This window comes from Ruditapes philippinarum, unplaced genomic scaffold (assembly GCF_026571515.1).
Source record: "Ruditapes philippinarum isolate M1 unplaced genomic scaffold, ASM2657151v2 ctg904_1_1_1_1, whole genome shotgun sequence".
Lineage (NCBI taxonomy): Eukaryota > Metazoa > Mollusca > Bivalvia > Venerida > Veneridae > Ruditapes > Ruditapes philippinarum.
In genome coordinates this window covers 306922-379010 of record NW_026852177.1, presented here as the reverse complement: position 1 = coordinate 379010, position 72089 = coordinate 306922, and the positions used below count along the sequence as shown (strand labels likewise).

At 33.4% G+C, this 72089-nt stretch overlaps 5 protein-coding genes across 6 annotated transcripts in view; 2 read left to right on the top strand and 3 right to left on the bottom strand.

Annotated features, from left to right (window-relative positions):
- The window catches only part of LOC132751700 (probable 18S rRNA (guanine-N(7))-methyltransferase), a 12224-nt gene extending 6047 nt beyond the window's left edge, over positions 1 to 6177 (bottom strand). Inside the window, exons 1-4 of the mRNA XM_060741918.1 lie at positions 6043 to 6177; positions 3118 to 3155; positions 1780 to 1875; positions 758 to 840 (exon numbers count right to left, since the gene is read on the bottom strand). Of these exons, the coding sequence (XP_060597901.1) occupies positions 758 to 840; positions 1780 to 1875; positions 3118 to 3155; positions 6043 to 6084 (259 nt within the window). The 5' untranslated portion in view covers positions 6085 to 6177. The remainder of the gene's footprint in view (positions 1 to 757; positions 841 to 1779; positions 1876 to 3117; positions 3156 to 6042) is intronic.
- A 7636-nt stretch (positions 6178 to 13813) lies between these two features.
- Positions 13814 to 26754, bottom strand: LOC132751673 (vacuolar protein sorting-associated protein 37B-like). Of its 2 annotated transcripts, none has more exons than XM_060741893.1 (5): positions 26596 to 26754; positions 19523 to 19731; positions 16605 to 16776; positions 15054 to 15136; positions 13814 to 14272 (listed from the first exon to the last, which is right to left on the bottom strand). In XM_060741893.1, exons 2-5 carry the CDS (start codon positions 19697 to 19699, stop codon positions 13955 to 13957), a joined length of 750 nt encoding a protein of 249 aa, XP_060597876.1. In that variant the 5' UTR covers positions 19700 to 19731; positions 26596 to 26754; the 3' UTR covers positions 13814 to 13954. The 2 variants fall into 2 exon arrangements, with proteins under 2 accessions (XP_060597876.1, XP_060597883.1); XM_060741900.1 differs by having other exon boundaries at positions 26579 to 26731.
- Positions 26755 to 26937: 183 nt separating this feature from the next.
- On the top strand, positions 26938 to 29368 carry LOC132751689 (uncharacterized). The gene is made up of 2 exons (XM_060741911.1): positions 26938 to 27097; positions 28959 to 29368. The coding sequence occupies exons 1-2, from the start codon at positions 27093 to 27095 to the stop codon at positions 29326 to 29328; spliced, it is 375 nt and encodes a 124-aa protein (XP_060597894.1). The 5' UTR covers positions 26938 to 27092; the 3' UTR covers positions 29329 to 29368.
- A 2133-nt stretch (positions 29369 to 31501) lies between these two features.
- LOC132751664 (all-trans-retinol 13,14-reductase-like) lies at positions 31502 to 57395 on the top strand. The gene is made up of 12 exons (XM_060741880.1): positions 31502 to 31778; positions 33710 to 33892; positions 47017 to 47126; positions 47341 to 47481; positions 49535 to 49739; positions 50296 to 50493; positions 50936 to 51055; positions 53735 to 53855; positions 54456 to 54586; positions 54813 to 54979; positions 55400 to 55559; positions 57174 to 57395. The coding sequence occupies exons 1-12, from the start codon at positions 31559 to 31561 to the stop codon at positions 57335 to 57337; spliced, it is 1920 nt and encodes a 639-aa protein (XP_060597863.1). The 5' UTR covers positions 31502 to 31558; the 3' UTR covers positions 57338 to 57395.
- A 5346-nt stretch (positions 57396 to 62741) lies between these two features.
- LOC132751656 (uncharacterized) lies at positions 62742 to 68109 on the bottom strand. The gene is made up of 2 exons (XM_060741869.1): positions 67071 to 68109; positions 62742 to 65958 (listed from the first exon to the last, which is right to left on the bottom strand). The coding sequence occupies exons 1-2, from the start codon at positions 68049 to 68051 to the stop codon at positions 64381 to 64383; spliced, it is 2559 nt and encodes an 852-aa protein (XP_060597852.1). The 5' UTR covers positions 68052 to 68109; the 3' UTR covers positions 62742 to 64380.
- Between the last annotated feature and the right edge of the window lie 3980 nt (positions 68110 to 72089).

The following is a 72089-nucleotide window of genomic DNA, read 5'->3' as shown; positions in this document are numbered from 1 at the left end:
TCAAAATTAACAATTAAATCTTAACAGGTTCATGATGAACTACCTTTCACAATAGATTGAGCAGCTTGCTTCACTTATTTTGATATATTCACCATAAATTAATGCAACACCATAAAGTTGTAACAGTATGTTCATCTGTACCCCTTGATAATCTTGGAAGTTCCCAAATGTCTTAATTGAAGTAACTGAAATAACACTTTACTATATATTCTACTGCTTCAATATTTCTATTCCTTCTTTGTGTGATGCATTTTTCTCGACTTTGAACTTGCTTCATACTGTCCATTGTTGGTTTAAGGCATTTTAATACATGTTTCAGAATAATTAAATTAGGCTGTTGGCAGTATAGGGTCTAAACCCCTACTTCTGATTGAACCCCATATGCTGGGGGTCTTGACTCTTTGATCTCAAGTGGGTCTGGCTGGTAGAGCTCATGATTGGAGGCTGTAGATGAAAGGACTTCTCTGTTGTGGTCAAAGTTAGTAAAGATTTGTGACAAACAAAACACCCTCTTAATCTATCCATCCTAGCCATAAAAATGTTAATGATAATAGTTGCCATCAAATTAAAGGGAAGGTTTTTTACAAAAAAAATTATTAATAGATCAAAAGATGAACTGAAAAAAAACTTGGAAAGTGGGTTTAAGCCCTACAAGGTTCAGGACAATATTTCCTCATATAACAGCACTTGTTTGCTCCAAGAAGTAATGTTTCAACTTAACCGAGTTGCAATTTTAGCCTATAATGACTGTACCTACCTAACATAGATGAACTAATATCTACACCAACCCAGTAATGTCCCTGTTCTGTTAAACATTCACCACTCAGTCCAGATCCACATCTATAAAATACATAAAAACAAATGAGCCGTGTCACGACAAAACCAACATAATGGGTTTGAGACCAGCATGGATCCAGACCAGCCTACGCATCTGCGCAGTCTGATCAGGATCCATGCTGTTCGCTATCAGTTTCTCTACTTGTATTAGAGTTGGTAAGCGAACAGCATGGATCCTGATCAGACTGCACGGATGCACAGGCTGGTCTGGATCCATGCTGGTCGCAAACCCATTATGTTGGTTTTGTCATGACACAGCTCAAATTTCATATTGGTACATATATTTGATACAGTTATGGTGTACAATTTAGTTACTTTTAGTTTTGCTCAGTTATAATTAAAAGTATTTCAAGTACAGTAAAGATTTAAAGGCCCATTACACCTTAGAAATGTTATAATTTTTATTTCTCAAAAACTTTCTATCTTTAGTTATAGTATCTTGTCTCAGTTTCCATACTCATTTGCCACATACATCAACAACCTTTTGCTTATTTTGCACTGTTTGCATGGAAGTCAAAATACTAATTTCTTTACATTTTGCTACCTTTATATCACATCACTGCATGTTCAGCGACAATTTTTTTCAGTCATAAATAACTAACATGCTCTTAATCTATTATTTAAACATTGTCAATCACATGTTTGGCATTTCGAAAGAATTACAAAAATATGGATTTCTGAGGCATTATGTGCCTTTAAGTTCTAACTGATTTTATCCAAAAAGAAAACAACACATAAAGTTCATCAAAACTTGTTGTACTGAAACTGATTTCATAAGCTGATATATATTTGACTTCACAAGTGGCAAGATATGTATACACTATGTACTTTTCAAAAAATCCAATATAGGTTTGGCCTGAAATAGTTAGATTCAATTACAAAACAACCTTTAATGGCATACCCACAAGTTTTACTGAATGGAGTGGAAAAGCCATCACATACCCTACATCCAAGATAAAGCACGGTGTGTCTTCTGGAAGCGCTAGTAATTCAATTGCTCTCTCTGACAACTGGCTCTGTATCTCTATCATACGAGTGCTAAAATATAAATCATATCATCACCTGTTATTATCTTAAAGTGACATTATATATTATGCTCATTTTTTCATTGTCAAGGTCAGTTGAATATACTACATGTACATATTTCTAAAGATTGTTGGTTATTATGTAGTAATTGTGTCAATTTGTGATTGACCTGCAGTTGATATTATAAATTATAAAAAGACTGCCCCACTCTTCTTATGAATTGACTGGTACATGTAAATTATTATTTACAGAAATTTCCTAGGGCCATGTAAGTTATTTATCTTTCTTGTGAAGTAAATTGTAAAATTAAAGGAATTATGGCAAAATGTAAACTTACCGTAAAATTCCTTTTAAACGCCCCCGGGGGCTAAACATTTTCCAAAAGGGGGGCTATTATTACAACACGTTTTTCCTAAATAAAAAAATCATTGAAAATACATTTAGTGTAACATAGGTTGGTAATAACAATAAAATGTGTTAAGATTTTAAAGTTCATGTGATACATTTTTGTGTTTACTATGAAATAAAATAGATTCTGAAGGATTTGAATAAAATTACGGATTTATTAAAGAGTTTCATTCAATCATGAGCAGATTTTTCTGTCATATCTAAAAACCTGGGGGGGGGGGGGCTTTTATTAGGGGAGGGGCGTTTATTAGGAATTTTACGGTAATTTGACTTTCACCTGTTTATATACTATATACCCTTGGATGGGCATAATGCCACTTTAAAGCACAAATGATAATGTATACAAATCTTCTTCCTTTACTTGACAGGTTTAAGGCTCTTAAAGACCTTAAATATTTTTTACCATTTGTGTGTTAGCATTTTTATTTTTCAAAAGTATTTTTTTTTTTTTTTTGGTTACCAAAAATTCATTTTTGAAAGGAAAATTTTTTTTTAAATATTGATACATGTCAACCTTTTAGGACGAACCTCTTGTCATGGTGTGCAGATTTGGTTATGTTTAATATACTGAATTTTTTATAGTTTTTGTAAGAAGCTAGAAGCTTATGCACACACTCTTGAATGCATGCTTATAACCAACCAGTATGGAGTAATGAGTGTCAAGTTGCCAATTGCTTGCCTTGCACTCATTTTGAACCCACGCAGTTATATTAAGTGATCCTTAGATTACTAGTCTGATGTGTTAACCACTCAGCCATTTATTTGGTTTGTTTTTATTGCAAAATTTTAAAATAAAATAAATAGTGAATAGTAAATATGAGATTATGTATAATAAACATATCTTACTTTGATGTGTATTTCCTTGCTTCTTCTTCATTATAAAACTGCAAGAAAAGAAAAATTAAATCATATTCATGTTGTAATTGTAAAACATATCTTTTGAGATTTGGCATTTTGTATATCTATGTACTGATCACCAGCCCCAAACAAAATCTAAAGAAATTCTCAACTCTTGTGGTACTGAATGGAAAACATGGAAACAAAGTTAAATGGTAATTAATTGAACTGTCTGTATTCTGAATATCTTAAGACATTGTAATTTAATCTGTATTCAATAAAGCTTGACACTGACAGGAACCGTTTTGTACATTTTTAATACAAACTATTGTAATGTATGTGCGGCAAAGTTTGCCTGAAATTTTCCCTCCAAAGGATGATGACATGAAAATTCAGGTGCAGGTACCTGTTCAAAACAGAGACCAAATTAAGTCATGAAATGAATTTGAAATAACAAATACAATGTTGGCTGGGGCCCGATTAACTTGTGAATGTTTTGACTGTAATTCTGGAGTCATCCCTTAGTCAACTAGTCACATGGTAAACTTGTCACCTTACTTGTCATCTATTTCTTGTAATTTCAAATAGTTGATACATGTATATTAATTATTATCCAAAAATTCCATCTTAGTAAAATTATCTGAGATACATAGAACTAAATGTAATACTTGTATAAGTCCTGATGTATCTGTTACGTAAAGTTTTGCGAAGCACCACTTATTAAACAATTTTCTTACTACAATGATTAATATTTATTACATAAGCTATTTAATACTAAGGATTAATCATCATTATAAATACTGCCATTATTGTCAGATATTTCACTAATATTGTTTATTCACTTATTCAGGTTATAGAATATAGTTTGTACCTTGCCATATGTTTTACTCATTTCAAGTTTCAGTCGCTTATTCCCCGGAATATCAAATATTTCAAACTTTTTTTTGATTTGTATAGTATAGAATATATTTATTCCTTCTTTTTCTTTTCTTTCAATGTTTGATCTATGTAGTTAAACTAGTTTTTTTTATCTTAAAGTCAATTAAAATAGAAATTTGCGACTGAATACTTGAAAAATAATTGTCTGCTATTTTTAGGAGTTTTAGATGTTGCAGACAATTAATAAAGATTACACAAGGGGTGTTGAATCTTTTGTGTATTGGTTTAGTCCTTTCATCACCCTTAATCCTTTTATCACCACTATGGCACTATGGAAAATGTGCGATTTTAAAGTACTTTGTACCCTATCATTTTATATTTTGTTCTTTACTTAACTTGTCTGCAAAATTCAATGTTGATTTTTTCTTATTTTCACCCATCATTTCATATTTTGTTCTTCATTTAAAATGACTGCTAAATAACTAAAAATTGGAAATAACACCTCATTCATGTTATTCATATTGTCAATATATTTCCCATTTACACTCTATGACAAGAGGAATAACAAACAGGGCAGACCTAGTTCTATAACATCAGACGTTTCCATTAGTACTACATACACTCCAACATAGCAGTAAAAGTGGAATATATTTTATTGGATTTATTTACATAAAATTTCGAAGGCAAGTCATTTATTTCTTTTGTTGCACATTTATGCAAAAATGTGTTAAATTTACATTCTGCATATCTTTTGACTCAAAATGTTGTTTTTGTAGTAAATTACGACGGTTTATATACAGTAGACTGTCCAGCATATACAGTAGGCGCAATCCGGTCAACTCGTCCCCTGGTCAACTCGTCCTCTGGTCAACTCGTCACCTTTTTGGTCAACTCGTCCCCTACTTTTGGTCAACTCGTCCTCAAAGAGTCAACTCGTCCCTAATATGGTCAACTCGTCCCCTACTTTCGATCTATTCGTCACTATTATGTTGTAAACCAATGTCTTTATATAGTTCTTTTTATGTAGAATTAATAATGAATTTGATTGATATCGAAATATTAATAAAATAACGTCTTTTTTACGTAAAATTTTAAAATTTGCAAGCATTCAATTAATGTTTAATCAATCGGATTTTTAATGTTAATTAAAACTTAAATTAGGTCCAACTCTATCGGATTTTTAATGTTAATTAAAACTTAAATTAGGTCCAACTCTTTGATTTTTAGACTGTATATGTCTTAGACAAATTTGTAGCGAATTTGTGAAATGCCTTCATGGATTCATACACCCTCCATGTCCTCGCATTAAAGAGATAAATATATCTATTATAGTTGACCAATGCCGCTACCAACGGTAAAAAATACACCTTTCTCCAGAGACAGACGCACCAGCTGTGAGACAGGTACAGGAATGGGGAGTTGTCATCAACGGGACTTCTAAGAGAATTCGGGAACTTATATAATCCCCAAGAGTTGTAAGATGTCAAAAAAAGACAATGAAATATGTGCATGCAAAAAACAATGAAAGTGAATATATATGATATAATATTGACAAAAAAGACATATACTATATGATATTTCATCATTGCATATGAAACATGTTTTTATACAGTAAATGTTGTTGCTATTGATCGTCTTCGTGTTGTTTTTTTCTGTATGTAATTTAATCAGATTTATGCATAAATATACTTATTATTAGATAAAAAAACTCCAAATATACGCATACAAAAAGCGTCAAAATATGTCCAATTCAGTAATTTTATAATATATTTTAACAGTCTATAATAATTTATGGAATATATGAAAAACAAATAATAATGAAATATAGGGACGAGTTGACCAGGGGACGAGTTGTCCAAGGGACGAGTTGACCAAAATGGTGACGAGTTGACCAGGGGACGAGTTGACTCTGAATCCAGTAGGCTGTCCAGCACATCCTGACAAAAAGTAAGGGCAAATTTTAGGGCAATATTTGAGAAATTTAAGTGCTGGGGTGACTGACATGGGATGGAATTATGGTAAGTGTGTTAAATGCGGTCTCAATTTATAACTTACAATCTCAGGCGGCGCCTGCCTCTCTGGTCTTCCACTTGCCATGTGTTCACCTACTTTCAATTACGATAGTGAATTTAACCGGAAGTTGACATATGCAGATAGACGTATATTCGAATCTTAATTAATTCTGAAAAAACAAAGCTTCACTATTTTTTGTCCTTTATTTGTTACTATCTTATAAAAAAATGATAATATCTAACAAAATATGTTGTTAAATGTTTCTAATGTAGGACTTATTATCTTTCCTAATTGATATACGCTCGATCGGTTAAAAAGTTAGGAAACTTGAAATGACTTACAAAACAAGGTTCTACAAACAATACGATGTTTGTGCACAATCAACGTACGTAGACCGACTTCTTTCGTATCTATATGCCAAAAAGGGGAGAGATTTTGTCTAGAAAATAGAAATAATGTGAATAAATCTTTTGACTTATTGAATAGTAAAGAAATTGAACATGAAGTGCAACATAAACATGCTTGTCAAGAAAGGTATAAACATTCATCTAGAACAAGGTCAAAATGAAACTACACAGCCTGCAATTATCCTGGAAAATTGCATTCTTTTTCGTTTTGTTCGAATATTTTTCGACTTCCTGCAAAAAAGTATACTGCTAAGATTGATCACAAGAAAAACTACTATCAAATTTTAGGTGTTACACCAAAATGCAACAATGCTCGGATTAAACAGGCCCTACTACAGACTGTCTAAAGTGTATCATCCAGATGTGAACAAATCAGACGCGGCAGTAGTCAAATTTCATGAAATAAGCGAGGCATATGAAATACTGTCTGAACATTTCCCTTGAAACATGCTTATGACAGTAGGAGACATGGACATGGCCATGCTGCTTTACACAGGGGAGTTCGCCCTCATCAGTTAATTTTAATGCAAGCGGTCCTCATCAATATAGGAAAACTGACAGTTATAATCATGATGAATGGTTAAAAAGCCACTACACTGAAAATTTTTAAAGAAAAGCAAAAAAGGAAATATGAAGAGGATTTGTAAGAGATCACATGCCAGATTAAACATTATAAGCCAGGGACGCCAGAATATGAATCGCAGCCTAACGTTAGAATATATAGCACATTGTTATTTTTTTGGGAGTTATTCCGTTTTTAAATTTGGATTAATAACAAGTCATATAGTAGGCATATTAAGAAAAAAATAGAAAATGGAATGTTAGAATGAATTATGTCTCCCATAAAAATTTTTTTTTTTTTGTTGGAATACATTATTACAAACATGTATTATAAATTATGCTAAGTTGCTTGATTTTTTAACACACAAAATGCCAAAAACTGTCCGAACAGCCCTTAACATCTTTTAGATTGCTATATGCTAATATTTTCGCTTCCAAGATTGAAACGGATGACATTTATAGTGTATCAACAATTTTCATTTGAACTTCAACTATACAGAAAAATGTAAAATAAATTATACATGTATAGCAAATAAAAGTTGCACAATGCATTTTGGAGTACAATACCTATTACCAACCACTTTTAAGGAAGGTAATATTATTCTGGAATATTTAAATGAGGGTCAGGGAACTGTTTCTTTAATATTATAAGGAAATTGAAAATTACACATAGTTTGTCTTCTATTTTACAAATCATTGCTTAAATTGTTATATCAATTTTCAAACCTTATGCATTCACAATAAATTTCAACATATTAAATAAACATAATTATACTGTAAAGTTTTGGTGATTTCAAAAAAAAATTACCTGATCATCTGCTTAAATAAGAGTGAGCAGTTTTTATGTCATATAGATTTGTTTTTTATGGCTGGAAAGTTAAGCCTTGTCTAGTCAGAGCAGGGAAATTTCAAATAAGATAAGATAAAGATTTTTAGTGTATAAACTTATTTTTAGATTTTTATTCATTTTGAAGTATATATTTTAATGAATTAATACTTGAAGAGAAATGCCAAAGGCTAGCATTTCACTATAAAAAACTTTGTCATAACAGGATTTACAGTTTTTAAACCAACCTTTAAGTGTAGATTTTTTTTTTTTTTTTTTTTTGTAAAATCATGAAATATCCATTATTTGAAACAATATATATTCATAAAAGATGTTTTGATATTACAATTCATTAACTGTGATATTGATCCATTGGGCTGTAACAGAGGCCTATGTGTTGTGGGACAGAATACCTTGTTGATGTTTCACCAATTACATTACTACATTAGATACATGTAATAATGATATATGAAATTGATGATGATTGTCATACATTTGATCTTCAGATATTTTAAACTGTTTGTGTTGGTTTTATTTCATGCACCATGCACTGTTTATTTTATATTTATTATTCAGTTTAGATCAATTAAAAAAAATAATCTTTATCATGCACTTTTTGATAATACAAAAGTAATCTGGTAACTGTAAGTACCAGTATATCTCTGTTCTGTGAATTGTTACTTTGTTATATTTCATTCTGTGATGGAAGTTGTTGACCAATAAAAATAACCATTTCAACAGCATTTTATTTCTTTATCACCATTAAATGCACTATTATATGAAACTAGGAGATCCTGGCATGTAGGTTGTCCTGTTGTTCTTAGCAACCAAATGTTGGGACAAGATGCGCCGCATTTCAATTTCAAATAAGTTCAACTAGACAAGTAAACATTGTTTTTTTTGTGAATAAAGAGTGTTTTTACAGCTCTCATGAGCTGGCTCAGGATCTTTAAATGTCCTTCGTCTCACATTTAGTTCTTTAACACTCTAGTGGTCACATTTATGCTTCAATTGGCACAAAACTTGGAGGTTTGTCCTAGTAACTGCTGGGACAACTTGTACATGGGTCATCTTGGATCACAGGGGCCAAAAATTGAAAAAAACACTAATGGCTTCTGTTTCAGCCCGAATATCCTAAAAATTGGTCAGAAAGGTAGTTTTGATGATTTCTAGTTACATACTTTCTCCTAGTTATTTCCCTTTATGCACTTTGAAATAAGGGATAAGCTATTTCCATATACTGTATTTCTGTTGATTTGCACCAGTGGTTAACACACTAATCAATACAAAGTAAATGATTTTGCCATTTTTGGCAAGTAACTTTACTGTAGTCTCCATTTTTCTCCAGTTATTTCCCTTTTTATTTCTTTTGAAATAAACCCTGATATGGTTAACCTATTTAGGAATGTTGGATATATCAAAAGTTTCTCTTAGAAATTTATTTATTACATGCAACTGATAAATTACTTACTTTGATGGTAGATACATTTGATGGTCCTTAACTTTGTGAGGAGTTTAGGGCCAACATCATAGGTGCTTAAATAGATCACTCTTGCTAAAATTGGAAGGTGCTATTGTCATGACCTTCTTGTCAGCATCAGCCAAGGGTTAACCTTTTTTGGGTACCCAGAAAGTATAAATGCTATTCGCTCCAAACGTGGCATACATGTTTATTGTAATAAAAGGACACCATTTCAGAATTCATTTCCCTTTTTAACTTATTTGCCTTTGACACAAAACCAGTTAAAACTTGATTTATTTGTTTTCTATTAAGAGCATGTTTGCAGAATTATGCCCTCTTTTCTATGTTGCCTTTTATCAACTATCCAGCAGTGAGAAAAGTTGAGCGCACTGTCTGCAAACAGGTCTTGTTACACTTTTGCTCTTACAGTCTTTATTTATTGACTGAAATCATTCATATTTGGTAGAAACCATATTAGGTAGTTTTCTATATAAGGACACAATTTGATGTCACTGGGTCCAAAGTCATGGTCACTTGTGTTAAAAAAAAAAAGACTTGCTTACACAGCCTTTAACTGATATGCTGATGTCTTTCATATTTGGTAAAGAACATATCTTTGTTGGTTCTCTTAACTTTGGGTGGAGTTTGGAGTCACTGGGTGCAAGGTCAAGGACTTGAGTTGATGTACATTATACGTATACTTGATAAACAAGACGAATATTTTTCCGTATCATCAAATAGCAATGACTTGCCAATTCACGTATCTCTTGCAAGACAAGAGGTCATGACTTTTTTAAGTAACTACAATCTACAGCTCTAGTTTTAAAATGGTTTTACAAGTCACTTACATTATGGTCGAAATACATGTACATTGTATTGTTAACTTTCAAGCTTCATTAGTGAGAGAAGACCCAAGGTGTCCCCCGCTGTAAATTGTCACAATTGAACATCTGTATACAACCGCCAACCTTCCTTATATCAACATTACCTTTTTTTCATTTCAGTTAATGGAATGTCCAAATCGGGATTCGAACCCTCCGTGGTATTATTTGTAAGGATCATTTTAGCATCCAGATTTTTATTGGTTTTCAAACTTCAAGAGTTTATGCTTCAAAGTGATCTCTTCAAACAGGCATTTTGGTTGTCTGGCTGCAATAGAGATCTAAGCAGGATTTTTTTCTTCAGGCATATTGATCAGTTAGTGACCTTAACCACTCAGACATCTTATTAATGTCTCTAGACAACATAATAAATGATTATACATCATGTGACTATGCCAGTTTTAATTGCCATAGGTGCATCATGTCACGATTTACAATACCACTCTGTGATATAACACTTTAACCCCCCCACCCATGTGCGTCTTAAAATAGATGGAGTTACAAAATTATCCTGGCAGGCATTCAGAAACATTAATGTCTCACAAAAAAATCTTGGAAAAAAAATTGTTCCCAGCCTTGCAAATTTTTAAGGATTTTCATTTGGTTCAAGTAAACAATACCCCTAAGAACATAATGTTGATTCAAGAAAAGTCATGTTTATATAATAATACCAACCCTAAGAAATGGAATATAGATATAAAAGCAACAATGTCAGTAAAATAATTTATCATTTAATATGTAAACATTTTCTTTACATTTGTCTTTGAATGAAAATACATGCTTGGCTAAACCCATACCCTGCTGGGAGTGAAAATGATCAGCATTTACCACCAGTATAAAGCCCGGCAAGCCTACAGATCAAAGCAGTCTGATCAAGCTTTATACTATTGGTTGCCTTCAATTTTCATCTTGATATCCCTAAAATTGAAAATGTATTGTTCCAAAACTGGAAGCTGGACAAGTCCATTTAAGAAATTCAGCAGGTTAAGGGTTAAATCCTGTTTACAAAACATTAAACAAATCATGTAAATAAAATAATAGGTTACATACATGTTATTATAAAATAATCATGGTTCTACAGCAGGAGATTGCCTCCAGAGGTTCAAATATTTTCGGGATGTAATGTCCGAAGGAAACATTCACAACATTCAAGTAGAGTGGATTCGAAAAGTTCACAAGCATTAAATATTAATGTTTGGACTGTTTATACCTTTCAGCACACAAAAAAAGCACAAAAAACATTTCTTTATGCATTCTTTGTGTAACATTGCAAGGCGTATATCCTGTATGTTTAAAGATATACTATGCTCAAATTTTATATAGGAAAAAAATGATAGTTTGTTACACAGTCTCTTTGTTAATATAAAATAAACATATTTGACTTCACATAATGTAGATGTGTTATGTTTAAGAGTCTACACACTATAAGTGGTCACAATAAGAATATATATAGTGTCATTAAAAAAAAACAGTATTTTTTTTTTAAGAAAAGACCAACTTTACTCAACCTGTTATTGGGAAAGCAGCTTCCCATATATAGTTTATTCATTCTTTTATTCAAATTAGACATTCAGTAAGAATTTCATAGATTTCAATAAATTTCTTTGATTAAAATATTTTACTCAAGGATAAGCATAGTATATCTTTAAACACCAATACCCATGGTACATCAATGCAATCATGCAGAATTCTTACTTCTTATATCATCATAATATATAATTGAAATACACAGTTTGCTATTGACCAATTACAATGAAAAACATACAAAATATGATGAAAATTTGATTATTGGTGAAATAAATCATGCAAAAAAAATGTTTAACTGAAATAGGGAAATGGGATTACCTTATTAATGTAATACATGTATCAATGTATACATTAAGATATCATGGTAGTGTTGAGTAATGAAGGACAATATTGAGCATTTTGAAATACTTGTAGATCTGAGGCATATAGCATTAAACTTACTTGAATTTAAACATTAACAGCCTATGTAATACTACATGTATATAACAGGGAAAAGCCTAATATTTAAAATGACATTATGTCCATCCATGGGTATACAGTAAGCGAACCTGTGAAGATCAAAATAAGTTTACATTTTGCCATAATTCTTTTAAATCTTGTACATGTAATTTACTTTGATGTACAAGTGCAATTCAGTTTGGCCTCAAGGTTATAAAATATTTTTTTTTTGAATTAGGACTCTATTCTCAAGATTTTCATTGGTCAATATGCTTTCTGTGCCAGTTTCTGACCAATCAAATTCCTGAAATCTAAGTTTGAGATTGGGAAACAGTTTTATTACCTCCAGCCCTGTTTGAGTTGTTTCATATATGGTTCTAAACTATGTTTAGGATAATCAGATCATATCTATTCTTAACAAGAAACACATTATTCTACTTTAAGCAGATAAAAACTTACATGAACCAACTTAAAAATTGTGTAAACAATTCTTAGAATAAATGAATTATATAGCAAGTTCTAGTGTTCTAAAACTGTCATCAAATGTATAAAAAACAACACAAGAACAGCTGTCACACAACAAAGCCACTATACTCAGCAATTGAACAAGTGCCCATAGAATCTAACAAATGTAAAAAGTTCAATGAAAATAACTGATTGTACTGTATCTAAAATATTAATAAACAAGACACAACTTGAAGCCACTGAATGCAGCTTGGTACCAGATTGGACACCGCTTGGTACCAGATTGGACACTGCTTGGTACCAGGCCGGACACCGCTTGGTACCAGATAGGACACAGCTTGGTACCAGATTGGACACCACTTGGTACCAGATTGGACACCGCTTGGTATCAGGTCGGACACAGCTTGGTACCAGACAGGACACAGCTTGGTACCAGATTGGACACTGCTTGGTACCAGATTGGACACCGCTTATTGAAAAATTCCCAATTGTTTGCTTTTTACAGTGACATACCTCGACGTTTAAAAAATACAATTGATATATTTGAACAAATATCCTTTCATTTGCATAGAATATGACAAACCAAGTTTAATTTATCATTTTTGTAACCGATTTCAATTTAACTATATTTCCAAAAGGTTGTTACAAACAAGACAAGTCCATTATATAAAACATATAGCATGAACAAAAATTGATTAAAAAAAGTTATTAAATAATTGATTGTATCGTAAATAAAAATTTCTATTTAAATATACTGCTTAACACATTTTCAAAATTTTATACTACAATTACATCTTCAGTGACATTTTCAAAAGCTTTCATCTTTCTGATTTTTTATGTATCTCTGACGAAAGGATTTCAGTTTTAACTAAATGAAAATTAGAAAAATTTAACGAACTGAATAAAACATTCAAATTTTCTCTTATGCTGACAATATTCTTTATTTATAAAATGTGTATTTCCTAAAAATAATCCATATATACATTAAAGTTGGGCTGTATAGTAAAAATCGTCACACTTTTTAGAAAATTTATGATTCCATTGGGTATTTTTAAAAGTTTTGTCCATTGAGAAAAGGCTTTTATATATATAGCCACTATTTCATGCTTTCAAAGTTTTGTACATTAAAGCTTACATAATGTGTATGTATTAACTGTGATAATGCACCACATACAAATGATTTAAGCAGTCACACACAAACTGCAGTATTTTACTCCTTAAATCAGATTGTGATGGCGTTAGTCAACTAGAGCACAACCTTATCAAAAGGTCATACAATAAGTTCTAAGACAGAGGAAAGTTAAACAACCAAAGGAGCTAAATCTTTGTTCAATGGATCACAATGAGCTATAACTAGTCTATTTAATTCACTATTTACACCAGTTTCTCATCTCTGATAATACGTGGGCAGTGGCATTCCCTTTCCTCCATATCCCCCTGGTGTTGGGTAAGGTGGCACATTTCCCATTCCATACCCTGGAGCCCCATATCCAGGAGCCGCGGTGCTGGATTGTGGTATATTGTAAGTGTCCTGTGAGGAAGAGTTTGTAGAATATGGGGCAGAATCTGAACGAAACTGTCTGAAAAGTTCACCAACTTTTTCTAATTTTGCTTTCTTTGAGAAAGCGTCACTTCTTTTTGGTATATATTCAGATAAAAAACTGTCCAAATCCATCTTTCCATCTAACAAATTCTCTGCCAATTCCTGTTAAAAAAATAATGACAAAAACAATTTAAAAAAGTAATTTAAGAAAATTACATTCATTATGACAAGTCAGAAACTACATTTTTTATTTTGTACATTTCAAGGTGTTCATTTAAGAACAATTTGACACCTTGACTATTTACTGCAAGTATATTAGATAAGATTTATTTCTATCATACCCCTGAGTCTAGAAGATCAATAGACCCAAATTTAGTGTGAACATGACATTGCCGGGTTTTAATTCTTCAACACATTCTAAAATGTCTATAAGAGCATTATTTTCATATTAGAATGAGAAACAGTATTAATACAGGCCTTTTCTGCTTATTCAGAGAATGGTACCTTATAAAATTAGGAATTTTTCAGTAGTAAATTTCCCAATATGGAGAAAAGGTTATCAACAAACCCAAAACATTTTACACGAATGAATATTAGTTTGTTTACAATCACTTGACTCTTTGGCTGTTAAACTAATATTGAAATTTGTATAAAAAAATTTTGACAGAGATTTGGTTTGTAAACAATCATAAAATTTAGCCGCACCATGACAAAACCAATACAGTATGTATGTGAGCAGCATGGATCCAACCCAGCCTGCGCATCCGTGCAGTCTGATCAGATCCATGCTGTTTGCTTACAAACCTTATTGCAAGTAGAGATACTGATAGCGAACAGCATGGATCCTGATGAGACTGCATGGATGCTCAGGCTGGTCTGGATCCATGCTGGTCGCAAACGCACTATTTTGGTTTTGTCATGATGCGGCTCATTAATATTTTACCTCTGATTTGTCGTCTGCATCAGCAGCCTCTGTTTGGAAGATTGCCAACAGTGTGTCATGTGACTGGCATCCAGGTGCATTATCTAAAATATAAGACCAATGAAATGATGAACATTCTAGAATATTTTGATGCATAACATGTAATAATGCACAATAAAGAAAAAATACTTTCGGCGATCTCCTGGATTAGACCCCCCTATGTATATTTCAGAAGTAAAACTTGTATATAATACACTATAGAAAATGGAATGGACCTTATATATACTCCTGGTTTAGACCCCCGAGATCTATTCCAGGATATAGCCATACTATCAACATGACAAATCTGTTTAATCTGAAATACAATGGATTATTTAAGTTGTACAATGATTATTAAAGATATTACATGTCTAGTATTGTCTACAATGTCACAAGCAGAATTTAAAACATATACATCAATTTAATTACATATCCAGTCTTCGCGAAAGTGCCAGTCATGTCTGGTAAAGTACATCCGGTCTGGCACTTATATCAAGTTGCTGGCCTGATTGACTGGCAGTTATTTTTCAGTGGCTATAGATGTTTTATCTTTCGGTCTCGGAGATTTTTTTTTTCGGTTTGGCAGAAAAAAATTATCACCAGTCCAGATGACTGACAATTCTTTATCCTTTTCGCGAAGATTGCATACCGGGTATCTATATAATTTATCATTTTACAAGAAAAAACTGTCTGGGTATTTTTCAAAATCTTATATACTGTTTTGCAACACTGCCTATTTTCTACATATCAAACATTATCAATGTTTAAAAGGACTCCACTGAGGTTTTTAGACATGACTGGACTCAAAATAATTTTTCAAGATTAAGGTTCCATTTTGTGTAGGTCTAGACCAATATCTTGCGCGCAAAATTTCAGATCATTTGCTGATTCTGTTTTTCCAGAAGAGCCATTTTTACTGTGAAACCTAAACATATTATCTAATAAATGTCCCTCCACTAATAAACACCCCTCACACTCTTTTTCGACAAACAATAAGAAATCTGACTTTGAAGAAAACAGCATAGTATAAATCTAAAGAAATTAACACAGATTTACATATTTGTGCTTCCAGTTTATAAAATCCACTGGAAAATAACACAAAAACAGAAAACATGCTTTTTATTTTGACAATATTTAACTTTTTAATCAATGCCACCCTTTTGGAAAATATCAGAAAATATACCGTAGTTACAGCAGCATGCCCCCAGATGAGCGAAATTATTTCAATAAATCAAACTTGTGAAAAATGTAGATTTAAGGCAAAGTGCAGAAAGATTCAAGAAATAATTTACATGTTATGAGCGATTAATGGTGAATTTTTTTCAATATATGTTATTATATTTCTTATTTTCATTTTTTTGCATATTTTGAACCTTTTTTGTAATAAAGTTAGCATGGGTTGAAAGTGCCATTGATAATGTGTAAAATCATTCCTTTTGGTAACAATACAATAATATACATTTAATTTCATTTTCAAAATTTTCATGAAAATTAGCATTTATCTGGAGGCGTGCTGCTCTAACACATTCTTACCTAGTTTGGCAACATCTGTACACAGTGTCATCTTCAATGCATTAACTTCCTCATATGCTGTTGCCACATTTCGTTTCAGATTATCAAAGTGTGGTTGCAAGCTGATATTGTACTCGGCTAAACTTTTGTTTTTCACTATTACATTCTCTCGCTCCTTGTGTATAGATTTTGTCTAAAAAGAAGCATTTCTTAGGTAAAAAATTTTTAAGACTTTAAGAAAAACAACAGTTCTACCTCTAAAGATTAAAAAAGAAATAAATGGTAAATCCACTTCAAATGAAAATATAAATTTTTAATCATAATGGCAATGAATTGGAAAAGCCCATTATTTCATATTATTTTTAAAGTCTTTATTTGGGTCACAGTGAATTTTTTCACTGTATTTTACAGGCAAATAAAGGCTGTTTCCCCTCGCCAAAAATAGGTATATTTTCCCCTAAAAAGCTAATATTTTCCCCTAAAATGCCTCATGCTCTTCCTTACCAGAACCATGACTTAATAGCATCTGTTTTATATCAGCTAGAAGACAGAAATCTGTCCCTATAGATAGCCTCTGCTATGTACCATGCATGTTAAATTACCCTTAATTGAAATCAATATTTTTCATAAAATGTTCGGGTAAATCCCATTTTCAGTTGTTGGAATTTGATCTCAGGTTTCCCTTTTTTCTGATTTATCGCGGTATATTTTCCCCTTGAGAAAGCCACAGGTTGTTTTAAAAACTGGGGAAAACTAGAAATGTGTCATCATGCCACGGATGCCCCCGCATGCAGCCAAAATTTCAGATGTTATAATATTTAGTTCCAAATTTGTTTGCACAAATTATTTTTTTCATTTGCAGTTCAAAGCCCTTTAAACTTTTCAATGTTAACACAAACCATTTTCATACAATGTTCAAGGCACTGAAATTATTCAGTCTTGACCTTTTGAAAATAGCATATTTCATATTTGTAGCCAAAATAATGGCTACATACATTTCCACAAAAGTATGAGTGCTGAAGCTGAAAGTTCAAAATTTTTCCAACATTCAAGAAAGATAAGTTTGTCCAAAATCATTGAACCACAACCAAATTCAAACTGCTTATTCCCAAGATGTATCTATATTATTTTCAAAGTGAAAGGGATATAACCATGACAAATTCCAACCTGCCCATTCCTTTGACATATCCATATGTCAAATTTGAGTTGAATATGTAACACTGTTGGTAGATAATGAACAGAAACTGTAAAATTTCATATTATTTTCAAGGTGAAAGGGGCATTACCCTGCCAAAATTCATTGAACCATGACCAAATTTAAACTTGACCTGCGCATTCCAAAAACGTATCCATATGTCTAATTTGAGTTGAATGTGTTGTACTGTTGGGGAATAATAAACAGAAACTGAAAATTTCATATTATTTTCAAAATGAAAGGGCATAACTCTGCCAAAAATCATTGAACCACAACCAAATTTGAACTTGACCTGCGCATTCCTTTGATGTATCCATATGTCAAGTTTGAGTTGAATGTGTTGTACTGTTGGGGAGATAATAAACAGAAACTGAAAATTTCATATTATTTCAAAGTAAAAGGGGCATAACTCTGCCAAAAATCATCGAACCATGACCAAATTCGAAAACTTGACCTGTATTTTCTCATGACATATCCATATGTCAAGTTTGAGTTTGAACGTGTTGTATCGTTATGGAGATAATGAACGGAAACTGAAAATTTCATATTATTTTCAAAGTAAAAGGGGCATAACTCAGCCAAAAATCATCGAACCAGACCAAATTCGAAACTTGACCTGTATTTTCTCATGACATATCCATATGTCAAGTTTGAGTTGAACGTGTTGTATCGTTATGGAGATAATGAACGGAAACTGAAAATTTCATATTATTTTAAAGTAAAAGGGGCATAACTCTGCCAAAAATCATCGAACCATGACCAAATTCGAACTTGACCTGTATTTTCTCATGACATATCCATATGTCAAATTTGAGTTGAATGTGTGCAACCTTTACTAAAATAATGAACGGAAACTGATGATGACGGAATGACAGAATGACGGAAGGACGGAATGACGGAAGGACGGAATGACGGAAGGACGGAATGACGGAAGGACGGAACAGGGTAACACTATATGCCCCGGCCATTACATGGCGGGGGCATAAAAATCACTGGGTCAAGTCTGTTGAGATCACATTTACAGATTATATTGCATGATAAAGGAGAACCCCGGGTGTCCATTGGTATACTCTATCATTTCAGACACAAAGGGATAACTTGGTCAGACAGACCCATCAACCTTATTTGAGGCATCCAAACAGCTACCTCACTTAAATTAATCCCATGCCGAAATTCTAATAACAAGGAAATTGAAATGTTTAATATGCATAAAATATATGAAGAGAGGATGAATCACTTGTTTTTTAATATTCAAAATTGAAAGACAAAAATGCCCATTCCAAAGAAACATACATGTATTACATCACAATACTACAGACATACATTTGTATATAGCCAGGCAATTTCTTGTACTATGTTTATATATATGATGTAATAACATATTTTGGTTCTTGAGGAGCTGAGGAAGTTAAGTCAGTTTAGGTTTAAGTCTAGGTCAGAAAGCATAGGATAATAAAAATAAATACATTGAGTAGAAGAAGTTTTGATAAATAAAAGGGTTTAATTTGATATTGTGATAGATGATAGATAATAATTTATTAGGTGGACTGGTGTTTAAGATTTAGATTATTATCAGGAATAAAAGAAAATTTAATGTGAATACTTGTTGTTAAAAATAAATCTTAAAAACATTTGTAAATTTCAGAAAAGCTAATTCCCCAAGTGGTCAGACTCAGAAAAAGAGTGTCTGGCCATACATATTTGTTGTAATACTATTTAATAGGACTGTAACCAGTAAAATCACCTGTTCTAAGTCTGCAATATGCATGTCTATTTTTTCTGGCTGATCTATGAATTCTTGTAACTGTTCTTTAGTCATATACTGTAACAGTGTTGTTGCCGCATTCTCATCCATCCTCAGTTTTGGAGCTTCTAGATGCATGTTGCTTTCACTCTCGTGTCGGTGAAACTCCCTGTACATACTTCATCAATATCTACCAAATCTTGCTCCAACTGAAAGCATGTATCATCTTATAATTAGTTCAACTTCTATTTACATACATGTGTACTCTCCCACTTTAAGCGGGAGCTGCAGCCATATTTTCAAAGATTTTTCTTGAAATAAGGGGTATTTTTACAAATTAAAGAAATCTCCTTATTTTTAATGTCAGAACTTCCTTCTTTGTTTATTACAAATTCTAAAATCTCCCTTTTTTGAAGAAAAATCTTCCACTTGATCATCGAACAAAGTTCACATGTATGTATTTACAATTCTGAGCAGACTATTACCTAATTAAGCGGCCTTCAGCTTTTCTAAAGGTTAATTTTTTAAATTTTAGATTAATCATTTCCATATAATTGTCAAAACAAAAAAATTAAAATGGAAAATGAAATTTGTCCGTCAATAAAAAAATGCATAAACAGTAAGGAAACTCCTTGATACCTGTAATTTACCGGTCCGCTCTGTGTATGTAAATAAGTAAAACAGACAATTCATTTCCTGATCAGGTATTTTTAGAAATGAACGTCACTGATGTAATATATATCACACGCTATAATTAGCTCAAGGTACTGTTTTGAAGATGGCTTAACAGTGATGTTAAGCACTTTTCCAAGATAAAAATGACTGAAATACAATGTACATAGTTTGAAACAACAAAGAATTGTTTATCCAGCAACTGAAGGCCGCTTTAAAACAAGTGTTCCTGAATATAACTGACCTGTTTTAGAAAACAAATGTACTCTTCCAAATAATATAATGGTGTCCCACTGTGGGGACTTTGAATTGATATTTCAAACACCAAGTTTGTCGGGTGACAAATGTAAAAAATCTTTGCTTTAAGCTCTGGCACTGATATTTTGGACCCATCTGCGACAAAGTGAATGGAAAGTGTACGGACAGAAGCTGTACACCTGCCATTTAAAATTTTCACAGGTGGGTACTGGGTAAGCCCTGGTTACAATTTGACAATCCGAGCATTATAGGTATAAGCTTCTTCAAACAATTTATTTTGATATAAGTACCACCATGTTTTTATATTTTCAATAAATTCATTCAAGCTCCTGCTCCATGAGAAATAGTTCTAGGTTCAATATTTCATTCATTAGTTTATTTGATTTTCAGTGGATCTGGTCCGACTTTCACTAGTCCAATATTAGTCAGATGTTATGGGCTTTTTATACGGGGAAGTCAAATAATGGGCCAGCAAAGCATGTGCGGGCTATTGCTTGCCCGGCTATAGACTACATGTGTATATTTAAAACAAAATCAAATTTAAAAAAAAACAAGAGGGCCATGATGGCCCTAAAGTCGCTCACCTGTATATAGGCCCCGGGAGCGGGGCCAGTTTAAACCCCAGGGCTTTTATTTGAACAAACTTGGTTGACACCCATTAGAAGATGTTTCATGCTAAACATCTAAGGTCTAGCTTGTTGGGTTTTTTAAAATAAGATTTTTTCAAGTTTTTTTCTTTACACATATAGTTAAAAACAATGACACACCTGGGACAGGGCCAGTTTTGACCCCAGGGCTTTTATTTGAACAATCTTTGTAGACACTTACTAGACAATGTTTCATGCCTAATATCTGAACTCTAGCTTAATTCAGGTTTTTTCAAAGAAGATTTTTAAGTTTTTGCTATACACATATAAGGAAAATCAATGTCCCCTGGGACGGGGCCAATTTTGACCCAGGGCTTTTATTTGAACAAACTTTGTAGACACACACTAGAAGATGCTTCTTGCTTAATATCTAAACTCTAGCTATTTGAGTTTTTTCAAAGAAGATTTTGTAAGTTTTTGTCATACGTATATAAGGAAAATGAATGACCCCAGGGCTTTTATTTGAACAAACTTGGAAGACACTCACTAGAAGATGTTTCATGCTTAGTATCTAAACTCTAGCTATTTGTTTTTTTTTTCAAAAAAGATCTTTTTCCGGTAAGTTTTTGTTATAAACATATAAGAAAAATGAATGACCCCCGGGGCGGGGCCAATTTTGACCCCAGGGCTCTTATTTGAACGAACTTGGTAGACATCCATTAGAACATGTTTCATGCTAAATATCTTAGCTCTAGCTCTTTGGATTCTTTAAAAGAAAATTTTTTAAGTTTTTACTATATGCATATAGGGAAAATCAATGACCCCCTGGGGCGGGGCCAATTTTGACCCCAGGGCTTTTATTTGAACAAACTTGGTAGACACCCATTAGAAGATGTTTCATGCTAAATATCTTAGCTCTAGCTCTTTGGATTCTTTAAAAGAAGATTTTTTAATATATACATATAGGGAAAATCAATGACCCCGTGGGGCGGGGCCAATTTTGACCCCAGGGCTTTTATTTGAACAAACTTGGTAGACACTCACTAGAAGATGTTTCATGCCAAATATCTAAGCTCTAGCTCTTTGGGTTTTTTAGAAGAAGATATTTAAAGTTTTTTCTTTTGGTTGCCATGGCAACCAGAGTTCTTCATGGAATGGAATTCTTTGAACAACTTTGTTAAGGCTTCACACAAGGAACATCCCTGTGAAGTTTCATTATGATCTGCCTTATGGTTTCAGAGGAGATGTCGTTTTAAAAGTGTGAACGGACAACGGACGACGGGCGACGTACGACGGACGAAGAGTGATCCTAATAGCTAAAAAAACAATAAGAAAATATATAGAATTCTATACCTATCAATGAAATTTTCAGTGTCAATTCTAGTCGGGCACCACCATATTCAATGTTATTCAATGATAATAGGCAGGGTATTCTGATAAAGGAACAAATCTCAACTTTTCGCATACAAAACAGTGTTCAATCTTGAAAAAAAAAACCAGGGGGCCCTTCGGGCCCATAAACTTTTCAAAAGGGGGTCATTTGAGAAAAAAGGGGGCCAACACTTAAAATGAACATCAAATTCAAATAAGGTATTGTATCTTTTTAAGTTACTTGTTCACGTACCATATATAGACCAAAAACGGTTGCAAAATTCCATAACAATCAACTCAACTAAAAAGTGTCAACAGGTGCTAAGACAATGTATATTGACATACCGGTACTAGGGCTGTGCATTGCCATTTTTTTCTGTAACGATACATATCACGATACTTGTTTTTCAAAACGATGCGATTCACGATATGTATTGCATACTTTGAAAAAATGCGATGCATATTGCGATTCTTATGTTGTGATGCGATACATATCACGATACTGACTTTCAGACTTAGTACATAAAATTTGGCCATTTGTTTACAGCATAATTACGAATTTAATATAAAATTATTACAATAACAAAAAATAAACTCTTTAACTTGTTGTTATAACTTGGTTTCTGATTTTGATCTTTCAACAATTTACTTTTCTGATTACCTAAGGATTAAAGGTATTGGTAATTATACCATAACAGCAAATTGATATCTACTAGTCTAACACTAAAGTCTTCTACTGTAAATATTGCAGTTTAAAAAAATCAGTCTTACAATACTTCACTAAAGATTTTTCTTGTGAAAAAATAGTAACAAGTGATTTACTATTAGGTGAAAACAAGGTTAGCTTTTAAAAAAGCTAGTAGCGACTCGCTTCGTAATTTTTTTCCAGGGGTGCTTTTAAATGTAAAAATGACAGTTCTGTTAGCTGAAGAGACTTCAGCGAACATCAAAATAAAAGTGACATAAAGTTATGGAAGCCAGCTTCACTCAGTTTAACAAAGAGGAATATGAGTATATATGAAGATGCATGTAAACAGATAGAATGAAGTCCCTATGTCTATGCACATTTACTATATGGCCTTTTGACCTTGACCAAATAAATGTTAGATAGGTAGAATTCATAAAGATGTCTCTTTATACGAAGTTAAGTTGTAATATGATATTTAGTATTTGAATGAGTGACAGACACAAGTCCTAAAGTAAACACAAGTTGTCAATTAATTCATCCAGAAAAGCACGGATCCTATTAAAAATATAGGGATCCCGGGAACTAACCAGTCTTAGATGCTTTTCAGATAAGCCGGGATCCTATTAAAACATATAGGGATCCCGGGAATTGACCAGTTCAAGAATATAGATTTCAGAAAAGCCGGGATAATATTAAAGTCTTAAGAGATCCAAGGAATTTGCCAGTTCAAGAATAGTTTTCAGAAAAGCTGGGATCGCATTAAAAGATAAAAGGATCCCGGGATTTGACCAATTCAAGAATGTAGTCTTTGATTTTTCCAATTAATTAGGCATATAATTGTAAGTATTGTGATTTTTAAGTTTGTTGATAAATAGCTCTAAATATATATTTATATCCAAAGTTTAATTAATTTAACGTTCATTACATACAATAAAAAAACTTAACGTTTAATGGCCTTTCATTACGACAATAATCAACACAAATATAGTTTATAAGTTTTTCCTCAATATCATATACGATCCCGGATCCCGGCCAGTCCGGGCGTCCCGGATCCCGGCCAGTAAATATATACACTAAATACCAGAAAGGATAAAATGACCGGAAAAAAGGAAAAAGAAAAAATGCACAGAATCAGGTGTACACTTATGTTAATTAACCAAACGAAAACTTACTACAGAGGAACAGGTGAAATCGCTAAATCAAAAGTCAGTGTTGATATGATTTATTGAAAAGAATTCATGAAAACAAACATTTTTAATCATCATAATATCTTTGCGCTCAAAACAATACTTGCTGCTTTTTAAATATGGCGTGAAAATTGAAGGTTTTTTGACGCTATGTAAGATTAAATTTGATTTGCTAAATAAATTTGGATCCTAGCCCTGATAGATAAATTTTTATAGAAAGCTGGAAGCCAAGCTTCGATTAAATTTTCGGATGGATTCGGAGTTTTAGGTTGTTTCTCAGTAAAATCCTAACGTAATACCGGCTCGCCGTGGCGAGCCGGCATAACAGTTAATCAGTTACACTCTCATTTTTCTCGAAAGATTTGTGCTCAACCCCAGAGTATTTTATTTTGAGTTTGCAAATTTTGCAAACACTCGACGTCCGGTCTTCATCATTATACAACACTGTCTGTTTGTTCTTCAAAAACTACAATGTTCCCAAAACTCGTGAATTGTATGACCAGGGAGGATTAACTATAGTTTCTCATTCTAAATATTTTGCAGTCTACAGTCATGTTTTCTCTTTGTTTGTTTTGTTTTTTTTTAACGGGAAAATGATGTCAACGGAAATGAAAGTATAAATACGTGACGAATATCAAATGGGAATGTTGTCATCATCACTATTTTAATCCGACATCAAGTGCGACTAAATAAAAATACAAATTCATGTTTGTTGAAAATGCATAGATCACTTATTATTTTTTTAATTATAAACAAGTTCAAACAACACCAGCCCATTTATATGGAATTGATAAAACTTTGTTAGTGACCGTTAAATGATTGCGGACATGGGGAAACGAGATGACAACGATGATATGATAATAGTCGCGCTTGTTCATTGTTTTCATTCGAGCTATTTTTCTTTCTTCAGTCTTTCAAAAAATACGTTTGTCCTTGTATTCCTGGAAGATATTGTTACTGTATTGCGATACTTCCCGCTGTATCGATACATCGGGAGGTGAAATATGTATTGCATCGCAATATATTGGAATTTGTAATTTCATTACGATGCATACATCGAGGACAAGGCAGATCGCGATGCATCGATGCATCGATGAATCGTTACACCTCTAACCGGTACCTTTGATCTTTTGTCAGGGAAGCAGTTCTTACGTCACGCTTAAGATGTCTGTATTGATTAATGATATGCACAATGTTTTAGCGCCGACCAGCCAAAGACCAATCAAAGTCTATTTACTCAATTGTCAGACACTCCCTAGCCAATCGTGTTTGATTAGCTCCATCTTTAAGACTTTTTTAACTGGTTGAAGGCATGTTCGTAATAATTTATGCACACCTCTATAATTTACTCGCACTTTTTCACAAATATATAGTTTTTTATCCTCCGGAAAGTTATTGCATATTAATTTGTTTTGACCGTTAAAAAACTATAACTACAAGCATGTGACGCTTTGTTTTGTTTATCAAAAGTAACTTAAGTAATAGTTACGGTACGAAGAACAGGTCTGCATAGTATTTACAGACCCGGACCGAGAGAGCGTAGCGATCAAGGTTTTAAAAGGGTTACCGAGTGCGGCAACTATCTTACCAACATGCTCTTGTTTTTCTATACAAACTTCAGTTTTGAATTCAGTATTTATTAATATTTTTCACAAGAAACTTTTTATGTACTTAATCAGGTTTAAGATCATTAATTGGCATTTTCTATGAGTGCACCTGTCGGGCCCACAGTTGAATTTGTTTTGCCCCGGCGGTCTTTTCAGGGGGTCAATGGCGCAATGGCGCGCTCTAGATTGAACACTGCATAATATTCATCAAGTCTTCCGAGTGAAAACGAAACCAGTGCATGAAATACCAAATGACACCTTTAAAACAGAAAAATGAAAGGAATTTTTTAAACAACTTCCTCGTTCACAGGCTTTGCCTTATTTCATATTAGTTTATGTTGGTCAAAACCAAAGCAAAAAATATCTCTAACTTAGACTAAGCAACATCATCATTAGGCTAGACAAGGGCAGAGACGTTAAAATACATATTTATATGTCTCTGACAAGGGCTAGGCTTAAAATCACTAAATAATGTTCTCAAAGTCAAAATCTCTAATGTTCTATAGATAAGTTTAACAAATAAAATCAAAAGAAAGTAAAATATGTTATTGATCCTAGCTTGATCCATACCCCTTTAAATTTCCAGCTTGAATGTAGCTGTCTTTAAATTTTATTCCTTTTTTTTACTTTTCAACAGGCTTATGACAGCTGTCAGCCTAACACAAACCCCCAATATAAACACTTACAAAGCTTTTTTGGTTACCTTTTTTAGCTTTCCTTGGTATTTCGACGGAATTTAATGCATATGATTGCCGGAAATCAATAATATTTTGAAATAATTAAATTATTTTTATATTTTACTAAGACAGGAAGTAATCATCATCAAAACAAATAATGTAAATACGAATGAACAAATTTCATATCGTTGTAGTCATTTCATATTTTTTCAATAGATCTAAATCAGAATCGGCCGTAAATTTTTTAACAAAATGTTAAAATTAGATCAATAATTCACTTTACATATCTGAGGTCATGAAAATAGAAGTCTGATCAAGATATGTTTTAAGGAGGTCAAGGCTAAACATCTAACCATCAATTAACGTTGCCTGTGGTGACGTCATATTGGACGTCGTTGATACCGGCAACAGCGTCAATTCGCCCAGACATTTATCCACCGAATCCACCCTAAATACGTGCCAACTATTCAGAATAAGCCGAAACATAAAGCAAAGCAGTTTCTACACTCAACAGATACAAAATATGGGGTAAATGCTTTTATTATTTAATCTGAAAAGAAAAAAATAATGAAATATTGATTAAAACTAGCAGAATAAGCTTTGTTTCATAAACTTAGACAATCATATTTCATATGGAATCTGCATGTAGAAAAGAAAAACTTTTCCATATACAAAGCATAATATTTTTTCATATAAAAAGAGCATAAGAGAGTATTAATTGTTCAGACGCAATAGTGGTGAGGTTCTGCTCTACACGGAGACCAAACGATCACAAATTTGTTAGAGGGCTCAGTTGATTTATATGTCACTAGATACTAAACAATAACAACTAGTAAATATAATTTCAATCAATACTTTAATTATTCGAGACTTAACAAATTAAAGAATTATATATACTTATTACATATTATTTATTTTTATTAAGAACAGCTTTACTTATTATTCAGTTTAGATTATTTATATAGAATATTAGATATTTTATATAAGGTTGATTAAAGTAAACGGTAGACGTTTGATTTAGGACTAACTAATAATGCCAAATCCAACTCAGTAATCACAGCAACAATTAATTTGATTGGTTGACTTTTACACTGTAAATATCATGGAATAAGTATAACAGAGAATAACTCATAACTTTAGTATAACAGATTACCGTAAATACCCGTTCTAGCTATTATACATACTCATGTTTCAGACTAAATGCTATATATACCATGCATGTTTCAACAAATTTTCGGGGGGGGGGGGGGGCTCTAAAATTATAATACAAGTTAATTAAAAACATGTATATAATACAACATTACAACAATTGAGCGATAGAAATTACATTATTTCCAGTAATTGAACCAATTGAAAATAATCTTACCACAGCGTCTCAATTTATAATGAAAACAGTTATATTTTTAAATGAAAATTCTATAAAGTGAAATATATAGTATTGAATGTAACTAGAATATATTTAATATCTATATTTGTGCATGTGAGAATAACGACAAGGTGACCTGGAGATAGGTATTTTGGAGAAAGGAAATTTAATGTTAAAAAACCATTGTAAACTTTCTCTCAAATCCCTTTCATACAACGTGCAAATCTATTAGACGTTCAGAAAAAGTTCATAAGATACAAACGGAGTTGAAATGTCTCGAGGTATCCGTGAATTTCCGTCATATATACATCATTATCATCAAATATAATTTTCCCGCGTCTTCTTGACAAACGGCGCTTGGCAAAATGAACATTGAAAGTAACAAATATATCGACCGTGATAAAGAAAAAAGAAACTGCATTAAACTATCAAAAATAAAGACCCAATATGCTCAGAAATGCTTTAATAAAAAAAAAAAAATAAAAAAAAAAAACTTTCATTTTTGATCTCCTATTGTAGTTTCCAAACATTATTCATAGGTAATTACCTGAAAGACCCTTTGCTTCTGTTGCTTTTTGACAATTAGAAGATAAATAGTGATTAAGTATTTTGTATGGATGTCAAAATAACTACTTTGTTAATATGGCAAAATATCATTCACCTCTACTTTTCTCAGGCGATAAGCAGCACACATGGTCTAAAACCCATTATTAAAAAGTTACGAATCCCACACGTGACCTTTCTAAAACAAGACAAAATAATTCGTTTCTGAATAATAGTCTGTCTACAGCGTTTCTTCATAGAAAGAAGAAAATAAGATGAAAATAAATATAATATAGCATGATTTAAAATGTTTAAATGTGTGTATATCTAAGCAGGATAACATTAAGGTATGAAACGGGCTAACCTGTTCCTTCGACTTTTTGAAAAAATTTAATTTTTAAAAAAATTAATTCAAAGGAAACTACAAACATGTCCAATTTCAATACATGTAAATTATAAATGATATTTTTCTCTTTGCAGATCAAAAGCTCAACAAGTCATCCATATGGCCACATGCAGACGATTTGGCAGACGACTTAAGAGAGTAACATTGAAGTTGCTCGGAGCGTCCGTGTACTATGCACTCATGCTCACATTAGGACTGTACGAGTCAAAGTCTTTACTCTGCTGGATGTCCAAAAATTACTTAACCTCAATCGACCCGTCTGTTTTCCTCATCTTATTCGGAGTGTTTTCGTTTCTCTTTATGTTGCTCAATTGTATGGTAGTGAAAGTGTCAAAGGTTTTGATGTATCCCAAGCATTATATCAGCAAGTCACATGCACTTTTCTACCCAGTTTACAGAAGCCCAAAGTGTACAAGATCCGGTGTTGTCTATGGTTACATGTAAAATAGTCTGAATTAATAAATGGAAAGAAAAAAAAACAGACGTTTTGTTCATTTCTAATATTTTGCTGCAAAACTAGAATTGTGCATTTTTTTATTTTTAAAAGATTTTTATTTATATTAACAGTCCTTTGTATTTTCAATTTCCTATATAAAACTATAAAACTAAGGAATCAATAGTTTCGTTTAGTTAAGGGGAAGTTTTGGAGGTTACCCAGTACGTAAGTGTAGTGTGCTGCTGTCAGTTGTGATAATTAAGCCCCACCTCCTATGCATGATGCATGCTTTGTTTCTCTGAAAGCATTAAAAAGCTAGAAAGTATTTTCGGTTCTGTGTTATCAGAGACTTATATACAAATATAGCTCTGTGATGTTCCTGGTTCTATTCAGAATACTACAGTTCGCAAAATTGTAAAAAGTACGAGGTACTTGCAATTCCAGTATAGGAATTTTCATACTTAAGATGGAAAGGGAGGCACAAGTTCAATATCATGTAGTTTGATACTTGGAAAAAGAAAAGAGGCAACTTTTCAAAAACAATATAGAATTTTGTTACTATAGAACAGAAGGACTAGTCAGGTATCATGAATTATTTTAGTTTAGAAGAGATTATAGAGGCACTAGTCCAATATGGCTGTGATTAGAAGAAATTGGAGGCACTGGTTCAATATAATTATGTATAACGTTACTTAAGAAGAAATTAATAATAATAATAATAAACTCTTTATTTAACGAAGGTAAGTTATCAAGGGAAATTTGAGGCACAAGTTCAATATATAATCATGAATAATGTTATCATTTTAGAGAGAAAATTCTGAAAAGAGTTACTATTCTCATAAATCATGAATTGTGTTACTACACATAAATTTAAAGAGAAGAGGCACTAGTCCAATATGGAATTTAAAAAAAGATACTCTGGAAGTGAAAAGAGACTTACGACCAATATAATTATATCATTAAGTTTGATTCTCTGAAAAGAAATCGAGGCACCATTCTATTATTATGATGAGTTGTATTACAATAAAAAAAGAAAAGTGGCGCAACTTTTCAAATATAATCATAAATTTTCAAAAATAAGTGCGTCATGAATTTAGGTGCCAGGAAAGAATTTTTTTAAAGTTACAGAGTCAGTGTAATTATACGAAGCATATAATAGTAAAGGGGAAGAATTCAAAATGTTTACTTTAAATTGTGGCCGTTATATTGAAAAAGTTTTGCATGAAATAAATATAATGTTATTCCGAATAGCAGCATTAGATAAAACTAGAAACACTCATTTGTAAAAATGAGTAAGAAATAATGCTTTTTTTACATTTATCTAAGAATCAAGTACAATGGCAGACAAATGGTTGAGCCAATGAGCCAACGTGAAAGACATTGCACTTATACAAGCACAAAGACTGTCTGGGGTGGTCTGATACAAACAATGCAATGGTATTAAAACACTAAGATAAAACATAATAAAAGTATATCTATGATATTTCATGATGATGAGTTCATTTATAATCATATAATCTAACATCTCATTTCTGTAAATTTCCATGACCTAATATTGTACCTGTTAAAACATTATATATATATATTAATATTCTAGGAAATCTTCCGCCAATGCAACTGTTTATCTACTGATACAGTCCACATAATGACGCTGACTAGATGTTTGAATCGTATATAGGGACCAGCTTTAATCATATATAAAAGTATACAAAGAGAATATTAGAATCAGAAGTTGTCATAAAGTGACTTAATAAAACCTAGAAAAGTCAAACACAAGTACAAACCAAAAAAAGTAGTAAATATATATAAATTGTATTAGTAGAAGTGCTTTAATAGTGGATTGCAGCTGGTAAGCCGTACATATTCCCAGATTACAGATATTATTAAACGATATATTTTATATGGGCAGTCCATATGGGTCCCCCCCTATACATCCACCCATGCAGATAGGAATAATTAAGATGCAATACGAATGTGAGGCCCACATGAGATCCGTATAATATAGGTATCCATTTAGGACCCATTCGTATTCCATATTACACAAGTATATTGATGATTTCGTTTATCCCTCTGTACGTGATACCGGTCTTGTTCAGTTTAGTTGAATTCATCATTATAAAGCCTTAGGAAAACATTTAGTGGTTTTCATAATTTAGTGGTGTTAAGCCCTTAGTCACGATGAACAGGCGCTTTTATTTAAAGCGTCTAGTAACTTAGAGCAACAAAATATTTGCAGAAATGGCAGTGGGATTTTCTGGCGTAGTCAGCTTTTTCAACTACCTTATATATAACCCATGGGTTTTGTTTCTTCTATTCCTACTGTACTGTTTCATTTATGCATTGTCAATTTTTATTTCGGGACCTAAACCTGGAAGAAATCCATTTTCGGTCGGCCATGTTCGCCCACCCAAACCATTGGTAACAGATCATAACCTGAGAAATAAAGTTTTAAAACAAAGTAAGTATTTACAACAATTTATTTATGTACAGTATCCACACATCTTTACATTTCCTAAAGCTATTTAATGCACAAGTCCATTGTAAAGATGTTACCAAGGGGATCTACCTCCTGCATTGTTCAGGGAATATGACTGTTTTAACATCATATATATCCATTACTTGATTTTGTCTATACAGTCAAACGAGTATTAAGCGACCGCGCAAGGGAAACACCCAAAACGGTCGCTTAATGAAACGGTCTGTTTTGACAGTCAGCATGATATAAAAGTCAAAATTTATAAATGACATCTTTCTTATGAAGTGGGAATGTTTTTCAACTTCATTTTTATATAAATGTTGAATAATTAGTAAGCTACGATAATCTAAATGGATGCAAATGTAAAAAAAATAACTTTCTGATATTTATTGACAAATTACGTACATGTTTGACATTTTTTCCAGAGTTTTTAACTTCTCCGGCTCCAACACGAAAACCCTATTAGTGAAGATGTTTTCTGTTGTGCTTTTTTTTCATTTGAAATAAACAAACTACATCTAATTGTTACGATTAATTTAATTGCCAATCAAGTTCAAGGTCAAGTCAATGCAGTCTAAATGTCAACAAGCGAAGCGTATACACCATCTCAGTAGGGGCGCAGCGTTGCATTGTTTATCCGATATTATTGGATAATACACGTCACGGGTATACTTAACTTCATTTGCATACACTACAACGGTTTGGGAAATAGAGTTTTTTACACGTTTATTTGTTGTGTTTTGATTGTTGACACTTGTGACATCACGAGGTGGCGTTCTCTAAAAACACAATTACAGTCTAACTTGCCCATGCGACCACGTGTATTAAGCGACTTTTGTCTTAAACGACCACTTTAAATTCCCCCCGATCATTTTCTCTCTATGTCTTTAATGTATTAAGCGACTTTTGCTCAACGCGACCAGCGACCGCTAATTAGTCACCTAATTGGCATCAATCTTTTCATTAAACGACCACTTTTACCTGTCAAGTAATTGAGTTTTTAGAGAACGCTACCTCGTTATGTCACAAGTGTCAGCAATCAAAACACAACAATAAACGTGTGAAAAACTCCATTTCCCATACCGTTTTAGTGTATGCAAATGAAGCTAAGTATACGCGTGACGTGTATTATCAAATAATATCGGATAAACAACGCAACGCTCCGCCCATACTGAGATGGTGTATACGCTTCGCTTGTTGACATTTAGACTGCATTGAATTGACCTTGAACTTGATCAGCCATTAAATTAATCGTAACAAATAGATGTAGTTTGTTTATTTCAAATGAAAAAATGCACAACAGAAAACATCTTCACTAATAGGGTTTTCGTGTTGGAGACAAGGGAAAACAACGGAGAAGTTAAAAAATTCTGGAAAAAATGTCAAACATGTACATAATGGATCAAAACTGTTTTGTCAATAAATATCAGAACGTTATTTTTACATTTGCATCCGTTTAGATTATCGGAGCGTACTTATTATTCAACATTTATATAAAAATGAAGTTGAAAAACAATCCCATCGAATAAAAAAGATGTCATTTATAAATTTTGACTTTTATATCATGATGACTGTCTTAAGAGACCGTTTCATTAAGCGACCGTTTTTGGTGTTTCCCTTGCCCGGTCGCTTAATACACGTTTGACTGTACTTGACAGGTAAAAGTGGTCGTTTAATGAAAAGATTGATCTCAATTAGGTGATTATTAGCGGTCGCTGGTCGCGTTGAGCAAAAGTCGCTTAATACATTAAAGATATAGAGAGAAAATGATCGGGGGGAATTTAAAGTGGTTGTTTAAGACAAAAGTCGCTTAATACACGTGGTAGCATGGGCAAGTTAGACTGTATTATATATATTTCATTCTTTAAACAAACCCCTACTGTTTTGTTGATATGTTTTGTTGAAATCTGCAGGATTTAAAGTCCAGAGAGTTCCAGAAAATATAGACACAATCATCATTGGTAGTGGTATAGGAGGTCTATCTACAGCAGTGCTACTAGGAAGGGCAGGATATAAAGTGTTAGTTTTAGAACAACATGACCAGGCTGGGGGCTGCTGCCATACCTTTGTGGATAAAGGTTATGAGTTTGATACAGGTAAAGAAATGTAGGATTACTTTAAGTTGATTGATAGATTGATTGATTGATTGATTGAATAAATGGTTGAACAGGGCTCAAGCTAGGTTCAAAATTTAGGGAGAAGTCACTTCTCCCTCCAGCTGATTTAGGGAGAAGTGGGGAGACTTTAGGGAGAAGTGAGGAGATTCATTTATCGATGTTTGTTGTATGTTATCGCAATTATGTTGACTCACTGTACATATCTTATCAAATGAATTGGATTTGTGTTACAACTGAATATTCAATTTTAATTTAAAACAGAGACATAGATAGCTATTATTATTACTATTGTTATCTATGTCTCTGTTTAAAAGTAGTTTGAAACAAGTAATAAGAATGAGTATCTTGTAATGCAACCATTGCATTAAATGAAGATAAAAAAGCCATAGTTGATTCCTATCATGGATCATATTATGGGTGCATTAACAGTTATTCCCTTCTGATTTACTATTAAAAAGCTTGCGCCGGACATTATATTCATATTCACTTATGTTGTAAAGAAAATGAAAGTAGATAACATTGAAAAGAAACGATCTTTAATTTAACTTCATTTGTAATAAATACAGTGTAAATGCCGTTAATTTTATCAAATTTAACAAAAAAGGTTATCATAACTTTCATTTAAAATTACCGTTACAGTTATATGTCGAGCGGTCCTTTAATTCTGACAATCATTCGATAGTGAAAATTTAATTGACGTTTGATCCGTCCATCATAAATAATTGTTACGGGTAGTTGTATGTTAGCGATTTAATGATTGGTTAAATAATGTCGCCTCGATTAAAACGTGAATTACGATTGGTTTCTCGCACGTATCGGTAATCTCGCCGTGGGCGGAGTCTAATTGTTCCTCGAGCGTCTGTTAATTAGACTTTTATGACATGTTGGTAAACAAACGGATTAATGACATTTCGCGTTGATTGAGATGCATGGCAGTCCCTTTTTCCGGCGGGGAGGGTAAACAAAGCAAACACACACAACATGTTATTCACAGTTATTGTTATTGTTGGTAATTATCAATAATGGATCAATAAAATCGGGCGACTTCATCTTCGCTTTCATGTAGGATGTTTGCGAAGTCAGACGGAATTCGGCGACTATTTCGCCCGAATGGCCCACTAGCTCGAGCCCTGATTGAATTGTCAGAAAACTGTTGTAAAGAAATGTTGGATAACTATGTAGGATTACTTACTTTAAGTTGATTGATTGATTGATTGATTGATTGATGATGGATTGTTACCAGATTTTGGCAAAACTTTATAAAAACTGCTCATAGATTCATTTTATTTCAATGTATAGTTTGGTGAACAATGCATGGCCTCATGGCCCTCCTTTTTGTCTGTGTGCGTATTTAATTTTGTTTTTAATAAGAAGACTGTTTTTAGTGGAAGTTACCTTAATGTCTTATCTTAATTTCAAGATTAACGGGTAAGGTTATTCTTATTCAAAATAAACAGAAGTGACTCATTGCAGAGGTGCATGTTATTGCAAGAGGCTACACATAAATGTACATTTATATTGATGTCATTTTTTATGTCTTCATAAAATTGAAAAGGTTGGAAAGTATTAAGTGTTATTCCTGTCCATGTGTGCATGCATGTGTATATATATATAAAGTGATTACAGGACCAACATAAGTACAGTACTGGACACGCGAAACCCGCACAATTCGCGGCAAACTCTCATGCTTTAAAACGCGAGCGAATTCGCGGCAACTTGAGACAATAGCCGCGAATTCAACTCGCGGCGATTTTGCCGTGAACATTTGCCGTGATTCGCAGGGAATAATACATGTTCATTTGTATAATAAATGTAGATCTATTTATAATTGTACTCTGTGAACTTGAAACCAGATATACATGTACAAGTACGAAAATTAATTAGTAGATCTACATGAAGTTGTATCAAGAAAATCTTGTAATTTGCTAAATTGCCCTTTCTCTATTTATCTTTGATGCCAACAGCAAATATAAATAACCACGGCGAAATCAAATAACACCGTTAAAAACTTTCCGTGAATGGCGGAATCATGACCTCAAATTCAATGTATAAATGCGACGCACTACAAGTATGCAGCTCCATCGGCAGGTAAATAGTGTACATGTACACGTGTAAAAATATTTTTTAGGGGGGGATACATATTGAGTTTAAAGTAGAGATATAAATATAATATATGTGTAAAAAGATATTTAGTTACATAAAAAGATACATAATTGATACGACATTAACTTGTTCATTTCTAAATGTATCCCCATGTTGAAAACGTTACATAAGACATAAATTCAAGCATGGTCAAATTACCGATGTGATAAAATAATCCTGCGTAAATATTCCCGTACGACCTGGAAGAGTTATAGTGGATCACCGGGACATTTCGTTCTCTCGGGTGATCATTACTCAATTTATTACACGTCTGTAAAAAATAACACACGCAAGATTTGTCTCCTATAATTTCTGAATGGCGGATATTTGCACCCCTGTTTTAAAAATGTTAAAATATTTAATTGTTAGTTACCGAAAATTATCGCCAATTGTTGAAATTCCATAGCGCTAAAAGACACAAAACACTCGCGCAAAAAGAAGCATCCATAAATAAAAGGAATATAATGTTTCCATTGTTAAATAATAAATACAAAATTTACACACGAAATGACCTCTGACAAATGACTGGTCGGCTCTTCTGAAGAATCTGTGAATCTTTGATGTTTACACACCTGTAGTTGTTGCCGAATCATCAAAGAAATGCCGACACTCGATTGACTTCTACCTCTTTTTGATATATCAGAAAAAAACTGTCATTTCTTTTTGTCAAGGAATGATTACACATGTTTAATTATTGCTCAAGTAAAAAAAAATGTTGGATATTGATTGTGTCAATTATTGACATATTATTAATGGTAAGTGCATTTTGATTGTGATATTTTATTTACATTTTTATGATCTTGAAGTATAAGAATCTTACACCGGCTGCAGGTACAGACCGGAATATCTAGCTTGAGGGTAACTGTTTATGGCGGTAACGAGGCTCTGCCGAGTTTCCGCTAAACAGTTACCCGAGAGCTAGATATTCCCGTCTGTACCAACAGCCGGTGTTTGAATCTTTTTCTTGCATATTACGTGTCAATTATTTTCGGAACAGAAATTATGAAAACTGATATTCTCATTACGCACTTATTTCTTATAGTAGCGTATGAACTTACAACTTCATTCATAACGGAAAAGTGACGTCATCCTAAGAACGCGATTCATCGATAAAAGGTGGGCGTCAATGACGTCATTTAAAGCACGCGACTTGTCTTACATGGGGGGTGTAAGACAGAATTTTCTAGCACCGGTGTAAACGGTAGATAATCCTGTCTGAGATGCAAGAAATATTGTGCAATACTTGTGTCTGCTATCAAAACAATAATGCATATGAAAGGACCACAGCTTCCCAAAATTTATTTTTTCGGTCAATTTTATGACAGAATCCCCGCTGCTACAATTTACAATTTTCAACAATCATAATTAGCATATTAGACGTAATAATTAGTTACACCTGTGAATCGGTGCTAAATGTCGCTTTGCATTGTTCTAAAAATAGAATATGTGCGAAAGTAAACAATGGATTTTAATTACATTTGTATCATTTTCAAAATAACAATTGGACAATTTGTTATCGTGCGTTCCAATTACCTTTTGTAATTTCAATCTCGTTTTATTGTTAACTAATTTTCACCAGCACCTGATTGCTTTGTTTTAGTATACAAAATGTATACGCTGTACATGTTCAAATGCTAAATATTTATAAATATACATGACATTTACAAGATTTTTTTTAAAGTTTTCAAAATTAAAGACCACGGGAATGACCAAGAAGTACTTTCTAATACAATTATTGCTGAAGATTCGCCGAAAATTACGGCGATACATCCCGGCGATTTTTCGTGAACCGCCATGAAATTCGGCGAACTTGCACACGGTGATGTTTTACCGCGTAGTGTCCCGTCGCGTCATAGACTACACTCGCGGCATAACGCGACTTTTGCGGGTTTCGCGTGTCCAGTATCCTAGATGATATGTTTTACGCAAGACCCAAGCCGCTAGGTCAAGGTCAGGAGATTGAACTTCTGTGTATTTCTCATATAGACTTTGATACAGTTGAAGTTTGTTTCTATAGTCTGTCCCATTAAAAATGGAAATGAACTTTTGCCTGGTGTGAATTAACAAAACGAGATTGAATAAAAATTTAACTGTTTTTGTAAACTAAAAAAAAGTCACCCTCGAGATTTTTCAGGATTTTACGCTTAAGTGTCTACTTTTCTCGTGAAAGCAAATTTTGATTTCTCTATGGAAAATCCATGTTGTTCATTTTCCGTAGCCATTGCCGAAGTACTCTTCATTTGAAGATGAACAGGAGAAAGCACGTGTCATTTTTCTAAAATATACATGAGGTTCTCGGGGTCGTTTCATGATTATTTTACAAAGACGGATCTATAAGATGTAACAGTTTAGTTGCAATGCATGATAGAAAACTTAAAATAAAAAAGAAAAAAATGCAACAAGAACACCGTGTCACATGGATAAAAGATCTAGAAATTACACTTACCTTTAAGCTGAATATAATTCCTATGATCGGAATAGATCTTTATAAACATCACTTCTGAAGATTCCTTCATTGCCAGTTTCTATACAGTTCCGTAGATCCGATTTTTTCTACTTTGAAACTCCTAAATGACATTACTCCTACACTTATGATGATCCAGATTTTTAGACTGTTAATCCGTCTCATTATTAAAACATTGTTCAATTTGTGGAGTTATCTGGGTTAGCAAATGAAATATGTAAATGAAACACATCATAATTCAGCATGTTCCAAATCCATAATTCAAGAACGGCCCATCAATTTTAGTTGTCAATATCACAATGTTTATAACTCTTGAAAATGGATTCCTGACGAAAACAATCTTTATTACGTCAACAACAATATACGAAATATATGACATAACAAATATGTCTCGCGATTCCAGTTGCGGCATTGACAGAGAGCGGTAAGGCATATGTAACCTCAAACAAATAATTTTAAGCGTTGAGATGAATTTGTCTTGTTGGCATTTAAAATAATTTTTGTTTACCCAGATTTTGCAACTTAACTTTACAAAATACACCTTCAATTCATATATTAATAATAAAGCTTTTGATAACATTTAAATAATGTTAAACACAAAATGACATGAATCTACAACAGTACAATACTTCTTCCATTAATTACATATAACATTTGTTTTGATTTTATGTTTAAAAACCATTTTACATAATTCTCAGAAATAATTTCCCTACATAATAAAATTATTAACTCGTTTTTCATGACTTCTGTAAATCTTACTCTTTTAACTACAAAATATACAATACGCCGTATTTTTCTCCCGCGAAAAATATGCTAGATCAATTGTTTTTTCACTGAATATTTTTAAACTTTAGGAAGGCTAAAATCATTGAGAAAGTCACTCGGTGTTTCCCTTTGACTAGATCTCCCCTTCATTTTAACATGATAATTATATGTTAAACGTTGAGTCTAAAAAACACGCTTATTGTCGCTTATTGAACACTCCAATCCAAACTTATTCTTTATAATATCAAATCACTGACATTTGTTGAATTGTGAGATGGGAAGTTAAATTTGTATTTACGAACTTAAAGTGTATAGGCCTACGTTTGATTGCTCAAACTAGAAATTATAGATATTATATATTCTTAAAATTTACATTTTCCGCCAACACGGGTCTGTGTTCTCTCGTTAGCGAGGGAGTTAGTTAAAGTAGTCACTGTGGTAACAAGCAAACCAATTCTGAACGTATAGTGAATCAGTTTTCCTTTCTATATATTTCTTGTCAGATTTGCATGATAAAGTAGTATCTGTTGGCGATTTCTTGTGAAAGTTGAAACCTACGGAAAGTTTTAGCGAAGAACCATTTTTTATAGTCTTCTTGCTGATCGAGTCATGTGGGGGCCGCGTTCATTGAACGCCGCCTTTCCTTGTTGATCTTGTTTATCATATTCTAGTTGTGTTTCCGATCCCCTACGACATGTTGCGGTAAGATACGCACTTTATTGGAAAGCTATCTAATCAAATCAATTCATTGTTCATTTTATCTTTAAAAAAAATACGACAGTGTATCATGGTAATTAATTTAATATTTGTGAGTTAGAATTTATAAAGCGGTTAGCGATATTTTAGCTTTAAATGATTTTGTTTATTTTAAATAATAGTTTGCTAGTAAAAGTGCCTTTTTGAAACCAACTTTGTTCTCATTTTTCATTTTAATGATAACATTTAGCTTTTGATCATTAAGTAAATAAGAATAATCAAATTTTTATAATTACCTAGTACATTTCACCGTAATTGTGAGACGAACCCTAAATGACGTCTATATGGGCGCCGCCATTTTGAAATGGACGTCACGTCAGGTTACAATGTAAGTCAACGGGAAAAAATATAATTTTAACATTTTGACCATATAACTGACTTTATGAAAAAAATGAAAAACATGCCTAGAGATATTGACGTCAGGGTTAAGATGACATTAATTTAAATGATTTTACTATTATATTAAATCAATGCAATATGTCAGACCAAGTCCTAAAGTCAAAGGTCAAGGTCGCAGGAAGGAATTAAACTGTTATTTTAGCTCACCTGAGCATATGCTCAGGGTGAGCTATTAGGATCACTCTTCGTCCGTCGTCTGTCGTCCGTCGTATGTTGTCTGCACACTTTTAAAATGACATCTCCTCTGAAACCATAAGGCAGATCATAATGAAACTTCACAGGGATGTTCCTTGTGTGAAGCCTTAACAAAGTTGTTCAAAGAATTCCATTCCATGCAGAACTCTGGTTGCCATGGCAACCAAAAGAAAAAACTTTAAATATCTTCTTTTAAAAATCCAAAGAGCTAGAGCTTAGATATTTGGCATGAAACATCTTCTAGTGAGTGTCTACCAAGTTTGTTCAAATAAAAGCCCTGGGGTCAAAATTGGCCCCGCTCCAGGGGGTCATTGATTTTCCCTATATGCATATAGTAAAAACTTAAAAAATCTTCTTTCAAAGAACCCAAAGAGCTAGAGCTTAGATATTTGGCATGAAACATCTTCTAGTGAGTGTCTACCAAGTTTGTTCAAATAAAAGCCCTGGGGTCAAAATTGGCCCCGCCCCAGGGGGTCATTGATTTTCCCTATATGCATATAGTAAAAACATAAAAAAATTTCTTTTAAACTTAAAGGATGCAAAGAGATAGAGCTAAGATATTTAGCATGAAACATGTTCTAATGGATGTCTACCATGTTTGTTTAAATAAGAGCCCTGGGGTCAAAATTGGCCCCGCCCTGGGGGTCATTCATTTTCCTTATATGTTTATAACAAAAACTTAAAAGATCTTTTTTGAAAGAAAAACAAATAGCTAGAGTTTAGATACTAAGCATGAAACATTTTCTAGTGAGTGTCTACCAAGTTTGTTCAAATAAAAGCCCTGGGGTCAAAATTGGCCCGGCCCCGGGGGTCATTCATTTTCCTTATATGTGTATGACAAAAACTTACAAAATCTTCTTTGAAAAAACTCAAATAGCTAGAGTTTAGATATTAAGCAAGAAGCATCTTCTAGTGAATGTCTACAAGTTTTTTCAAATAAAAGCCCTGGGGTCAAAATTGGCCCTGTCCCAGGGGACATTGATTTTCCTTATATGTGTATAGCAAAAACTTAAAAATCTTTTTTGAAAAAACCTGAATAGCTAGAGTTCAGATATTAAATATGAAACATTGCCTAGTAAGTGTCTACAAAGATTGTTCAAATAAAAGCCCTGGGGTCAAAACTGGCCCTGCCCCAGGTGTGTCATTGTTTTTAACTATATGTGTAAAGAAAAAAACTTGAAAAAATCTTCTTAGACCTTAGATGTTTAGCTTGAAACGTCTTCTAATGGGTGTCTACCAAGTTTGTTCAAATAAAAGCCCGGGAGTTTAAACTGGCCCCGCTCCGGGGGCCTATATACAGGTGAGCGACTTTAGGGCCATCATGGCCCTCATGTTTTCTCATATTGTCATATCAGTTTAGTTTTGGTTCTTGTCTTGTTCATAAATGATGCATGCATGATGGAATTTCAAAATAAGTTGGTTTATACAATCATCATATGCTAACTATGTGTATGTGTTGTATGCAAGACTTATGTCCCTAGGTCAAAGGTCATTGTCACAGCAGGGGATTGAACTAAAGTGTATTCATAATATACCATGAAGTTGTACATGTAAGTGAAGTATGAGATTTTTCAGGTCTGCTGCAGGATTGAATTTCATCATAAATTGGTGGATATGATCAGACAGTATATTACATGCAAGACCTAACCCATTATGTCAAAGCATTGGACTGAACCTAGTTACTCATTCTAGATTATCCTATACTTCAGTTTTCTGGTTCTTTGTTTCTGAAAGTATGATTTGATTTTACCATTTATTTGTACACATCATAAGTAGATAGTGGGTCAGTTTATTATCATTATTATTATCATCATCATCATCAACAGTTTTATTGTCCCCCGCCTTTTCGAAGAAAAAAGGGGGATATAGAAAAAGGCTCCGTCCGTCTGTCCGTCCGTCTGTCCGTCCGTCTGTCCGTCCGTCCGTCCGTCCGTCACACTTTCGTGTCCGGTCCATAACTTTGTCATTTATGAAAGGAATTTGAAATAACTTGGCACAAATGTTTATTATAATAAGACGATGTGTCATGTGCAACAACCAGACCCCTACCTCCAGGGTCAAGGTCGCACTTGCTCATTCAAGGTCAACATTGCCTATTTGAGGGTATATGTCGTGTCCGGTCCATAACTTTCTTATCTATGAAGGGATTTTGTAAATACTTGCCATAATTGTTCACAATAATCAGACGATATGTCATGCGCAAAAACCAGTCACCTACTTTCAAGGTCAAGGTCACACTTGGAGGTCAAATATTAACATAGTCTGTTACAGGATATATTTCGTGTCCGGTCCATAACTTTGTCATTTATCAAAGGAATTTGAAATAACTTGGCACAATTGTTTGTTATAATAAGAGGATGTGTCATGCGCAACAACCAGATCCGTACCTTCAGGGTCAAGGTCGTACTTGCTCATTCAAGGTTAACATTGTCTATTTGAGGGTATATGCCGTGTCCGGTCCATAACTTTCTTATCTATGAAGGGATTTTGTAAATACTTGCCATAATTGTTCACAATAATCAGACGATGTGTCATGCGCAAAAAACGGTCACCTACCTCCAAGGTCAAGGTCACACTTGGAGGTCAAATACTTACATAGTCTGTTACAGGGTATATTTTGTGTCCGGTCCATAACTTTTTCATAGATCCAAGGATTTTGAAAATACTATGCACAAAAAGTCACTATAATAAGAGGATGTGTCATGCGCAACACCTGCATCCCTACCTCCAAGGTCAAGGTCACACTTAGAGGTCAAAAATTAACATAGTCTGTTATAGGGTATATTTTGTGTCAAATCTAGAACTTCTTCATAGTTCAAGGGATTTTAAAATAACTTGGCACAAATAGTCACCATAATAAGACAATATGTAAGGTACAACACCTGCACCCCTACATCCAAGGTCAAGGTCACACTTAGAGGTCAAAGGTTAACAGAGTCTGTTATTTGGTATATTTTTTGTCCCGTCCATTACTTCTTCATAGATTAAGGGATTTTGAAAATACTTGGGACAAATAGTCACAATGATTAGACGATATGTCATGCGTAACATCTGTGTCCCTACCTCCAAGGTCAAGGTCACACTTAGAGATCAAAGATTTACATAGTCTGTTATTATAAGGGTATATTTTGTGTCCAATCTATAACTTCTTCATAGTTCAAGGGATTTTGAAAATACTTGGCACAAATAGTCTCAATAATAAGACGTTATGTCATGCACAACACCTGCTTCCCTACCTCCAAGGTCAAGGTCACACTAAGAGGTCAAATCTTAACATGATAGATTTTTAAATTCCGTGTTTCATTTTATTTTTTTAACAAATTTATTGGTACATTTGCAGATCTAGCATTGATCATAATTTTGGAGTAAATGTCCTGAGATCCATTATAACCTCAATCTTTTGAAATAGCACAATTTTATGCTTCATATAAAATTTCCCGAGGCGGGGGACGTTGGTAACTCTGTTACAAATTCTTGTTATTATTATTATTATTATAATTATACCCCCAAAAACGAAGTTTGGTGGGGGGGGTATATAGGAGTCACCCGTTGGTCGGTCGGTTGGTCGGTCCAGACGTCTGTTGCATTTTCTTTGTCCGGAGCATAACTTGAAGACTAATGGTTGGAATTCAATATAACTACATACAATGGTCAAGCACATTGAGAAGAAGTGCAGTGCACAAGAACCATAACTCTGTCTAAAGTAATTACAGAGTTATTGCCCTTTGTTACTTTTCCATTGCTTTCTTTTGTCCGGACCATAACTTGAAGACTAATTGTTGGAATTTATTATCACTTTATACAATGGTCAAGCACATTTAGAGGAAGTGCAGTGCACAAGAACCATAACTCTATCGTGACTAATTACAGAGTTATTGCTCTTTGTTACTTTTCCTTGTCCGGGGCATAACTTGAAAACTACTGGTTGGAATTAAAAACAACTTCATACAATTGTCAAACACAATAAGGGGAAGTGCAGTGCACAAGAACCATAATTCTATCTAAAGTAATTACAGAGTTATTGCCCTTTGTTACTTTTCCATTTGCTTTTTTTTCCGGAGCTTAACTTGAAAACTAATGGTTGGAATTCAATATAACTTCATACAATGGTCAAGCACATTTAGAAGAAGTGCAGTGCACAAGAACCATAAATCCATCTTGACTAATTACAGAGTTATTGCCCTTTGTTACTTTTCCTTGTCCAGAGCATAACTTGAAAACTACTGTTTGGAATTCAATACAACTTCATACAGTTGTCAAGGACATTAAAAGGAAGTGCAGTGCACAAGAGCCATAACTCCATTTTGACAAAATACAGAGTTACTGCCCTTTGATACTTTTCCTTGTCCGGAGCATAACTTAAAACGTACTGGTTGGAATTCAAAACAACTTCATACAATGGTCAAGCACAATAAGAGGAAGTGCAGTGCACAAGAACTATAACTCCATCTTCAGTATTTATAGAGTTATTGCCATTTGTTCCTTTTCCTTGTCTTTCTGGACTTATTACAGAGTAATTCAATAAAACTTCATCAATGGCCAACCACATTGAAAGGAAATGCAACATACAAGAACCACAACTATCTTTAATTGCCCACAACCATAACTCTATATTTCAATTCTTTTACAAGGTATTCTGTTACTAGTAACATCCTCATTTCCGAAGCAGTCTTGTGGGGGTATTAATCACATTTAGTGATAGTTCTAGTTATTATTATTATTATTATTATTATTATTATTATTATTATTATTATTATTATTATTATTATTATTATTATTATTATTATGCCCCCATTTCGAAGAAAAGGGGGTATATTGCTTTGCACTTGTCGGTCCGTCGGTCTGTCGGTCCGTCGGTCCGTAGACCAAATGGTTTCCGAGTGATAACTAAAGAAACCTTAGGCCTAGGAACTTCAAACTTGGTATGGTGATTGGTCATGACAAGTAGATGACCCCTATTGATTTTGGGGTCAAGGGGTCAAAGGTCAAGGTCACATTGACCTTGTAAGCAAAAACGGTTTCCGATCAATAACTAAAGTACCTAAAGGCCTAGGAATTTCAAACTTGGTATGGTGATTTGTCATGATCAGTAGATGACCCCTATTGATTTTGGGGTCAAGGGATCAAAGGTCAAGGTCACATTGTCCTTGTAAGCAAAAATGGTTTCCGATCAATAAGTAAAGAACCTTAAGGCCTAGGAACTTCAAACTTGGTATGGTGATTGGTCATGATCAGTAGATGACCCCTATTGATTTTGAGGTCAAGGGGTCAAAGGGTCACATTGACCTCTTGGGTAAAAACGGTTTCCCATCAATAACAAAAGAACCCTTAGGCTTAGGAACTTCAAACTTGGTATGGTGATTGGTTATGACCAGCAGATGACCCTATTGATTTTGGGGTTAAGTGGTCAAAGGTCAAGGTCACATTGACCTTGTAGGTAAAAACGGTTTCCGATCAATAACAAAAGAACCCTTAGGCCTAGGGACTTCAAACTTGATATGGTGATTGGTCATGATCAGTAGATGACCCTATTGATTTTGGGGTTAAGGGGTTCAAAGGTCAAGGTCACATTGACCTTGTAGGTAAAAACGGTTTCCGATCAATACGAAAAAAAACCCTAGGCCTAGGGACTTCAAACTGGTATGGTGATTGGTCATGATCAGTAAGATGACCCTATTGATTTTGGGGGTCAAAGGGGTCAAAAGTAAAGGTTTTCACAATTGAGACCCCTCTTAGGAAATAAAAAAGTTTTCCGATCAATAAATAAGAACCCTTCAGGCCTAGGAACTTCAAGCTTGGTATGGTGATTGGTCATGATCAGTAGATGACCCCTATTAGTTTTTTGGGGTCAAAGGGCAAGGTCACATTGACCTTGTAGGTAAAAATGCTTTCCGATCAATAACTTAAGAACCCCTTAGCCCTAGGAACTTCAAAACTTGGTATGGGTGATTGGTCATGACCAGCAGATAACCCTATTGTTTTTAGGTCCAAGGGTCAAAGGTCATTAACATTGACCTTGTAGGAAAAAACGGTTTCCGATCAATTTACTAAAAACGCTTAGGCCTAGGAACTTCAAAAACTTTGTATGATGATTGGTTTTATGGACCAACAGAACCCCCTATTGAGTTTGGGGGTCAAGGGGTCAAAGTCAAGGGTCACATTGACCTTGTAAGTAAAAATGGTTTCTGATTAATAACTAAAGAACGCTTAGGCCTAGAAGTCATGCATAATTACCTTATCACATGAATAATTGGCTGCTGATAGGGGGCATACATGTTTTACAAACATATCTTGTTATTATAGTGTTTGAGTTGTTAAAGTTGTTGACTTCATTAACTTTTCTGAGAAGATATTTTTTATCATATTTGTTATGTTATTTAAGGTATACATTATGTTGGTAAAATGATGGATGGAGACATGACTAGAGTACTCACTGACCAGATTACTGAGGGACAGGTTGTCTGGGAACCAATGGATAAAGAGTTTGACTCCGTATGTAAAGCTTCAAACATCAGAAATAAATGCTAATTTTTTTTATTAATTATATTAAAATGTTATGCATATGGTGCTTTTTTAAATATTATTGATTTATCATTGAAGATAACTTAAGTTGTAGTTAAGATCCGTCTCAAAGTAAGTTGATAACTCATTTTTATCTTTGCACATGTACATGTATATACAGGGGTCTGAATTTTCTTATTTTCAGGTTGCCCTTGGAGACCCAAGTAAATCTACACTGAAATGGTTCACACTGACATCTGGCTCTAGGCAAGAGTTTGCCAACCATCTTAAAAAACAGTTTCCTGATGAAGAGGCGGCAATAGAGAAATTCATGACACTGTTGAATGTGAGTTAATTGTTATATATTGAAATATTAATAAGGAGTAATAAACTGAATCTAATTAAATGTCAGTGTAAAATTATTAGTGATTTTAATAGTATTACATAAAATAGGGAAAATATATTTGAATATTCATAGTATATTGTGTAAATAAGAGAAATACAAGCCAAACTGAGATCTTACGAGGGCTGTTCAAAAAGTTCGTGGACTGCGGTTCTACTGTTCACATCTTTTAATTTGCGTATATGATTTTACAAGAGATATATATGAAAATATGTCCTGAATAAACAGTGAAAATTCAATAAATATGTTTAAGATAACAATTCTGTGACAGTAACGAATCACAAGGGGTGCACAAACCGGCGCACGCTGATGATTGAAACAAAATGACGTTTTGTGACGTCGCAATAATAAATGAAACATTTTACCAGCGCATTGTTTCTGAAAGTACACTTTTTATTGTTCAATATCTGCGGATCATATACCAAAACCATGTTTCTGTTTGTATTGATGACCCGAGATATTAAAGTGGTAATCTTTTTGCTATTCTCCGTATAAAGGTCCGAGTGCCGCATACTTTCACCGCTCTTTATCGGGAATTTTTTGAGTATTTTGGAACCTAAAGGACAGTGTTATTAAGTTAAATTAATTTGTTGATTTATATATCAACCTGAAACCGCCCATCGTCTGATCTTTGAAAAAAATGAATATTCAATGATAAAGAAAAAATATTTTACCAACTGACAATAATTCTATGCGGTAAATCTCTGAACACCGGCTAGCATTAAATTAAAAACAGACCGAGTAAACACACGTAATACAAATAAAAATTATTGGTTGTAGATACGCATATATCCTGATAAATGAAAAAAAAATTGTATTTAAAATTAAAAATTAAATTGTTTTGTCAGAATTGAATCCATAGACCCATGCAGAAATTAAAAAAATGTCGGACATTCGCAAATCTTTCATACTTTGGACTTCTGTAGAATTTTTTTGCAATTGACGTTACAAACGTCCCAAAAATTGCCCGCCTAAAAAAATTTCCCGTCGCCCTTTCTGTCTGTGAGGCATGTATTTGCCGTATTTGAATCGCTTGCGCAGACATGAAAACCAACCAAATTTGCTCGCCAAACTATTGTTCTTTGTTAATTTAATCACCTCATAAAAAATATGAACGGATTAGTCCCAAAATTTATTGGTAAAATTGAAAGAGCGAATTTCTAGTTTTTAAATGGGCTTTATCTCCCCAACTAACCCGTCTGTCTACTGCTACTCAAACCTGTTTGTTTAGCTATTCAACGTCCAAACGATGTCAAATTTCAGATTTATGTTATTTAAATATTAGTAGATGATTACTGGATTTTACTTCATAAAAAACAATCATTCAGTTTGTTTCACCCATTTGTTTTATATTTTAAACATTATACGAAAATTTTGGCGTGCCGCCGATGTTGCATTGCCATGGTTATTCAAAGTGCACATAACTCGTTTAAAGGAAATATAAGTTTTACAAATAAAAGTAAATCTTACTTGTAGAAATAAAAACACTCTTTCGATTCATATCCACTTAGGGTGTTTTTATGAATCAAGCAAAAAATGACAGCAAAAGTCCACGAACTTTTTGAACATACCTCGTATCAGTCATTTTGTACATAATGGTCTAAACATGATGTTATAAATAGTTATCAGCATATTTTTTATTGATAACTGATTGAATATATTATTTAAACTCTGCTCTTTTCAGTTGTTTGGATGTCGGGATGTAATGATCTCTGTAAAGTACTGCAAAATCATTATTTTTCATAAAAGAATCTTATTTTCGTGTTTTTGGTGGATAGGTCAATCCATGAATATAAGATCTTACAAAATTTCATAATGTCTGCTGTTAGATTATTTTACATTGCACTATTTGCATTTTACCTTTTGAGAAAAATGAACAGTCCACAAATTTAAGAACCCACGAAAATATTCATTAATATGAAGAAAAAAATTTCATGCCCACAAAATAAAGTAAATTTACAGTACATGCCGTCACTTGTTTATCTCATACTTGTAGGATTGTAGAGGGGCGTTTATGGGTATAATGATTCCCAAGATGATGCCGTTGTGGTTAGCCAAGTTTGTGATACAGACAGGGATATATCAGCTTTTTATGCGCAAGTTTATGAAACTCTCTAAACTAACGTTGAAGGACGCTCTGGATGGCATGACTGATGATGCAGACTTTAAAGCGGTTGTGTCATATATATTTGGTGATATAGGTAAGAATAATAACAATATAATAACGCTCGGCTGTTTTCATTATTTTTCTAATTGAAAAAAATGGGGGTATTAGTATGACTTTCTTGTTGGTGCCACCATTTGTTTATCATTTCCTTATGCCCATTTCTCAGAAACATGCAAAACATGCACTTCAAACAATTTCAAAATTGTCAATGTTTTACCTTTTAAAAAATATACATAAATCTTAAGGCATCCTGCTTTGAAATGTTAACTTCAGTATTGTTTAACTTTTTAAACATTTTATTTCAATCCAATACTGAAACTATTGAATCCGATATTGAAAATATTGATTTAAAAGTTGTTCACTGCAAGTAGTTAATGAGTATGTGAGGTATTAAAATGTCAATGGTCAAAATATCTGTCTCTGAAACCAATGTCATGTCTAACATCATCATGAACTTTGCTCAAATGATACCAATATAAGAAAGGGAAGTCCAAAATAAAGATTCAAAGTGGTTAAGAACTTAGTTTCACAAATAACCTAATAATAGATACAATTCAGCTATGTTTTATAAAGTTATGATTACCTTGAAGGTGTGTTGCCTAGTGAGTTAAGTGTTGTGAACTACGCAGCTTTGATCAACCATTACCTGCCAGGTGCCTTCTATCCATTAGGTGGTACTAGTGAGATCGCATTCCAGATTGTTCCAATCATAGAGAAGTATGGGGGACGTGTTTTTGTTGATGCACCTGTCACCCAGATATTGTTAAATGATAAAGGAAAAGCACATGGTATGTTTGTATTGAATTTTACTGATATTTGTATGTAAGATTTTTTTTATTTGTGTATGACAGATAGATACTGTTATTTTGGTTCAATATTCGTATCTGTAATTTAAGTTGAATAAGATGTTTGACAATGGCTAGGAGATTACCTCATTCTATAAGTATTCATAAAGGTGAGGGATGAAGATCATTATAATTCTGGATACAAAGAACTGGAGAATGCACGAATTTTCAAAATTTCATTGGATCAACAATAACCTGCTTAATTCTTGTAATATAAAAGTATGTTAAAGGTTAATGTCACAGTGAGTGAGTGACCATGACCTTCACAAATTAACAATTACTGTGCCTAGGACGAGATAACAGACAATAAATTATTTGTAGACTTATATAAAACAATAGTGTGAGTATTGTAAGGTCTTATTTTCTGTTTGTATTTCTACTGCAGGTGTACGTATAAGAAGAAATAACAATGACATAGATTTGTTTGCTAAGAGGATAATATCAGACGCAGGTGTAATCAATACATTCAAACATTTGCTACCTCAGGAAGTGGCCGTTAAAGCTCGTAAGTGAATTACACTTTATATATACAGACTGTAATTTAACTACAGGTTCAAGTTTAATAGAACGTTATACCTTTTGTTGTCTAAAAGATGGGTATACCATCAAGGTTCCGTATATTTATCAACAAGGCAGTTATTCCCACATTTGGAAATGAAATGATCCATTTATTTGATTTTTAGCCCTACTACTCTAAGAATAGGGAAAGCTATTGTAATCACCCAGGTGTTGGTGTCCGCGTCTGTGTCAAACCTTCTTTTTTTAAGCCTTTGCATGCAAGTTAGTATCTAAAAAATACTGATGTGAATAAGTTGAAACAGTAGTAGGTCACTGTCAGAGGCCCATAAGTCAGAATTATGGCCTTTTTATGCCCCCGCCATGTAATGGCCGGGGCATATAGTGTTACCCTGTTCCGTCCTTCCGTCCTTCCGTCATTCCGTCCTTCCGTCATTCCGTCATTCCGTCATTCTGTCATTCCGTCATCATCAGTTTCCGTTCATTATCTAAGTAACGGTTGCACACATTCAACTCAAATTTGACATATGGATATGTCATGAGAAAATACAGGTCAAGTTCGAATTTGGTCATGGGTTCGATGATTTTTGGCAGAGTTATGCCCCTTTTACTTTAAAAAATAATATGAAATTTTCAGTTTCCGTTCATTATCTCCCCAACGATACAACACATTCAACTCAAACTTGACATATGGATATGTCATGAGAAAATATAGGTCAAGTTCGAATTTGGTCATGGTTCGATGATTTTTGGCAGAGTTATGCCCCTTTTACTTTGAAAATTATATGAAATTTTCAGTTTCCGTTCATTATCTCCCCAAAGGTACAACACATTCAACTCAAATTTGATATATGGATATGTCTTGAGAAAATACAGGTCAAGTTCGAATGTGGTCATGGTTCGATGATTTTTGGCAGAGTTATGCCCCTTTCACTTTGAAAATAATATGAATTTTCAGTTTCCATTCATTATCTCCCCAACGGTACAACACACATTCAACTCAAACTTGACATATGGATACATCAAAGGAATGCGCAGGTCAAGTTCAAATTTGGTCGTGGTTCAATGATTTTTGGCAGAGTTATGCCCCTTTCACTTTGAAAATAATATGAAATTTTCAGTTTCTATTTATTATCTCCCCAACAGTACAACACATTCAACTCAAATTAAACATATGGATACGTTTTTGGAATGCCCAGGCCAAGTTCGAATATGGTCATGGTTCAATGATTTTTGGCAGAGTAATGCCCCCTTTACTTTGAAAATAATATGAAATTTACAGTTTCTGTTCATTATCTACCCAACAGTGTTACATATTCAACTCAAATTTGACATATGGATATGTCAAAGGAATGGGTAGGTCAAGTTGGAATTTGGTCATGGTTCGATGATTTTTTGGCAGAGTTATGTCCTTTCACTTTGAAAATAATATAGATACATCTTAGGAATAAGCAGTTTAAGTTTGAATTTGGTCGTGGTTCAATGATTTTGGACAAACTTATCTTTTTTGAATGTTGGAAAAATTTTGAACTTTCAGTTTCAGCACTCATACTTTTGTGGAAAGTTTGAATTTGGTCGTGGTTCAATGATTTTGGACTTATCTTTCTTGAATGTTGGAAAAAATTTTGAACTTTCAGTTTTCAGCACTCATACTTTTGTGTGAAATGTATGTAGCCATTATTTTGGCTACAAATATGAAATATGCTATTTTCAAAAGGTTAAGACTAAATAATTTCAGTGCTTTGAACATTGTATGAAAATGGTTTGTGTTAACATTGAAAAGTTTTAAGGGCTTTGAACTGCAAATGAAAAAAATAATTTGTGCAAACAAATTTGGAACTAAATATTATAACATCTGAAATTTTGGCTGCATGCGGGGGCATCCGTGGCATGATGACACATTTCTAGTTTGAACTTAGAAATTTCTGTATTATCCAGGTTCTTGTGGGTTTTTTTAAGAACTGACAATTGTCAAGTGTGTTGTCTTGTGATAGCTCTTGTTTATTGTAGTTTTGGCTTGAGGATAGCATATGTTTCTTAAATGTTTTCATTTAGTATTCTTCCATTAAAGTCGTCTATATGTTTTAAATATTTTACATATGAAAAATAAGCATCCATCTGTTAAAGTTAATTTCTGTAATTCATAAGAATGATCCGAGTCAAATACATAAAAATTGTGCAGTGTTTGCTCAGGATGGTGTAAAAATTAGTGAAAAGTACTAAACAGACTTTCAATAATTTGTAATTTTTTTTGATGATATGTTTTTAGCAAGTCTCAAAATCTGTACCATAAACTAGATTAATTATGTCCAGAGATTTCAGTTTGTGGAATTTGTCTGCAAATGAAATTGCTCTATTTCGTTTGAATTTTGCTGAAATATTTACCATACGGTGCTGTGCATTAAATTAAAAATTTATACATTAAATGAGCTGATTTAATGGACTCTGTCTATTTACATACTGCTTTGGACTTGAATTGGCAGGGCTAACTGTAAGTCTGTTATAGGTTATATAGAGTTTTAAGAAACTAATTTTCTCCCTTTACTTCGTTCAAAAATTTATTTCTTAAAACTGTAAATAACCTATAACCTATACTTACAGACACTATCATGAACTACATGTATCTCAAGTTTTATCAAAGTTGATATCAGATGTATCAATATTACAGCATTATACAAATACATCAATGGAATTGGTCCAAGTGTGTCATGCCTTACTGTGTTCGCTGGTTTCGAGGGTACAAGTTCAGAGCTAGGGCTTAATAAAGGGAATACCTGGGCATTTATGCAGTAAGTTTGAAATATTTTACAAATCTGATTTTGGGAAAAAATGAATGGCTTCACAATTAGTGGTATATTCATGCATTCTAATTAAGATAATTTATGTAGCGCATGTTATGCTTCATAAATTGTACAGTTTAGAACGAATGTTAGATTCTTATAGAAATTTTCTGAATAGAAGCAAAAATACATGATGTCATGTTATTCTTTGACCTTTAAGAGACTTGGTGTCCAACTTCAAAGCACTTTTCCTTCACCACTGTTTATATGAATGTTGAACTTCTCCATGTAATGGTATTCAATTAGCTTATGCAAAGTTGGTGGTTTTACTTTGATTCATCCTCATTGCATAATTATGATTATGTGTTTAATGTACTTCTGTATGGTTGGTATAAACCTATTATTATACCAGTATGCCCCCCCCCCATCCTCTTGTTTATGTAATTATATGTATGATGGCTTTTACCATTAAAAAGCTTGAATGTTCATATGATAAGCCCTGAAGTGGTGAAAGTGACTGAAAAAATAACAATCTCGCATACAAATTTAAACAAAAGAACAAAAAAAAAAACACAACAACAACAAAACATAACTTATATTTTATTGTAGGAATGATCTAGAACAGGAGTTAAAGACATATGTTTCAATGAGTGTAGAGGACGCAGCAGATAGTGACTGTCCCCTCATGTTTATATCATTCCCGTCTGCTAAAGATTCAGCCTGGGAGGACCGATTTCCAGGTATTTAAATCCGGTAGTTGTATCTGAAAATATAATTTCTCGACTAGTGATAAAAAGTTTTCTGACTTAATATCACTTTCTACTTTTACTTTGATTTTAAATCTGTCAGTTTATTGATTTGTTAATATAATCAGAGGCTTTGTTAATTACCTTGTTACCATGGCAATAGTTTTGTTGTCTGAGACTGCAAACAACTATTTGTATTTGTAAATATTTATCTTTGAAGGAAAATCAGTAGCTTTGTTGATAACCTTGTTACCATGGCAATGGTTCAACAAATGGGAAGGTGGGAGAGTAAAGCATCGTGGGGATGATTATAATGATCTCAAGGAGAGAATCGCCAAACAGATGTGGCGGCAGTGCGAGCAACTGTTCCCAAAACTAGAGGGAAAGGTAAATCATATGAGGGAGTCATACTGACTCACAGATGTTGGATTTACTTACTTTTCCGACAGCATTTTATATTTGAAAGGAAAAAATGAATTGGAGTATTGTAGTATTTGATTTAGAAATAAGGTCAATATTTTTTTCTTTTGGGGCCTTCTTTTGCTACAAATGAAATCTAAGGAAAATACAAGAGTTTCGTATTTTATTTTGCCAATGACAACTAGTCTGTTTGCTATAGCAACCTGTTATTATGTAATATAAATTTGATTTATTATTATAAATCTGTTTTAGAAGTTTAACAAGGTCCTAGGTTCTACAAAAGTGTCCACTGTACAAAGGTGAATCTTGATCAAGTTGCAATAATTATCTCAACAAACAAAAAAGTTGTTGATAGAAAATGTATTTTGAATTATTTGTTTTTTTCAGCTTGCATATCTTGATGTTGGTTCACCATTGTCCAACAAATATTATCTTGGACAGCCAGAAGGCGAAATGTATGGTCTTGGCCATGGATTACAAAGGTTTGATCCAGAAATGTCCATGCACCTGAGAGCTGAATCAGGGATCCCAGGACTTTGGCTTACCGGTATTGATTCATTTATCATCAAGATTTATGTTTTACTCCTACATTATCTACATTTTGTTACATCTATAACTATATTTAAAGAAAGTAGGCTCTATTCATTTGGTAAAAATGTAAATTTTATGGTAGACCACTTTGTTGTTGTAATACATTTAGCTGCAAATTGGTTTATCATGTTATCTTGTTCATAGTGTAAAGACGCGCTAAATGTTAGCATTATACTATATGCGCTTCAATGAAAAATTTCTCTTTTTTCACTATAAACAGTCTTTATTTTGGGTATATGATAAATAGAATATTAAATTTGTGTAAGTTCATTACTGGATTTATTGCACTTGTTGAATAAAATAATAGTATGCTCGCCAGAGGCTCGCATAATGTTCTTTTATTCAACTTGTGCAATAAATTCATTATTGAACTTACACTCATTCAATATCCTCTATTTATGTAGAGAGGCTGTCTAAAGAGTTTTTGTAAAGTTTGTATTTCTACCAAAGGGACCATTTACGACTATTGTAACTCATGGTATGAACTACCGTATAAGTACTTTTTTCTGCGGGAACTTTATTTCTGCTATTTCTGCGGTTTGAAACGACACCGCAGATTTAAAAACCACAGAAAATTTAGCCTTTCGCTTTGTCTACATGTATGTCGGAATATGTCAACTACCTGTATTGTATACTTACATTACCATGTACCGTTATCAGCTTTTGTAGATGGGAATAATTTTTCTTTATGTATCCGTCAGGAATAAAGTATTAGAAAAAAGTAACTTTACTTGTTCTTTTTGTTTAAAAAAATACCATGTTTGTATGATTTTCGCTCACCCTATGCTTGATTTATTTTGAAAATAAAACTATAATTATAGTTTGACAGGTGCAATAAACATACCCTTTTGTATTTGTACAATATATTGTGTCTGCGTGTGATATTACCATTATTTATTTTTCACACTTCATATTTATACACATGCAATATTGCAGTTAATTGTTGTCATTGAACGTTGTTGGTTTTTGTTTATTTACGTTTTGTTTATTGCGTTCATTGAACGCCGCCTTTCCTTTTTGATGTTGTTTATCATATTTATATACCGATACATGGTGATCACGATGAACACACATTATAAGTCGTCTGCATGTTTACCGGAAGTAATGTACATGTAACATCAACATATCTTGAAATGGTGTCTGTTTGTATCGGTTAATTTTGTAATAATAGCTAAATTAAAACGCAGAAATTAAAATCATCAATGCGAATATGATGCCACAGCAGAAATAAGAAACGCAGAAATTTAAAACCCCTTATTTTAACCAAAATCGCAGAATTTTAAGCCCGCAGAAATAAGTACTTATACGGTAATTTGAAAAAAAAAGATGACAATATTAGTAAGACAGAAATGATCCAAGAAGTAAAAAAAATGTTTGCATAATATGAGAGGACAAGACATTGGTACTGTCAAATCTCTTATATATTTCAGGACAGAAAAATGTTACATGTTAAATCAAAGTTCTTTCATATTTTAGGACAGGACTTTGTTACTTTTTTATTCAGGGGTCCTGTTATATTTTAGGACATAACATTTTTACATGTTTATTCAAAGATTTTTCAATATTTCAGGACAGGACATTGTCACATGTGGATTCAGTGGTGCTTTACATGCTGGTGTGATTACAGCATCTAGAATTCTACATAGAAATCTTGTCAATGACCTCACAGCTGTTACCAAGGAAACCAGAAAGTTGATGAAAATGACAAGTGCGAATGGGAAAAAAACAAATTGACATTGTTTTGTTTTATGTATCAATAATTTGTTCCATGGGTTGTGTTACGGTTATAAAAATACTAAATTTAAGAGTTTAAGATAAAAGAAATTTGCAATTTATATTCATTCAAAAATTCTGGAATGGAAAATGATTTTTTTCTATGAAAATGCAAAATAATCTTATCTATGCAAATGTACTATATTAAACCTATTACCTTAGAAATAGTATGCACCAAGTAGAAAACATAGGTATAAATTTAATCTGTGTTCATATATAGGAATTTTAATTCATATAAGTTGTTATATTTTTTATAATTTATGAAATGAGAAATTTGAAAGCATATAATTTAGTTTACTGCATATGTTTTAGCAGAAATTAGAAAACAGTTAAGACATATTTTTCAAATAAAAAAAAAGTATATAAAGAAAACTCAACACAAGACATCATCATTTGTATGTTGCTTCATTATGTTCATTGTGATAATTTCCATTATAGATTTGTGTTTAGATATTTAAATTCCTTACAATTCATATGGTCTCTTACAATGTCAAATCCTATCAAATTTAATAAAGAAATTGGGCAGATAATGATTTGATACAGAAATAAAAACATGCATGATCCATAAATTTAGAATGCCATTGTTAATCACATTCTTAAACTGTGTATTAGTAACATACAATGTATGTTGTTATTGCACCTGTATAGTCTACTTTTAGTTCATAATGATTTGTACTTACATATATTATTTCATAATTCTGTATCAGTGTACATGTAAATTAACTTTAAAGTGATAAAGTACTAGATTAAGTCTAGTCTAAATGCAAAGCTCTTAAATTCAATTATTTGGTATCTTTTAACATTGTAAGTAACAAATGAGGGAATTTTACAACTGATTTAATGAGTTATTACCCTTTGTGTAATTTCATAGATTTTTGTTCAAGGTTTAATCCAAAAAGCCATGCATGATATTGATGTTTATCTGATATTATTTGTTTTGTCATTGTCCTCCATTTATTTGTTATTTTTACAGAAAATCTTGTCATGTTAAGTTTTTTTAAATATCCTTCTAACAATTTTTATTTTTTGTAACATTTCTACATTTACATTTCAAGCGCTTTACCTCATTGCTTTATGCAACATGTATTCTTTATTCATTTAATATTTGGTGTACTGAAATGGCAATATTATTGAGATATTTGCTCATTTGTGGCCCTTGTATGATATAATAGTCCTCATTAATGGCCCTTGTATAAAATACTCTGCATGATTGCTCCTTGGATAAAATATTAGTCGGCTGTATTGTTCATCAAATAAAATATTTGCCCTCAATGTCGATCCTTAGATAAAATGATGATCCTGGTTATCAGTCCTTGTCTAATTATTGGTCTTGGATAAAATGTTTATCCTCATTTTTGGTTGTCTCATTAGTCCTCAGATAAACTAATGGTGTTAAATATTGTTCTTTGGATAAAATGATGTTGGTCCTCAGATAGAGCATATTTTCAAATAAAGTTATTTGTTTCTAGGTTAGCTTCTAGTACTTGTGATGATGTATGGAGTGCCAGATATGTATATTTCCTGTGTGTAGTGTAATAGGGTTAGAGTGTGTAAATTATTTTGAATGTATGTAGTGCATTTTGATCAAAGACACATTATTGTTCCTATATTGAAATCTTGTTATTTTAATGGGAAACCTTCATTAAAGGGATATTCCATGTCATGATGTGACGAAAATAAGATCAGTAAAACCCGAGATACAGATGTTGATAAGTGTTTTATTTATTGTATTCGTTATTTTGGATAATTATATACAGTAAAACCTTTGTAGAGCAACAACCTGTGGGAGACCAAAAAATACAGTTGTGGCTGAGAGGTGTTGCCCTACAGAAGTAAAATTTAGTCTTTCTTTGTGAAAATATGATACTGTTGTTGTAAAGAGGTGGTCGCTGCAGAGGTGGATGCTTGACAGAGAGGTGAAGTAAACAATTTAAATTCATTGTGAAGTCTTACTTTCTTCAAAATATGAAACTGTTTTAGCTCACCTGTCACAAAGTGACAGGGTGAGCTTTTGTGATCGCTTTTCGTCCGGCGTCCGTCCGTCGTCCGTCCGTAAACTTTTACTTTAAATGACATCTCCTCATAAACCACTAAGCCAATTTCATACAAACTTCACAGGAATGTTCCTTTGGTGGTCACCTTTAAAAATTGTTCAAAGAATTTAATTCCATAACTCTGGTTGCCATAGCAACCGAAAGAAAAAACTTTAAATATCTTCTTTTAAAAAACCATAAGAGCTAGAGCTTAGATATTTGGCATGAAACATCTTCTAGTGAGTGTCTACCAAGTTTCTTCAAATAAAAGCCCTTGGGTCAAAATTGGCCCCGCCACGGGGGATCATTGATTTTCCCTATATGCATAAAGTAAAAACTTAAAAAATCTTCTTTTAAAGAACCCAAAGAGCTAATGCTAAGATATTTAGCATGAAACATGTTCTAATGGGTGTCTACCAAGTTTGTTCAAATAAAAGCCCTGGGGTCAAAATTGGCCCCGCCCCGGGGGGTCATTGATTTTCCCTAAATGCATATAGTAAAAACTTAAAAAATTTACTTTTAAAGAACTCAAAGAGCTATGGCTAAGATATTGTGCATGAAACATGTTCTAATAGGTGTCTACCAAGTTTGTTCAAATAAAAGCCCTGGGGTCAAAATTGGCCCCGCCCCAGGGGGTCATTGATTTTCCCTACATGCATATAGTAAAAACTTAAAAATTCTTCTTTTAAAGAACCAAAAGAGTTAGAGCTAAGATATTTAGCATGAAACATGTTCTAATAAGTGTCTACCAAGTTTGTTCAAATAAAAGCCCTGGGGTCAAAATTGGCCCCGCCCCGGGGGTCATTGATTTTCCTTATATGTGTATAGCAAAAACTTAAAAAATCTTCTTTGAAAAAACCCAAATAGCTAGAGTTAAGATATTAAGCATGAAACATCTTTTAGTGAGTGTCTACAAAGTTTGTTCAAATAAAAGACCTGGGGTCAAAATTGGCCCCGCCCCGGGGGTCATTGATTATCTTTTTATGTGTATAGCAAAAACTTAAAATCTTCTTTGAAAAAACCCAAATAGCTAGAGTTTAGATATTAAGCATGAAACATCTTCTAGTAAGTGTCTACAAAGTTTGTTCAAATAAAAGCCCTGGGGTCAAAACTGGCCCCGCCCCAGGGGTGTCATTGTTTTTAACTATATGTGTAAAGTAAAAACTTTAAAAAAAATCTTCTTTTAAAAAGCCCAATGAGCAAGAGCTTAGATGTTTAGCATGAAACATCTTCTTATGGGTGTCTACCAAGTTTGTGCAAATAAAAGCCCTTGGGTTAAATTGGCCCTGCAACGTTGGGGGGGGGGGGGCGGGGGGTTGGGGGGCCTATATACAGGTGAGCGACCTCAGGGCCATCATGGCCCTCTTGTTGAAAAAAGTGGTTGCTCTACAGTGGACTTCTTTACAGAGGTTTTACTGTAAATCTAGATTAAGTATCAATTTGTATATTACTTGTTTACTGCCTCTTCACTAAAGTTGTGATTTATTATGCTCAAGATTATTACAATCATTAACATACATGTTTTGATGCCATTCTTTATATAGCAGGGAATTAAGTTTATTCACAAGCCAAAATTTTCAAAAATATTTCCTGATAAGCTTAGAGATTGAGGTTTAATGAAGCACTAACTCTGGTAATTAAATTTAAGCAGAGGGGAATAAAAAAGAATCCTTTTTCATTATTTTTATTTTTTCTTAAAAAAATACTACAATTTTCATCTTAAGAAGATTGATGGTTAATTATTATTGTTATATTCCAATTGAAATATTTTTCCCCAAATTGATTATTCCTAATTATACAAGGGAAAATAATGTTGAATGTAGAGACTTGCATATTTGTGTATTTTGACATAGCAAGGTCACACACTATATATAGTCTATAATAATATTTGGTAATACAATATACATAATTGTTACAAAGTAGTCATCTTTATTTAACCATAGTCCTGGAATTGTGTGGCTTAGAATTAACTGTAATTCTAGGGGTTTTGTTTTCACATTAAAATAATAGTTGGGAATATACTCTTCAATAACAAGTACATCAGTGTTTAGAGTATAAATTTACCATTTGTCTTGTAGGGTAATGATATTTTACAAGGATGTATGTTCCTCTCAAAGTCTAAGTCCTGACAATTTTGAAGGGGTTGAGGTGAAATTATAAAGGGTTGGGGTGAAATTATAAAGGTTGGGGTGAAATTATAAAGGGTTGGGGTGAAATTATAAAGGGTTGGGGTGAAATTATAAAGGGTTTTTGGCGGAGTTATAAATGAGTTGTTAAGTTATAAATGACTTGTGCGTTAGTGATTGGTTATTTGTTTACCATGAATTTATACCTATACACAAAGTCTATATAGTCCTATGTAATATTTTGATTTCTACATTCTTAATAAAAAATCATTTTTGACAGATTTTGTATTTTACATTATATGTGACACCCTGTGAAGTCTACCTTTTGCAATTATAGTTGGAAGCACTTGTTTCTATAATAATTGTAAACTGCTATATTAGCAATGTTTCCCTTTCAAATATATGAGGGGGCAAATGGCAGCCATTACAAAAAAACAACCATCTGTAGGGAGTGGGGGTGGCAAATATCCGTTTACAGCTATATTATTTAATGTTTAATTTATTAAATCTGATGAATTTCATATGCTCCTGGGCATATAGTAATTGAACCATCTGTCTGTCGAGGTAAACCTAAAACTGATTAGTTGGATATAAGATATAGTATGTCTAAGTTCTACCTGTAGCAGTGGCTTCATAAGTTATACACTTATCAATAAAAAATACCGTACACTATCGTGGCAAGTGACATTACTATGACTTCCATTCTCCCCAAGTTATTGCCCGTTTAAGCACTTTGAAAATTGACATGGTTAACTAAACTGGCAATGTGGATCTATCTTAAGTTCTAACTGTACTTATGGCTTCACAATTACTTATACAAAGTACATGAAATTGCCATGTTATAAACTATGTCATCCATTTTTTCCAGTTATATAGGAAATAGTTCTTGGACTTGAGTGCAATATTGCATGTTATGGGATTACAACACTTAACTATCTGAGAAAAATGGATGGCACAGTTTAATACTTGGCAATATCATGTTCTTTGTATATTATTAAATAAGTGTTTAAATTTAAAGAACAAACCGTTAGTACAGATTGAAATTAAGATACATACCCAACTTGCAAGTTTAGGTACCCATATCCATTTTCAAAGGTTAAAAATGGCTCAGATGCCAAAAAAAAATGTAAAAACAATTTTATTACGAATTTTACACACAAGCCTAAAAACATATTAGCATATTATTACGAATTTAAAATACAAAAATTGGAAAGTAACCACTTTATTACCAATTTCACATATACATGTAATACACACAGATATACACACAGAATTATCTTTTCAAAATAAGTGTATAAAGTCAGATTAATGCTTATTCAAGTGATTTTCACCCTCAAAAGTTATGTACATGCTCTTATATGAAGTACGAGCGCATTTTTAACAAATAAAAACAAAGTATAACATCAATAAATCACATTTAAGGAAAGGCAAACATAGAACAGAACCATTTATCTACAGTATGTATGCATTATTATGCATTATTCACAACATATATTTAAACACAAAACACACGAAAAGTTAATCTACCTTTTACGGGGCATTAACATTTGCAAAACAAAAGGGCTCAATTTAAAGCCCGAGCCGGCAGGGCGAACACCCACAAATGTTATTATTATGACACAACTGGCTCAAACCAAGGCCACCGTCATGATTTGCTCGTGCGCTCTTTGCACCAATACCTTGTGGTTTCATTTTGTGAATTATTCGTATATATGTGTGCAGTTTTTTTTATAAATCTGCCATAAGGAAAAGATTACCAATGATGCTGCAGCTAAATCAAAGTGAAATCAGAACTCACGCTTAAGCCATGTTTGTTTATACAAATTTATTTTAGTTCGATTGTGTTGGAAGCTATAAGCTTATTGAAACAATCCATTCTTGGAACCAACCCGTACTAAGCAATGAATGTAAAGTTTCTTGCTCAAGGAAACAACGGCTTGCCCCTGACAGGGTTTGAACCCACGCGGTCAGCAATCCTTAGATTACTAGTCCGGTGCGTTAACCACTCGGCCACGCCGCCACTTAGCCATGTTAGAATGTGAGCATAATGAATATCAGTTTGCAAGACATTTGAAAGTTGCACGATCGACAATGACATGACTGTTCGACACATGAACATTGCTGATAGGCCACATTCAGGTACGCTTGTGTGATAGGTCACATTCTGGTACGAGTCGTGTGACAAACATTAATTAGAGAGGATAAATTACAGACGTTAACGTCATTTACGTGACAAATGTTTGAAGGGAGAATAAAATTACGTTTGAGATCATTTGTAAAAATAAACACATTGTCTCGCGGTACGTTTTCGCTTGCCCCGTGGCTAGTTTTAGCTAGAAAAATAAACACATTGTTCAGCGGTACGTTTTCGCTTGTAAAAATAAACAAATTGTTCCGCGGTGCGTTTTCGCTTGTAAAAACAAACACATTGTCCTGCTCTACTTTTTTGCTTGTTAAAATAGACATTGTCCCGTGGTGTGTTTTCGTTTGTAAAATTAAACACATTGTCCCGTGGTGAGTTTAAGCAAGTAAAATAAACAAATTGCATCGTGGTACGTTTTCGCACATTGTCTCGCGTTGAGTTTTTGCTTATAAAAATAAACACATTGTCCCGGGTGGAGTTTTTGCTTGTAAGAAATAGATGCCTCGCGACATACTGTTGCTTGTGAATATTGTTGACCTTTGTACCTTGACGACAAATGTTCAAAAATAAAAAAAAACAACCCAATAAAATCAAAACATGCCATTCCAAATGCATTTTTGTAAAAACAAATGTATTTGCCATGTTTGTTCCGTTTTCTACAAATCAGATTTTTTTTGTTTGTTTTTTTTTTTAAATATATATTTAGCCATGCTTATAGGTAGAAGTCATCGTTGAGATTGCCCTGTCATCTGTGTCCCTTTTTAACAATGATTTTAGCGACCGTTTGTTAGCGACAAATGCGAAAAACAGAAACAAACCTTGCGGAGCGTTAAGTAGAAGAAAGATATAGTCCAATGCATCAACGTTTAGAAAAAAACTGGCAAAGCCGAACAACCAGGTACCGCCAGTCAGGGTGGAGAGCCTGGCGTAAATATGAACGAAATTTCGGTTGTCGTTGTCGCTCTGTATCTTTGGGACGTTTCTTAGCTGTGCCATCACGACAATAAAGAGAATAATATTGATGACAACTATAGCGGCCACCGGCAACGCGAACGCGTACGCGATCATAGACCTATCGTTTATATAACACGTGGCGCCGCCGTATCCAATATCAATCCCTTTGCTTCGATTTAAGGCCGCGATAATATTGGCAATCACCAGAATCAACGAGGCTGAAAAGCTGTACAAGAAATAAATAAATGTTGTTTTAGAGGTGTTGTAAAAGGTCTGCCTAATCTGACTTAATCTGAAAACGCGGACCATATGAATACAGCAAATGTTCATCCAGAAGATCAGAAAAAGCCAGGAAAAATGTATGAAAATACCGATAATTTTACAAGCTTCCTTTGATATGATACAAGGATCTCCACTTTGAAATAACACTTGTGCTACTACCAATGCTATACACAAGATTATGTTATTAATACCGGGCTGTGTGTGCTTCAGTCTCTTGAATCTTAGGTAAAAGAAGAGTGTTACAAGGGCGAACGCTAGAGATAAACTGATACATATTAGCGATAAGATGGACTGAAAGGAAACTTTTTCATCACAAAAATTATACTCAATAAACGGGCTCATAACGTCCTTGTATGTCTGGATACACATAAAGAGGTGTGAGATTTCATTATGTTCACCTTGAAGAACAACACTATACGTGTTGATGGCGGCATTTAAGATTGCGATGGTGACAACTTGCTGCTCTCGTTCTATATAATAAATACTTCTGTTTAATCTAACGAAGGGGCAAGCATATAAAAGATCAAGATAAATATGTGGAAACCTTTGCTGGTAATCATCTTTGAAGACGAGTTTCGTATGTCCTGGAGTTGGGTCGTATAATGAAGGATTTAATCCATTTTCATAAGCAAGTAGGACCATCGTGTAATTCACAAGATTACCTGACACAAATGTCTCCATTGATACGTCTTTAACTGACAGCATATAATCAATAATATCGGTTTTAGACGGAGGAAATACATCACAAGTTACGCGAACATCAATGATAAAATGTGTAATATTTTCACTGGTTTCGTTAGAAGAGTTTATTTTTGCTTTGATCTCGAGATAAACGCTTGAAGCTGCGCCAATTTTCTCCGTCAGCCAATCTCGAAAAGTTTCTTCAATCTTGTTAACGACGGTATCAGATAACTGTATTATGTCTGAAGGTATCAACTTTAGAACCAGTACATATGTTATTCCGCCTATGTATTCAGTATGATAAACACATTTGCCGTCTTGAAGTATTTTGGGAAATTTGCACATGATTTCATAGCAGATTTTCTGTAAAAAAATCAAATAAAAACTAAGATATCGATAAAATAATTAACGAAATAAGTTTTTATGATGTGACAGATGGAATTAAAACCAGGGAAAATACATTAACATTTATATTTCTAATGATAATTTGACACTTAACACGTTACTTTGCTTGTTTGATAAACATAAACTGTACTTTAGTTGAGTAAACAAACTAAAAATATACTCGCATTTTCTCATTTGGTCATTGCATTTGCAGGAAAAAGTACAGTACATTATATTTACATATGTTTTAGAAACCGAAAGTACAAATTGTACATATACCGCTTGACAATATTTGGGATTTACATTTCTAGTTATTGACAATGGAAATTCTGTAACTGATTCAGATTGTCACATATATTTTTTCATAGTTATCCAAAATTGACTATATTTTCCGTTGGATGTAAAAATAAATACAGCCGTGAAATAAAGCATTACTATTAACATAAAGTCACGTGGTTTAGTTTGCTTTATTAATTCCGGGAATATTATGAATAATTGTCAAGGTGTTCTAACTGTTATGTCCGAGGTCCGTATCTAGAATGCTTTAGAGTCACACCAAATAGACCCAGTTACAAAGATTAAGGCTTAATTGCGAATATTTTCAATAAATACAAGCACAAATTAAAATAGATTGATAAACGCTACGTATATCTGATTTTTTTTAATAAATTAAGCATGAAATATTTTTAGGGTTAAAAGACAATTAATTGTATACGTTGGTCGGCCGCTACTCACATTTATACATGTAAACTTGGTGTGATAAAACATCATTATATATGTGTCATGTCTTTGCATTGTAAATAAACATATTAAATATTCATATTTAATAAAACTTTTAAACTTTGTCTCTAAACCTTGAATCGATATACATTTATATAATACATTTTGTGTGTTCAATAAAAATATTTTACCTACCTACCTCACTACCCTACCCAAACTAACATGGGTCTCGATGGAGGGAAAACAAAAAATAGGACTAACTTAGTTTCGAACAACGGGGTAATAACAAAATCCTAAACTCAAACCCTTATAGTTGAATATAATATATAGTTTTCAAATGCACACAATATCGATAGAAACTAAGTTTGTACCTTTACTGGATCGTGTATTTTGTTAGGCCCACATACGTCTGGCGTCGGCTTGATATCTTTCACTTTCAAGAGGTCGGAGAAGTTGACAATGTGGTCGTTAACTTTACACACTGATGGCGAAACAGTATCCCCTGTGTTGCATAAGTAGCAGAATACATTGTTGTAGTTTAAATTGAAAATTCTAGTGTATGATAAGCACGCCATCTCAAGCAATGGCTCATATGTTTTCCAAAGTCCGGTTACATTACACTCTTTTATAACCAGCGGACAATGCATGCCATCTAAAACCATAGGAAACGGCCTTTCAAATAATACGTTGCATTCCTTTGTTTCAAATACTTCGTGAAAGCTATTTGGTGGTCCTGATGTACCTTTAAATTTGAAGCACTCGGTTCTTGCTCTCCAGTTTATAAAATCGGTTTCGCTTCTGTTGTAACAAAGTGCACAAAATCGGTTTTTATATGTAACCCCATTTTTCTTGTCTGTGACAGGGACAAAAGTGTCCGGTTTATCCATCAATTCTTTACTTTCACATTTATGAAATATTTCACTTCCTGCGTCAAATGACTCCGGACATCGCGTATATATCTGAACGGTCGTATTCGAATTTGGGTATAATTTACTGTATGGGCGTAATTGTGGGTACATACAAAACAGCTTAACCTTAGATTGAAAAAACGTGGGCCATTTGTCATCGGCATCTGGGCAACAAGTATCGTCTGCGATACAACTGTCTAAATCACAGCTACATCTTGTTTCACAACAGTTCCTTTTGAAGCCCTTCGATATTGCAAGCGGTATTAAAGACATATATGGTGCGGAGACTGGATCATCTGCTTTATATTTCTCAGCAAAACAATATCTGTGACCCCTGCAGAATAAACTCTCCATTCGTAGAACTTCACCTAGGTCTATCTGATTTGAATATACGTTAAATTTCTCATTGAAAATACTGCATAACACCAGTAGGATGATCTTCATCTTTGGTACTGAATATTAACTGTAGGCAGAATCTTTGAAATAATTTTATAATACCTGTTTGTATAAGTTATTTCATTTTCCAGTGAGGGAAATATGTTTTATTAAAAAAAAAAAATTTCAAAATTTTTTTTCTTTGCTTTAAGTACATTTACAGTAAATAGATCACAATCTATGTTATAGCTCTGGAATACGTAGTTATTGACGGGACGAATGATTTCAGCGTATAACTGTGAAATACGTATTATTTGTGGGGGATTAATTTTCGTGGATTTCGTGGACCAGGTTAACCATGAAATCAAGTCCCGAGTAACAAATTGTGCCCAAGACAATGTAAATTATGCACATTTACTCAATATAGCATCATAAAAGTCACGAATATACGGCACAATATTTCTTTTTACCTGACATTTAAATCCCACGAATTTACGATCCTACGAAATTGTTGTTGTTTTTTTTTGTTTGTTGTTTTTGTGTGTGTGTGTGTGTGTGTGTTGTTGTTTTTTTTTGTCGGCAAACCCGAACTGTTCTGTCCTCGAAATAATTTCACAGTAATTGATTAGAAACAAACACAGGTAACGAATGTTTATGCCATTCAAAAATGGTCCTCTTCCGTTAAGCTGATTTCATGTTGGACTATTTCAAAAGCTCGGCCGTCTATGGATCATTTGTTAATAACTCGGTCCTAAACATCAGCTTTAGTCCTTATCTTAACAGAGTCAATAAGACGTAGATCTTTACAATGACGCATCTGTTTCGTTTCTATCCGTAAATAGTGACTTTTCTTCAAAAAGGATCTGCAATCTGAAAGAATTTTTACAGTAAAATATACAAACTTGTCCGTCAGATCACTCCATATCAAAGACTTTCTTATGTTGTAAAACTATATACATGTACTATATGATGAGACCGGATTTATTTCAATACTTTAAAAATTTGCAGACATCATCCGCTGGCCGGTATCTAGATTTTGAAAGGCATCGAAATTTCCTATTTTGCATTTCGGCTGGTGTATGTGTTAAAAATAAAATGGACTAATAACCAAAGTAAGAACGTATTTTCATAAATGTAACATTTTATCAAACTTGTTCAATGAATGTATTACCGAACGTAACACATGCACTGCACAGTTCTAAATTTAGCTTGGGTAAAACCTGAAAGCTTTAAAGACTGCCATTTAAAGACTGTCATTTACATTAATTCTCACATTGTTTCTTTTTAAGAAAATGTAACCATGTAAATCAAATTTACACGTACAGGATATTTTTCAGATTGTCAATTTCATCATATGAAGGCATTAATTAAACACAGATTTATTTATAAGGGTTATTTCTTTTAATACGGATTTCAGCACACTATTAAACATATAACACGGACATAATAATGATACTAAAATATCATAAATCAACTTCCATACATGTGTCAAAGAAATATCAGTTTTCATAGATGTTCAATGAATTTTCAATGAAAGGAAAAGGGAAGCGGAACTCGGACATTGCTCTAATTGTTTTATTTTGTTTAAAACACAAAAAACAACAACAACAACAACAAAAAAACAACAACACGTTTCTCTGATGTCAAAGTAAGAAAAAGGTTGTACTAAATTGATAAGTGCGTTATGTCAAGTTCAGTTCTCAAAATATACATCCTTGGTATCGGGCCAACCACACTGCGTTGCAATCGAATCTACGGCCGTCTGCGTTGTAATCATTCAATCAAATGCAATGCGTAGACAACGTACAATACGTCGACAGCCGTACTCGTATGACGGTCGGTAAGTACTTATCTAATTTTAACATATCCAAACTGTGTTCGAGTAAATCAATGTTATGAATTAACAGTGAACATCTAAAGGAGCCCGCTAACAATTTTCTGGTCCTGTGCAAGCTTTAATTTACGTGAATTTTGATTGAATTTTTGTTTGTTTTTTGTTTTGTTTTTGTTTTCGGTTTTACGTCACATCGACACAGTATAGGTCATATCGCGACGCTCCAGCTTAACTGGTGGAGGAAGACCTCAGGTCCGTACATTATTTCAGGCACGAATGAGTAGAACCACCGATGTTCCGTAAGCTAGCTAGATAGCTTCCTCACATGAAAGAATCCAAAAACCCTGTCGGAATTTGAACCCACAGCGGTGAGGGGCAAGTGGTTTGATGTCAACGACCTTAACCACTCGGTCATTGACGCCCCTGATTGAAAATAACAGCACTTTCCGATGAGATGCGGCATTTACAAAATAACATAAAAACTTACGTTTTCTCATGATAATAAATCATTTTAAGATACGATTCGTAAACGTCAACATTTTGTCATTAAATATTCCAAACCATTCCTTCAAAATAAAGGTATAGGGTATTTAAGATTGAATGTCTGCTAAATTTGAATAACGACATCAACCGTTCGCCTGTACTTGATGATAACATCGACATCCATGCACTAATCAGCAAGAATGAATAACGCTAAAACCCGTTCAACGAAACAGATTTTAGGGCTTTTGTGCTATAGTAACCAGGATAGAGTAAACTTTTTTTGTTCACTTAAAATATACATTAATTCATGATCTTTTCTAATGGACCTCATGCTTACGAAATCCATCTGCAATTCAGTAATTTTTAAATTGTCCGCCATATAAAATGTTTTTTAAGCATATCAATTATTTTAAAGTATGTTTTTTTTTTTGTCAATTCCTTAATAAGCAGGCAATAACAATTTCCCTTGTTTTGTGAAATATCATGCATACGGTGCGATGTCGTTTATTTAGGGTCGTGTTGTAGATATTCGCACGTGTTTTAACCAAATTAGGCGAATGTTGAGTCCCCTCGTCAAACTGAAAATAATTCGCAATTAATTGCACCGTTTGTGTGTAATAAGTTGGAAGAGTACTTTCCAGAAAAAAACATTAAAACATAAAGTAAAATCCAGTCATGAACATACATACATAATTATATCATAGTAATTCATGTTCCTTTTTTTTTTATTTTATTGTGTGCCAACTATATAATTACAGGTATATTTGATGTTATAAAGCATTATAAACATGAATGAACACGCTTGGAATTATCGATAGCACTAGAAATGAGAATCTTATAGCGAGAGCTGTTGTGTTCTTCGTTGAACCCTTATTTCTATTTTATTTTGTGCAAACCATATATTTAAAAGGTATTTCTTCGAACACGCTATCCTCCCGAGTGAGAACTCGCGTAAATCCATGACATTACCGACAACTATAGTGGCTGATTTGGTACGCTTTTGTGTGTCCAGTTGGCGCTAGTGACAACACGACAAAGCTCCAAACGACGCAATGTCGGACTTTCGTCTTGTCGTCCTGTCGCTAGCGACAACACGACAAAGCGCCAAACGGGGCCCTGTTGTCTTGTCTCTAGCGTGGCACGCCAAATGGTGCGTTGTCGTGCGGTGCGTTCTCGCGATGTCGCCCTGTCGCTTGGCTTATAAGCCAATCCTTCAATTTGAACCGAGCGATAATGTGACAGGAGACAGGACGACAAGACAACAGCACGACCAACCGCTTTCGCACCCCTACTAAACAGTGGCTCTTTCTAAGGTGTTCCGTTTGGACAATCGTGATTTTTTATTTCGTCCTTACCCGCGATGCACGATGGTACGATGGTGAAAACGCGCTTTCATCATCGTACCATATCGCGTTTTCACCATCGTTTCATCGCGCTTTCACCGTCGTACCCTCGCGTTTTCACCATTGTACTATCGCGCTTTCACCATCGTGTCATCGCGCTGTCACCATCGTACCATCGTGTCATCGCGCTTTCACCATCGTACCTTCGCGTTTTCGTCATAGTACCGTCGCGCTTTCGCCATCGTACCATCGCGTTTATATTATCGTGCAATCACGTTTTCACCATTGTACCATCGAGCCATCGTGTTTTCACCATCGTACCATCGCATTTTCATCATCGTACCATCGCCTTTTCACCATCGTGTCATCGCACTTTCACCATCGTACCATCGCGGTTTCACCATCGTACCATCGCGCTTTCACCATCGTACCATTGCGTTTTCATTA

Excerpts from the sequence above, each read along its gene's own strand:
- LOC132751673 (XM_060741893.1), bottom strand. The coding sequence starts at position 19,699 with ATGTACAGGGAGTTTCACCGACACGAGAGTGAAAGCAACATGCATCTA. Across the intron at positions 16,777-19,522 it reads ATATTGCAGACTTAGAACAG|ACAAAATCTATACACAAGGA; the intron begins GTGATTTTACTG and ends GCTTCTTTTTAG. Across the intron at positions 14,273-15,053 it reads ATGCAGACGACAAATCAGAG|GAATTGGCAGAGAATTTGTT; the intron begins GTAAAATATTAA and ends TTTTTTTAACAG.
- LOC132751664 (XM_060741880.1), top strand. The coding sequence starts at position 31,559 with ATGGCAGTGGGATTTTCTGGCGTAGTCAGCTTTTTCAACTACCTTATA. Across the intron at positions 31,779-33,709 it reads AAATAAAGTTTTAAAACAAA|GATTTAAAGTCCAGAGAGTT; the intron begins GTAAGTATTTAC and ends TGAAATCTGCAG. Across the intron at positions 55,560-57,173 it reads CCCAGGACTTTGGCTTACCG|GACAGGACATTGTCACATGT; the intron begins GTATTGATTCAT and ends TCAATATTTCAG.
- LOC132751656 (XM_060741869.1), bottom strand. The coding sequence starts at position 68,051 with ATGAAGATCATCCTACTGGTGTTATGCAGTATTTTCAATGAGAAATTT. Across the intron at positions 65,959-67,070 it reads AAATACACGATCCAGTAAAG|AAAATCTGCTATGAAATCAT; the intron begins GTACAAACTTAG and ends ATTTTTTTACAG.